Raw genomic sequence first — 60,948 nt, forward strand, 5'->3', positions numbered from 1 at the left:
ATATCCTAAATCATAGTGGCGGTCGGCGTCCATAGTTTCCAGAAGTAATGGATGACGTTGTTGAAACCGAATAGTAATGAACTTTACTCGTAACTGTTCAAGATGACAGAGAATGGTGGGAAAAGTGATCCGGTCATAAAGCTCCTGTGTCGGACTGGGAAGCTTGATTCTATAAGCCAAACGAAATGCATGTCGTTCAAGAACTTGTAATTTCTGATAGAAAAAAGGTAGTGCAGCAATCCAAGCGGGATGGCCATATGTTAGAACTGGGCGTAAGAAGACCTTATATGTATTAAGGATTGTCGTGGGTTGCAATCCCCAGGTGGTACCAACTAGACGTTTTAGTAAATTAAGCCGAGCATACGCCTTGCGAATGATCGCTTGAAGATGTGGCCGCCAAGTTAAGTGATGATCGATGATGATACCAAGATAGGTGACCTGTTTTGTAGGTGATATTCGTGTGCCGTGAACCTCGAGATTGAGTAGATTGGGGTTTTTCTGAACTCGAGAACGTTTTCGAGGTGGTATGAAGACTATAGCTTGAGTCTTAGTCGAGTTTATATGAAGACGCCACTTAGTGCACCAGTGGAGAAAAGAGTCTATTGCTAGGCGGAGAGCAGAATTGATTTGTTGAATAGTTCTGGCCGTGCAAAGAAAGGCAGTGTCATCTGCATACTGAAAACTATGAACAGTGGGAGGAAGGATTGGCATATCGGCTACAAACAGAAGGTAAAGAAGAGGCGAGAGAGCGGAGCCTTGAGGTACACCAGAATGTATAAAAATCGGATGAGATGAGGAGTTATTGATAGTAACATAAGACAGGCGGTTAGAAAGAAAATGGAAGATGAAGCGAAGGTAGGACAGTGGTAGTCGAAAACGGTGAAGTTTGAACATGAGAGCTAAATGCCACACTTTATCAAAAGCCTTCTCTAGGTCAAAAAGAATGAGACATGAAGGCCGAGCAGTGTTATAATGATTCGTGATGAGATTGAGAAGTCTGAGCAATTGATCATTGATACTGAAATTAGGTCTGAAACCAGCTTGCTGTACAGGCAAGAGATTATGTTGAGAAAGATGGTGATGCAGTCTGGTGACAATGATGCGCTCAAGAATTTTGCTAAATACGGAAGTTAATTGTATCGGACGGTAAGAAGCAACAGAATCTGGAGGTTTGTTGGGTTTAAGAAACATAAGAGTGGAAGAAGTCTTCCAGTCACAAGGTATGTATCCGGTCCGGAGAATAAAAGAGTAGATATATGAAAGAAGCAGAAGAAGACAATAAGGAGCCTCTTTGATATGACGATAAGTTATTCGGTCGATGCCAGGAGCTGTGTTGCGCTTGCGATTTACGACGGTGGCGATATCAGATGTAGAAATCGGAACTGTGAGAGGATTGTCGTCTGGAAGAATGTGTGCTGCACTAGGTTGTAGATATGGAGATGATAAATTCAGGCGATCAGTAGGATGTCTTTGAACAAAATCAGGTGAAAACGGGGTGAAGGTAGTCTGCAGGTGGTCTGCAAAGGCGTTTGCTTTCTCCTCATCTGTGTGTAATGGTTGGTTATTAACTAACAGCGGATATGGTGTGCGAGTAAGCTTCCCAGTTAACATATGAAATCGCTTCCAATACTTAGTGGGGTGTGAAGTTTCGGCTAAGTTGTTACACGTCTTTATCCAGTTGCGAAGCTTATGTGCCTTGACGTAGTTACGCACAGTGCGCTGGAGTTGGCGATGATGACGAAGAGCTTCTAGGTTACCAGTGCGCTGATATTCACGAAAGAATTCGCGAGAACGATGTACGAGAGGTAGGTAGTTTGGCGGTAGACGTGGTTGGTACCTGGAGATTTCAGTTGTGGGTATATGAAGGTCAGAAGCGTGATGAATGGAGTGAGTGATTTCAGAGACCCGTGCGTAGAGATCATCTTCGGTAGTAGGAGGCTCGATGGTTACCAAGTCTTCAGTAATAGTGGTGCGATAATCATCCCACTTTGCTTGATCAAATCGTGGAACGCGACGAGGTTCAGGTAGCAAACGAAGAGGAGGAGCCTGTGGTTGGTCGATATGAAGTTTTATGGGAAGGTGATCACTACCTATAGAATCGAGCACTTCGAGAGTGCAGCGCTGGAAGAGATTGCTAGAAGAAATGACTACGTCAGGTGTGGTATTTGTGATGGGTCTGGTTGCTTTAGGTATATCAAAAATATGACCGGTGGTATGAGTAGTAATGAAGTCAAGGAAGCTTTGTTTCTGATTATCCGGGCGGCTATGAATATTGATGTCGGCCATGATGATATAGTATTTAAAGTGATTGGAGATGTAGAGAAAGAATGAGCGTGGGATGGGGTGTCCAGGGCGTACATATATGGTAGCTACGGTAACGTAAAGGGAGTGGAAGTACAGCGTAGTAATGAGATACTCTGGAACATTAGTCAATGCAGGGTGATATTGGCGGTGACTAATCGAAGGATGGAAGCCAATGGCTACTCCCCCATTTGCTCGGCGTGCTGCGATGGTAGAATCAGAACGGAGTAGGGTGTATCGAGGTATCCTGAACGTCATAGATGGAGTAAGAAGAGTTTCGTTCAGAAGGAAGGCCTGAATAGTTTCTTCGAGAAGTAGCTGTTCGAAGAGAGTGTACTGGGAAGTAAGTGATCGAATATTAAGAAACAGTAGAGAAATACCCATGATTAAGGTGCAGCAGTAGTGTTGGAAGTGGCGGAGGAGACATGTAATTCCTCAAGAGGGGTGGCGTGAAAATAAACATGAGGTCCAGAGTAAGTAGCTTGAAAAGAATATTTAAAGATAATGCGGGCTGCATGATTGACCACCTGGAGAATATGCTGACGGAGAAACGGGTGAATGTTTTGCAAAGCGATGGTAAAGAATGAAAGGAGTTGCTGTACGGAAATTGCTTCACCAAGAGGTTGTGGTGCTACATGTTGTTGAACTTCTGGTAAGACGGGTCGCAACGGAACAGTAAGCTCCGGATTCAAAGGTTCGGCCGTTGGCCTTGCTTTGCATCGATAACTATATGTGGGGTGTTGTTCCGGGCACGTAGAGCATTGAGGTGGCTTCGTTAGGTTGGTGCAAGCTTTCGTTTCGTGGTTTCCGCTGCAGTACCCACACTTGCTCGGCTGGGTGCATTTTGACGTTGGGTGTGAGTTGTATGCTTGGCAGCGCTCACACCGCAATGGTAAAGGTGGCGGCGACTTTGATGGCTCAACTCGATGTTTCTTTTTATAGATGAGGGCACCATGAGTGAGGAGATCATCAATAGTGGTTTGTGAATTTGTTAAAACTCGTACCATGTAGGTAGCTCCTTGGTCATTTTTAATACGAAGGCACTTTAGAATAGAGTGTCCCTCAAGAGTGAGCTCTTCCATGACTTCGTCGTCTGTTAGAGAAGGGTCGACCCCTCTAATGACAACCGAGAGAGCCGGTGTTTTCCGTGGTGGCGGTGCTTGTCGAAATGCCTTAGGTTCAAGTCGCTTCAGATTTGCATGCTTTCCAAAGATTTCAAAACTGCACTTATTGCGCACAGTAGTTAAGAAGTTAGAATCGTAAGATTTGAAAATGATTCCGTTGCGAGTGCGAACTATCTGTGCTACAGAAGCACGTGGTAGATATTTTAGAAGCTGCTGGAAAGCTAGTTTTGTATTTTCAAACTTTGTGTCAAAATTGGTGAGGAGAAATGAGTACAGACACGGTTTGGTGGTATCCTGGAGAGATGGAAATTCTTTGTCGTCGTCTAAATTCATTGAACTGACAGATTGTTCAGAATCACTTACAGTATGATGGCGTTTAGTTGGTGGTTGATGATAAGTGCTGTTAGCTTTATCCGGAGTACGAGAGCGGGATCTACCAGTATTCTTGCCTTGCGATGTAGTTTGCTGTCTGCGGTCGGCCCCCTTACCCACCGAGGTAGGTTCGATAGACGGACCCGGAGGTAACGGCGGTAGTCCCGGATGGCCACCTGATGCCATCCCTTGAGATGTTAGACGACTCTGACAATGTAGATGAGAGGAAAATGCAATGAGATGAGGTGATAGGGGAAGCCCACTGTGGCTCTCACTTGAGGCAGCAATACGTCCTCGCAGAGATGTCGGTCAGTGCGATCACTGGCCCTCCACAAAACAGATGATGAAAAGAATAGGTGATGATGATGGCCACGGGCTCCCACTTGAGTCAACAATACGGACTTCAAGGGGATGTCGATTGCCTGGAGCAGAGCAATCCTCCCTGAGTGAACAAAAGTAGTATTAGTAGCTCACAGAGCGTTAGTAATTCTTCTCAGACCTCTGAATCGAAGATCGATTCTGAATTCTGAGTTCGCAAGCAACGCGCCGTTGCTTCGTGCAAATATCTAATACGTTCTTATATTAGCCGCGAGTACTTGAAATTTCTACCCTTTTTTATATAAAAACGCAGATAAATGTTTATACTTTAAACACAGCATTCAGAGAAGTTTATACTGTGAGTTAAACTTGAAGTTTATATTAAAATATCTGCAACAGTTCTGTATTCTTTCGCAAAATAAGTAGGCTCGAACCTGCTGCCATCTATGTTCACATTTATGCTTTATACATAAATACTACAATTCGTTATGCCTCATGGTTAAAGAAATATGAGGAAATAAAGAGCGACATTATAGGTACGTGGGACTAGAGTACTAGACGGCACAATTAAAAAAAAATAATTAAGTTTGTCCTTTATTCAAACTGAATGCTAACAAGACGCTAACAACGCGAACACTACATTATCCCCGAAAGTTAAGAGGTCAGCGTCACGTGGTTTTTGAGAACAACTGAAAATCGAACGCGCGCTGGCTTTTTACTTCAATCTAAAGAAAAGCGTCTCGCAAGTGAAGCGTGGGTTGCCCGCACTACAGCTTGCGTTAAGCAGAAATAAGCTTTTGTGTATAAGCCAAAGCGAAATAAAATCAAATAAAAGCAACAGGCAAGCTTGCGGTAAGCAAACATGCTGTCTGGGTATATATATATTCAAGTGAAGCATGGCCGAAAGCTATGAGGCATATGTTCAAAGAATAAGGGACATGTTAGAGCAAGAACTAAGTGATGTAGCTTGCAAAGAAGATGATGAAGATTGTGATCCTGACTTTTGTTTGCCTAGTGATCATTATACTAGTGATGAAGGAGGAAACAGTGATGGAAGTTCTGATTTTGAAGAACCTGTGCACAAATATTTTGTAGGTAGAGACAAGGACACGAAATGGAGGAAGAAAAAGGAAATGTGAATATTTGTTCTCGTTCTAGTAACATCGTGACTGCTCGTATACCAATGTCTGAAGAATTGTCTAAAGAATTGATACAGAGCCAGTTGATGCAGAGAGCACAAAATAAACGCAATCCTACTGATCTTCGAAAATCAGCTGCAAGGTTATGTGGATTAACCCTTGAAGAGCATGCTCATATGCAGCGAAAATTGAAACGAGGACGTTGCAACATGTGTAAAGACATCAAAACCAGGTATTTTTGCCACAATTGTGGTAAGTGGATTTGCCTGGTTCACGCAAGAATGTGCGGTGAATGTCCAGATCATTACATGTAAAGATGCCAGTAAGAGTGGCTGCAGTTTTTCATAAATTCGATGGAAATTAGTGCAAAGAAAAATTGAAATAAAGTTAAAAGACATATTTTCCTTCAGTTTCAAGTAATACCGTACCCAGATAGCAGAAACAGCTTGCCACAAGCATGATATAAGCTTGTCGTGACAAGGATAGAAGCTTGTCTCAAGCTTGTTACGACAAGCCTGTAAGCGTATATCAAGGCCGATTCAAGCGACGAAGTTGACAGGCGACAAGCATATTGTAGGCTTATACTGTAAGATTGTTGCAAGCTTGTCAGCTCAAGCTTATTGCAAACTTGTTACATAAAGCATGCTACAGGCTTGTTACCTCAAGTTTATTTCAAACTTGGTACGTAATGCTTGCTCCAGGCTTGTTACCTCAAGTCTATTTCAAACTTGGTACATAATGCTTGCTACAGGCTTGTTACCTCAAGTTTATTTCAAACTTGGTACATAATGTTTGCTACAGGCTTGTTACCTCAAGTTTATTTCAAACTTGGTACATAATGCTTGCTACAGGCTTGTTACCTCAAGTTTATTTCAAACTTGGTACATAATGCTTGCTACAGGCTTGTTACCTCAAGTTTATTTCAAACTTGGTACATAATGCTTGCTACAGGCTTGTTACCTCAAGTTTATTTCAAACTTGGTACATAATGCTTGCTACAGGCTTGTTACCTCAAGTTTATTTCAAACTTGGTACATAATGCTTGCTACAGGCTTGTTACCTCAAGTTTATTTCAAACTTGGTACGTAATGCTTGCTACAGGCTTGTTACCTCAAGTCTATTTCAAACTTGGTACATAATGCTTGCTACAGGCTTGTTACTTCAAGTTTATTTCAAACTTGGTACATAATGCTTGCTACAGGCTTGTCACCTCAAGCTTATTTCAAGCTGTCCACTTGAAGTTTAGCACATGCTTAATATGTCTCGTTTATTGCAAGCTCCTAAGTAAAGCTTGATACAAATTTATTTCTGCACGTGAGAAAATGATTCATCTGCTTGGCGACATGTATAATGTTTGATGTGAAGGTTAGTACTATGTTCAATGTGTAAGTTACATAAATGATGGTGTATATTCTTTTGCCATCTGAGGTGTTTAGATATTGCCATCACTTTATTGGCATTATTTTAAATATATATAGGGGAAACCATACCATACTTACTATTAATAGTAAACATAGTAGTAAGCTATGGTTTCTGCAATATTTTTAAAAGAATGCCAATAAAGTGGTGGCAATATCCAAACACCCTCAGATGGCAAAAGAACACACACCATCATTTATGTAACTTACACACTGAACATCATACTAACCTTCACATCAAACATTATACATGACGCCAACCAGATGAATCATTTTCTCACGTGCAGAAACAAATCTGTATCAAGGTTGACACTACTGGGCCTCATATCAAACCTTATACAAAATGAAATCAACCTCATATAGACAATAATCCTGTAAAAATAAACGTAAAGGTGACGTCGAAAGAACTGTTAAACTTACATAAGCAATGTTCTGAAAAAGAATTGTTGTGTTCGGTCAAAATGAAAGCAAAATAATGTATACTTTCACAATCTGTATTATGCTTCTTTCCTTCGTCCATTATGCGTCTTTGCAGCACGAGGTTTATTTCTGTTGAGTAACATTATTGAGATATCATGTTAAATTATAAATCCATGTCTCACACAACATTGGTGTTGAATATATACCCCATACTCCAGTCTATTGAGATTAGTATCTTATCTCAATATAGAAAGCAACACTTTTCCTGAGTTCCTTGGTGAATATACTATGCGACCTGGCAGATCAGCATCCAATTAGTTTACCATTAACCACAGTTTGATGTTGAAGTTGAGCGTCCCGTTTCAGCACGAAGTTTTACATGAGACACTGACCTGTAGAATCCGAACAGTAATGCGTTCAGTGTTTGTAAGGTCTTCCACTGGGAATCGATCACGACCCTAGGCGCACCAAAGACGTACACCACTAGACAAGCGTCAAGGGCTAAGCAAACTTTTAAATTATCAGATTTCAGGAAAGAAAGAAATATAAATTAAATCCTAGAACCACTGCTACACAGGGTGCGAAATACTGAGGATGGCCATTCCCACACTTCAAAATTTTGGAAGAAAATTCATCCTCAATAATTTACTGGAGAGATAAGGTGACATCGACACTGTCCGAAGTATACAAACTATTTACGGTAAATCTGTGCAGTTAGTGGACAACCTAGTGGATAAGCATTATCCCTAACCTTACATATATCAATAATTTTGGATGTTCAATATATGAAATCTTCATTTCAAAACTTTCCAGTGCAATTTTTTTTTACTTATTTATTTACTCCTATCTCTCCCCGATCATAACTGTTATGATTTCGCATCCTGCTGCTACATAATTGAAATAAATTATCCCTACATTCTACGCAATAACTGATATAAGGTTCCATGAAAACAATCAGCTTGTATTACAATGTTATTTATTGAACTTATTTACATATTTTGTATTATTTCTAACTTATTTCCTTAATTGGGTTCCTCAACTTCAACGGTGTGACCTTCCACTACAGGTTTTGAATTTCTTCGTTCTCTGCAAAATAACGATCATAAATTCGTACTGAAAAACATGTAATTGATTGCACAGTTAAAAGAAAACATTCATATTGTTTACCTTACAAATACGCTCTCATTAAAATACATTATTATTCTTTGAAGTAAGTGCCACACAAGGCAACAGAGTCTGGCACTTGTTTCTCAGATCTGGTGATCCATGGCTTGGAAGCACTCCAAATATGATCTCTATAGCATTACGGTAGAATTTTTTATAGTGAATTAATATTCCCTAATCGAGCTCACCTATTCAGATGTTAGATTTGTAGTGTGACACTTCTTATTCAAAGTGTCTTGACTATGTCAAATATAATATAATTCATCTTCCCATACTGAAAATTAATAAAGTAATTTTAAACACTACTATACACAAACATTACCCAAACACACTTTCGGTTTAGCGGCATCCCTTATATTCTACATTTTACGTTTTACAGCCTTATTTGATTAAATTTTGACGATCACTCATAAGAAACACTTGAAAGGAAAGAATCGCGTTTGTTACAATTACAATATACTCTCCCACAGTCTGATATTAAGTCGTCTCGGGATCGCACGAATCTGTCTGGGTCATACAGGGTCAGGGATCTGACTACTTCGGGATCACGAGTCACGAAGTATGTTACTCGTTTCATCACTGGTACCACTGCATGGTATTTATTCACTTTACCTATTTCAATGTTCTAGTGCCAGTAAATTTTCAGTAAAGTTTTTTTTTTTTTTAATTTCCTAGCTGAAAATGTGCATTGTTCTGTGAGAGCATCAATTGAGATAAATCCAGAAAATGTCATATTGAATCACTCGGTACTGTTGTATAAGCACGGCGTTACGAAAAACAAACGAAGTAATCACTGATATAAGAAATCACTGAGAGATGGAAGAACAAATATTTACTTATTTCTGTAATTTTCTCTCCATGCCTTGTATGAAATGCAATCTGATCTCACGATTCACAGGAAAGATAGGTCATAAGTGTGTGAACCTATATACCTTGTATTCTTCACGGAGCAACATAAATGGCAGATGATGACCTACAAGGCGTTATCCTGCGTCACGTACAACAGAACGCATGGGAAAGTGTAGTTCGCAATTCACAGGAAAAGTGTAGAATTTACTAAAGTAGGCACCGTGTACACGGACAACTTCGTACCATTTTGCAACGAGTTTGGAACATACCTTAGAGGTTCAATGAAATATTTCTCTTTAAAAATAAAAAAATAAAAAAGTTACTGGTGACTAATACGTAAAGAGGTGTTGAACAACAATTCACTGGAATTATTTGTGACAGTAAAACAAACGGATTTTAATCCTGAGCCTTACAGCGGAGGAATACATCTTTGCAACGTTTCATTCTTTCAAAACACAAGAATCACTGATAGGAAGACATGCATATTGCCTTCATCATACATATCAAATGAAGAAGGGATGACTCATTACTGTAAATGTAACACTAAGTTTATTTGATCCATATTCATGGAACGTCGTGTCGGAGTCATTAGCGTCGTTTCACAATTCATTATAGAGAAGTAATAAATACTCCTGCGACCTATCGACCTAGTTCTTTATATCCCATCTTTGAAAGCAGAAACATTTCTCAGTGTACATGGCACAAGGCAGGAAAATCACTTCATTTACTTCAATCCAGTCAAATTCTGAATGCATTTTAAGACCTATGTCTCCCTATTTATTTTCCTGTTAATTTGTTGTTGAGTGTTTACGCATACGCATACTTTGGCGTGCTCCATCCTATTGAAATCTTTTTGTCTTTGGGGGGGGGGGGACTACTCTTACTTTTTTTAATTTATTTTTTTATTACTGCCACTGCTGAATGAAGTCTTTATCTTGTGGATAAAACATTAACCTTTATTTCTTGTTCAATTTTAGTGTTGATTACTTCTTTTTCATACTGAATGAAGTCTTATCTTCCTGAAAACTCGGGAATGTCTTTGTAAGAGAGAAATGTGCATTTACTATTATTTTGTCTTTTAACAAAATTTTCTAACTGCTGAAGTCTTTATCTTCTAGGAAAAAAAACTGTTTCTTGATTAGTTTTAATGTTATTTTACTTCTTTTCTATCTCCTGAATGAAACCGTATCTTCTGAGAAGGAAAAAAAATCTACAATAAGATCTGTATCTTAATTAATTATAGTACTTTATTGCTTGTTTCTATACTAAACGAAATAATCTTATCGTCTGGAAGATACTGCAATTGCATATTTCTCTATTACAATGGCATTGCAGAGTTTTCCAGAATGTAAGATGGTTTCATTTAGTATAGAAAAGAAGTAATTAACTCTAATCAATCAAGAAAGAGGGTGGTATTGTAGTTTTTCTCTCATGAGATGAGTTCGTTCAGTAGATAGAAAAGATGTAAAATAACACTAAAATTAGTCAAGAAAAAAAGAGGTTAGTTGCTTTCTGTTTTTCATGCAGCAGGTAGGAAATGTTTTTAGAAGGCAAATATAACAGTAAGTGCCTATCTCTCTATTACTCTGACATCGCAGTTTTCAAAAAAAGAAATTTCCTGCAGTATAGAAAAGAAGTGATCAACACCAAAATTAATCAAGGAATAAAAGTTATTCTTTACAAAAACAAAACAAAAAAAAAAGATTTCATTCAGCAGATAGGAGTAATCAAAAAATAAAATTAACAGAGGTTCTTTCTTCCAGAAGACAAGAAAATAAAAATGTAAACAGTAATGAATCTCGATTTTAGTTAAAATTTCCATCCTCCGAGGAAAGTAACAGGCAAGTTGCTAAATTATAAGGGATAATAAAATAATAAATACATACAAGGTAAACATTTCATCTCATTTCACTGTGTACTAATACATAAGTGCGTAAAAATGAACTCATCTTATAACGAAATACTTTGGATAGATTAATAATTACCTGCACCTTAGGCAGAAAGTGCTCATACACAAGCACTATACCTAATATAATGTTAATGTAAAAATAACAAAAGAAGAATGTTTTTAATATATGTAAAAAAATATATTATGGGATAGTATTATGTAGTTAGTGGCTAAGTAGTTGTTTTATGGATACCTAGTCATCATGTCTGTGTGTATGACAGTTTGAATGAAAATATATTAAAAAGTGTATCAACTAATAAACCATTTAGTACCGTTCATCGACTTTATAATTCTGATAGAAAAGGTGAGAATAATAGTATATATAATTATTAAAGATAATTTTACATGCAAACGATTACTACCACTCAAGATTTATATATCATCGATAGAACCAGGTTGACGACTACCCTTGGTGAGTCGTTGTAAAAATTTTGGTTTACCTCACCCGGGAATTGCTGTAAATTCATATCCCGAAGCAAAGTAAGGGTGAATTTACTTTTGTAATAAAGTTAATGAATACAAATTTCACAAGACTGAGAAGTGGTAGAATAATTATAAGAAAAATGATCGGTGAGGCAATAGAAAATGAATCCAATGATGGTGATAACGGTGAACATAGTGTAGCACCAAGAATGACATTCGAAGAACGAATCTTGCTAACCTTACAGCGGCAAGAACAATGTCGAAAGGACGATTTTGAAGCCATGAAACAAAATTTGGTCGAATTGAAGCAGACGATAGAACAGAAGATTGAACAGAAGTCTAAAGAATCCAATAAGCAATACGAGGAATTGAAGCAGACGATAGAACAGAAGTCTGAAGAATCCAACAAGCAATACGAGGAATTAAGTAGACGAATGGAACAGAAGTCAGATGAAACGAAACAGTCAATTGTCCAGGCGATGAACCACATCATCTCGCAGTTCGAGGAAAAGTTAAAAAGAATATCCGAGGACTGTCAGGATAAGCACAACCACCAAATCCAAGAAATCAGTGATGTAAAAAAGGATTTAGAAGTAATAGAATCTTCTGTTCAACAGCAAAAGATTCAGGTCATCAATAATTCTAACAACATACGTGCAAATACGCAATTAATAGCTACTCTACAGGAAGAAATTAGGTCGCTGCAGATTAAGGACAATGCATACCACAATAATATGGGTAGTGATCGCTTGGAGTTTCCCCACTCACCAGAGATGACTTCGCCTTCACCTGTGTCTGATGAGGACATTATTTTGGAAGAAATTCATCCTAAGAGTACAGATGTGCGGAAAAGAGATGGTGCCACGACACATCACTTCATGGATAGGAATTGTCACCCAATAAGTACACCGAATGATAAAAGGAAGGTAAAGTTAAGTGTTAAGATGAGTGAAATACGGGCTATGAGTAAATTCAGTGGTAAATGTAATGAGAACGCTACTTCTTTCCTGGAAAAATTTCAGGACGAATGCAATATAATGTGTATAGATAGATCACAATATATGAAATTAATCCCTCATGTATTACTCCCACCATGTTCTTTATGGTTTAAAGCAGTACGTGATCACATCAATACATATGAGGAATTTAAGGCAGCACTGATCGCAAATTATGAAAATGACTTTTTGCTGGCAAATAGAGATGCCACCATTAGAAATCAACATTTCAATCTTCGTTTGCACAAATCTGTTGTTGAGTTTGTTGTAAATACATACAACGAATTAAAAGTCGTTAATCCATTGCAATCGGAATCTAGAATAATAGCATCGATTCGAAATTTGCTCCCATTTAAGTTACAACAGATCTTGTTTTCTACACAGTGTATGAGTTTCAATCATTTATTAATGCTTGTCCAATGCTATGAAACTCAATACCATGCTATGAATCAACAAGCAGGAGCAGGTAAAAGTAAAAATAATTCAGATCATTTTGTACCTGTTCGGAATCTAAATATCCGTAGTGTGAACGATACGGAACACAACCTAAGTCGAGTAAATTCTAGCAATCAGAACGAGCAAAATAGGCAAAGTTATGTAGGGAATCAGCCTAACCTAATTAATCGTGGTAATCCTGATGTCAGATCACCCAACAGAAGTAGACATAAAAACAATCGGAATATAGGGCGAAATTACAGGAATACAACAAGCTACATGGATAGACGTAATTGGAGGTCAAGAGATGGCACTTCGTATCAAAATCAGAATCACGATGAAATACATGTACAACATATTGTGGAACCTAATCATGATTGTGCAGTACAATGTACTTTATTAGAATCATATGCAAGATTGAATGTAAGTTGATTACCGTTAATGAAATTAGGTTAAACCCATATCAGTTATAGATTCTTGTGAACTTTTATTTTTAATTTTATGAGTTAATGCTGATAATGAAAACGACTCTTATAAATACTTGAAGTGCTTAGATATAGTTTTAGATAGACTGGAAAGTTAATTTTCAAATGATTTTAATTCTCTCTTGTTAATGTGAAGAATTATAATTCGATTCATAAATGATTAAAAGCAAAGGTTATTTATATTAGATTGATTTGTGTTGAAAACTTAATTATCAAAGATTATGTTAAGAATAAGATCCATTCTATAAAGCTAATTATTCGACGACTGTTTCTATGAGCTATCCTATATATTATTCGAACAAGATTCTTCTTTATTATGACATCTTAGTGCTACGATGTATACATTAAAATACACCATCTAACTTATTTGTTATTCAATGCGCCCTGAAAGATCAAACATTATTTGTAACATCACCGTTTCAATAATGATTGAAACTATTAATCATGGTAATTTGTGTTTCACCCTCGTTAATTATATTAATAAGCGACGACGTTTTTAATAATAAAGGATAAATATTAATGTAATAAAAGATAAATTATAATGGAATAAAAGATTTATTGTGAATGTGTTTATATGAATGAAAATAAATAATATTATATATACGAGGGTTGATCAAAATGTAACGGATGTAATCAATGGAATATCATTATTGCAAACGGACCAGTGGTTCTTGAAGATAAAAGCCAAGCTCGCTTATGACTTTTATATTCAGTCCAATTGTCGGGCGACATTTTATATAACGAAATACTTTGGATAGATTAATAATTACCTGCACCTTAGGCAGAAAGTGCTCATACACAAGCACTATACCTAATATAATGTTAATGTAAAAATAACAAAAGAAGAATGTTTTTAATATATGTAAAAAAAATATATTATGGGATAGTATTATGTAGTTAGTGGCTAAGTAGTTGTTTTATGGATACCTAATCATCATGTCTGTGTGTATGACAGTTTGAATGAAAATATATTAAAAAGTGTATCAACTAATAAACCATTTAGTACCGTTCATCGACTTTATAATTCTGATAGAAAAGGTGAGAATAATAGTATATATAATTATTAAAGATAATTTTACATGCAAACGATTACTACCACTCAAGATTTATATATCATCGATAGAACCAGGTTGACGACTACCTTTGGTGAGTCGTTGTAATCTCGCTATATAAAATACAAAGACCTAAGTGACTGAGTGACCGACAGATCTTTGCACAGGCCAAATCGCTTAAGATAGACAAGTTAAATATGGACAGTACATGGGATTTGTTACGTAGGATACCACTAAGGAAGGATTTTTGCAAATTCGACAGGAAGGGGAGGAAAATAGGTGTGGGACGTATTTTTAAAATATGACCATATCTCCGAATTCCTTAAGGTTACAGACTTGAAATTCGATATTCGGATGTCTCATTTCAAATAATTTGACATATTTAAGCGGTTTTTGATATTTTAGTACAAAGGAAAAAAAGAAAAAAAAGGTGAGAAAGAAAAGAAAAGGAGTGAGAATTACAATTATTATAAGATGTCGAAATCTCTGAATTTATGAAGGTTTGAAACATGAAATTTGTTATTTTCATATTATTTAAAATAAGTAGATAAGAATTTAAGCGCTTTTGAAATATGCCTTGGAGGTAAGAAAGGGGGGTGGAAAGAAAAATGGATGGGGATTATAATTATTATAGTAAAGTATTTAATCCCTTAAGGTGAGAGATTTGAAGTTCAGTATTTCCATTTCTCATTTGAAATACTTTGCCACGTGTTTCGGGCCTTTTTTTTTGACATGCTAGTAAAAAGGGAAAGAAACGATGTGGAGAGGAGAAAAAAAAGGTGGGGATTACAATTATTCTAATAAAATGTCGGTATCTCTAAATTTTTTAAGATTTGAAATATGGAAGTAACTTCTCATTTAAAATTATTACAAAAGCGTTTTATGATACATATCCTAAAAGGAAGAAAAAGGGAAGGATTACAATTATTATAAGATGTTCATATCTTGGGGTCCGGGAAAGTAAGAGGCATTGAAAGGGTGGAAATCTCTTTTTCCTCCAAATCCACAAAATTCTATGCATATGATATTGATCTAGTGACCTATAGATGTGAGAAATGTAGTGAATACAAAACGTATATGTAGAGAAGAACGCGTCCATGGACTAAGTTGCAGACCCCCTAGCTTATTTAGTGATGGTAAGAACTTTCCGATCTCTCTCGTCATTGTAAGGAAAATAGGTAAAACTATACTTACCTACGCAGTAGTCTAGGCTCCGCCTGCTGCAGCCAAACACACAATACTTCCTTCACCGTTTCTTCTGTTGCGACGGTGTACATCTTACGAACAGCAGCTGAAAAGAAAGATAGAATTTCAAGCAAATACTAGCGATTTTTATTCTTAAAAAAAAAACTGTCATTTGAAATAAATTTCCCTCTTAAATAGCTTTACGGAATTACGGTATGGTTTCTAAACATGGATACCTAGAGCTGAAACTAATTCCTATATTATTTTTCAAGTCACCTAAGCTAGGCCCCTATTTTGTGATTTTTATGTAAGGGTACTATAGAAAGTTATCTTCCACCACACTTTTGGTATATTATATAATGGAAAAGTTACATTTTTCGATACAAGTGTAACAAGACTTTCTTCCGGTGCCCTTAGTGATGATATGGTTTTGAGTCAACGTTTAAAGTCACCTTAAATAACCCTACAAAAAACACATTAGGTTTTGGCTAACTTCGTTGTCACGAAAAATTGAAAGATCAAGACGACAGAAAGACGAAAGTTTGACTATTCGCCGTCTTGAAAGCCTGCAACTTTTCTCTTTTTATACTGGAATTATGGTAACTTCGAAAGCTATGTTCTTCTAGTGTTTTATCTGCGTTCCAGTGTTAGACAAAGAGTTCTGAAATTTTGCACCTTTAAAATATCGGCAGGGGAGACAGTTTGGCATACTATGTAATACTACCAGACTAACAGTGTTGCCAACCCAACAAAGTTATATTCGTGTGGTAGACAGTATCAAATTTACAGGTATACACGAAAAGTCTGGTGCAAAATTATACTTCACAGTAGTGATTCCTACACTACTTCAATTTAAATTCGTTGACACTATTGACTTTATTTAGCCCTGGAATCATTCCTCCCTTGGAATTTTATTTGGTTTTAGATTTTCCGTACACCTTACAAATTCTTTTGAATGCTTTTTCAAGCAAAGATTTGTTTAAATATGTACTTTGCCAGTAAAGCTTTGTTTACAACATAGAGTGTTGGATCAGTTATTAAATTTCCTATACATTCTACACAGATGTTGTATTCACCCAGTAAGGGTGAACACATTTTCATATTTTACTACTTGACAGTAAAAGAATCCTAAAGTACTCAAAGCATACTTTATTCATGAAGAATTACTTCTGATTGCTTGGGACATACTAATATGAGAACACACGTCCAGTACGAGAGAAGTAAGACTTAATAATTAGCAAACTGGAATTTTGTATGGTTACTAGCATAAATAAATAAATGAAGTTAAATATTTCAGTACAACTTCTCAAATCAACTTACTGTTGATCTTACTGCACATTTGGTTGGACCCAAAGGTGTGCTTTTTTGCTTCATGATCCTTGGTTTCCTGCCAGAGTAGGAGAATTCCATTGCGAGTTTGTCCACAAAGTTCTTCTTATTGCATTGTGAGCGAAACCTTTTAAAATCCTTACCACCAATTGACAGTAATACTTTTACCTGAAAGAAAGGAAAGTATTTAGATCTAATGCATGCTGAAATCAAAAAGAAAAACAATATATATAAGGGTCCGTATTGTTATGTTTTTCTACCAGTGGAAAAAAAACGAAGCATGAATGAAACTAGATTAATTTTTAGATACCGTAATGTGAAGTGTGAAAAAAAAAGGCGTGGGGTTCTGAGTTTCACGGAAGGCCGTATCAAATGGGCTACGTGACTAACAAAAACTGTTTGCCTGGGATTTATTTGGTAACTTTCAGCTTTATATCGGAATAGCGGTTATTTAAAAGGACCATTGTCCGTTTGAATTAGAAAAAAATACTATATATATATATGTGTGTGTGTGTGTGTGTTTGTGTGTGTGTATGTATATGGAAATTACATACACTTCCAAAAGTAACAAGTAACAATGGGTTAATCAGTGCTGTCAACAAGTAGTGTCAGAAAATAGCTAAATGACGCACAAAAAGTAGCTAAAAATGGCTCAACTTACCTTAACTTATAGGTAACAGAATTTAGGAATAAAGAAACTAAATATTTGGTACTTTCAGTCTACTAGTTTACAAAGATGTTCTAATATTATTTATCTTTTGATATCCTCAAATCAAACAGTTTCACAATACAATTTGTTCCTTCATTGACTAGAAGTAATAAAATCTCTTGAATTATTTTCAACTTCTAATGCTGGGTATGGCTTGATAACACTATTGATCTATCACAAAAATATATACATGCACATGCACGCATCTCAACAAGAAAAACTCCACCCAAACTAAAAATACACTAGAAACTAATCAAACAAATTGACTATGGAGAAACCAGATCCAGGAATCCCAATTTACCGTGACGGATAGGTGAGACTGATAAAAGATATCTAATCTACTGTGACAATGTAAGTGCTGTTGTAAACAAAAGAATTAGAAAAATACCAAGATAAACTACTTTTTTTAAGGTTTTTCATATTTTCTAAAAAAAAAAACAAAAAAACAAATTGACTGCAAAAGATTTAATTGCCGCCTAAATGACTATATTAGCAAGTATGAATGGCAAGTTGACCAAAATTATAGTCAATAGCTAATGCACATGATAATGGCTAAATTGGCAAAAATGGAGTTGATGCTAACATTTAGTCAAAAGAGAGATATTCCAAAAAGACGTAAATTAAAAGATATAACAAAGATTTGAAACCTGCTTCATAACTTGTACAGGTTTGATAGGATACTTACATATTTCTTTCCGAAGTTAGGTTCTTCAAGCTTTCTCTCAAATGTTTGAAAATCATTCAACGTTCGCAGAGACAGAAGGTCAAGAAGTTCGAATTCTTCGTTTATGGACTCTGCTTTCACACTCACACCATTACTTAGAAGTGTGTCGACCTTCTTCTCGACGGAAGATACTCTTTCACTAAGGTCAGCTAAAGTAGATTGCATTTGGCCAAATACCATTCTGATATCTGCAATAAATTTTAGGAAATATTGTTTTGAAGGTGTTAATATAACTAGAAAATATATTATTTCACAAACCATTGAAACAATTAAATGTACATCCATGTTCAAAATGATTGTCGCATATCTATAACTGTCTTCTTGTGGAAAATTTTATAGGGAAAAAATTATAAGCACGTAAATTAGAATGAGTAAAACAAATGGACAAGAAAGTTTTTTTTTCGTTTTATTGTTCTTATTTACTGCTCTTTTGACATGAAATTTGCCACATACATGTCTTTGCCGATTATGCACATACCAACATTATAAGAAATACAGGGCGAATTCGTTATCAAATTTTATTCCTACAACAACATATTTATAGACATGCGACAATAATTTTGGACATGGGTGTACGTTTGTGGTGGACAAACACCGTGTGCGTAGATTTTCTCAGGGTTCTACCGTTCCCCTCCACTTTCTTCAATCCATTATTTAATTCATTCTCATCATCACCGTCTCCTTTAGGCTGCCCCGCATTACCGTGGGACAAAACTCAAAGATTTTATTTAAATATGAGTTCGCTGTTCATTTAATCAGAAATCTTGGGGGGAAAAGTGGGGAACAATTAGGAAGACGTGTGTAGAAGACCACTACGTTGCAGAATTATGACCAGGTCATTAGAGTATGACGTCATTCATCAGCACTGCGGAAGGAAAGGGTTGATTGCTCAGAGGTAGAACGTTGCCTTTTGGTGCGACGGATCTTTGGTTCAATCTCCGGCCTTATGAGTTTATGATGGACAATATCATATTCGTGAGGGTTTTCCCGTTCTCATGGCACTAATTCCTTCATAATCATTCACTATCATTAGTCATCCGTGTATCTTAACATTAACCCTAAGAAGACTAAACTATAATTGGTCACGTGAAAGACTAAGGGGGGTCAATTTTGCTCGTGGTTGTAAATTCCAATTTTAACCCTACTAATGTATTTTAAAGTTATTTAATGACTGCTACTAATAAATGTGAGTTGTAAAATTATTTTAAGACTTGTGAAATTTTATTTTAATAGGAAATATTACAAGTCCCAGTACAGACTACTACCGCATTTGGTTAGCAGACATGAAAATGAAATCTTTGAGTTTTACGTCCCACGGTTATGCCGGTTAGGCTAAAGGAGACGGTGATTATGAGAGATGAGTGAAATGGTGGAATGAAGAAAGTGGGAGGAAACGGGAGAACCCCGAGAAAACCCACGAGCACGGTGTTTGTCCACCACAAAGTTCACTTGGCGGGGGCTGGGATCGAACCCGGGACCTCAAGCACCAGAGGTGAACGCTCTAACACTGAGCCACCGCGCCCCCTAGCAGACATGAAGTAGCTTGAAATACATTAGCCTGTGTAGACAAGTTACTATACTAAACCTGAGAGTATTACGTTTGCTCAATGTATAAAAGTAGATTATGTTAATTGAGTCATCTATTCAAAGAATAGATAAGTTAACATGATCCTTTCAAAGTAAAACTGTATTCCTCTTAACATTTCTAAGTTGCTAAAAAAAAGTACTTAATCTCCTGCGCTAAAAAAAAAACTATCACAATAATGTGCTTTCTAATAAAACTAAATTTAAGTTTAGATTACAGAAGAAAATACAAAAAAATTCAAACGTTGTAAAATTCATTTGTTCGGGGAAAGAGAAAAAGAAAGTGCGGGCAAATTTGACCCACCTTCGTCTTTCTATGGTTAAGGACATAACAGCGGGGTTATGAAGAACGGGACCTACAGCTTAAAGTGAGATCCGAACCACTACTCAGTTTGCACTCGAGAGATATTGTTCTTCATTTGAACTCGAAACCAGAATCCCTTGATAACAAAGGCGATAAATCCACAGACCCATCATCCACAGAGGTCAACTGATAGAAATACGTTGCAGTGATCTTGCATACTTGTGAATATTTTAGGAGCCACTTAAGAACCAAAAGGGAAAGAACTGCAAAATGGAATCACTCTATAGTTATACACATTAAATCAATGGACAATTTTAAAAGACTATATAGTACAGAAGATCTAATTTAGTCAGTCAGAAATATAGGCTTAATTTAATTTGCTAATCAATACAGGAAGTGACTAATAGTTCTGGACCATTCATACTATCTTTCTAAATAAAACTTTTTATTATTATTATTATTATTAAGAAACCAGTCAAACCTAATAGAAATCTCTGTTTCGTCGATCTACTTTCCAATGTTATAAATTTAGACACTTGATCAGCTTCTGTGGAAAAGTTTTGTTGACCGTCCGCTAGTGTGGCAGCGCACTACAGGCAGTTCGGCGGGAACTCCAAACTTGATAAAATAAAATCACAATTAAAGAGACAAGTTAAAAAAGTATTTTTCACGAATCCCACCCCCACTCAACTTGTGGACAATTATGCCTCCGACAAGGAAAATTCAAGCTTAACCAATGCTGAAGGAGTAGACTGCTGAATAATTTATGATGTAATGGCAAATCATTTGCAGAACTAGTTGACCTATGACCTCTAGTTTGAGCGAGTTGCGTTCATTTCTCGAGGTTGCGACCTTGTTCAATCGAATCATCAGCCTCAAATTACCTTTACTCTTAAACACAAGGGGGCAACGGTTACTCCACTTTAATCTAAGGTAAACGTATTTAAACACACACACACACACAAAAAAAAAATGGTGTAAAGCAAACATTCCGGTTTAAGTGAAAAAAAGTTTTAAAAAAACACGGTTTTGGCCAATCCTGAAAAATAGCGTTATTTCTTTATTACATCCGTTCAGATTGCAAATATTTCTCTGAGATTTTAGATCCAGACTTCATTCACCTGGTAGAAAAAAAAAGTAAACAAAAGCACTAAAATCAATTAAGAGACAGAAGTTACTGTTTTTAGAGGATAAAAAGATAAAAATGTAAGCAACGAAAAACCTAGTTTTCTTCAAACTTACATCCTCGACTTCTTACCTAACAAACTTCAAACTAATATGCCAACTTATTTTCGCGTAATAATCCATTTTGAATTATTATTAATATCTAATAAGTAATTTTTCGAAATTCATCGTTCTTTTACCGTAAACCCATAAGTCCATACCCGATCGAACCTTTCCTTGCACTTATTGTAAAGCGATGAAATGAGTGATATCACTTAATCTAAGATTGATGAAGTATACCTTAGAATAAGTAATTGTTACTAAATAAAGTCGGACATAAGTATTTATATTCTTCAATTTTGCCCCCAACCTCCGAATAAATATGGAAGAACATAAGGAACGAAAGATAAGCATGATGCATTCTAAAATGAGTGAAATGTCCAGGCTTGCTTGCTGCATTTAAATATCATCCGTACCGATTCTTGGGGAAGCCACATCAGTTAAAATTTTTAATGTATCGGTGAAAGCTAAAACAAGAAAGCTTAGGCAATGTATTAATTCAAAGCAGTTTTCTCCTCGATTGTAGAGATAAAACGTAATTTTCATTACTTTAGCGGACGGCTCTCCAAATTTAAATCGATTTTGTTGATTTTTTCACTAGATTTGGGGCACTACTTTACAAACGCTTCACGAACCACAGCTGAGCGAGCGGAGGGGATTAAAAGCCCCGTAGGACTCGTTTTTTCTTCTTATCTTTTAAGTTACACACGATTGGCATTGCAGCCATTGTAGACTGTCATTTTCCAAAACTTAACATACAAATACTGGCATTTCGTCCCTTGCTTGTATTCAACCGCCTTCCGCCCTGGCAAATAGCTCCACCATAACATACTTACTTTCCCATGTATACTCATTTGCACATACAATTTATTGATTTTAAAACACTTACATTATCATTTAACTACCTTCATTATTAATATGGGGTTAACTTTAGCAGATGGCTCTACCGAATTAAATAAATTATTTTAATGTGTTTAGACTTCATAAATCGTATCTGTTATATAGAATCCTACGAAATGGAAAATTAAGTATGTTATGGTGGATCTAATTGACAAGGAGGTAGGCAGACGAATAGAAGCAAGGAATGAGATGGCAGTAAGTACATATGAAGCATTGGAAAATGACCGTCTGCAATGGTTGCAATGCCAAACGCGTGTAACTTAAAAAGTAGGGTGGTAAAACGAGCCCTGCGGGGCATCTATTCCCCCTTCGCTCGCTCAGCTATGCTACGTAAAGTGTTATATAACGGCATATTTTTTGAACTAGGGGTGGCAATATTTTGCTTAAATTTTGTACTTTCTTGGTATATATTTTGTATTATTTTTTTGGTTTAGGTAGGTTAAGTTAGTTTAGGTTAGGCTGGGTTAAGATACTTGGGCATTACTCGAGCAGATGGTTCTACCAAATGTTCACACATTGCATTTCCCGGTTCCTTTTTGTAGAATATCCACTAAATGAGAAGCTAGTGCAAAAACCACGAACCAACTTGTGCTAGGTGGCCACAAAAAAAGCACGAATGCCATCTAACCGAGTCAGGGCAGGAGTGTAGCTGAGAGTCCCGAGCGGAGCGAGGGGATGCGTCCGTAGAGAGCAGGCGTGTCAGCGACGGAGGACATGTACATAAACGAGGAAAGTGGAAAAATACATAAAATATCCGCAATAACTTTTACATGGTGATTTTACCTGAATTCGTACTTTCTTCCTATATTTTCTGTTTTTGATGATTTAGGTTAGGTTTGGTTAGTTATGTTAGTAATTACGGTTACGTAACACCAACTCATTTCTCTTGTAAACACGGTGGTTTTACCTGATTTTAGCCCCCAAGTTCCAAAATTGTCTATATGTAACAGTATTATCTCAAATCTAGTGAAAAATGACCATAAAATCGATATACATATGGTACAGCCGTGTGCTAAAGCAATGCCTTAACAGTTATCAAGTATTCCACCTATAAATTTTTAATATGATAAAGCCGTCTGCTGAAGTTAACCCTCTAATTTTTGTACTGATATTCAGGGGTGCCCGAGGAAAATTTTCTAGGGAGGGGCCCATCTCCATGGTTGCTATATTACGCCTGGTATTTAATATACATGGTTTCCTATATTACGTATACATTTTCGTAAGCCAAAGGGGGCCCGGGCCCCACCCCCCTCCCCTTCGGGCGCCTATGCTGATGCTAATTGTCAAGAGCCATCACTGACTTTAAAGAATCCAATGGCTAAATATGGTATACATTATACGGATGAACACACTTAAAAAAAAGAAAACAACATAAAAGGTATAAACATAAAATTCCATCCATATTTGAAAAGTAATGAAGTAATACTATCCTAAAAGCGCTCAGCGCACTAGTCTAAAATAAAAATCACCTTTTTATTTTGTAACTAAAACTAAAGTAGGGCTTACTATTACATTTCATACACATAGCTTACCTTTGTTTACCTTTTGGAAGAAATCAAGCGCCAAATCTCAGACTACTCACCAATCCTACAGATGGCTCTATTTGCTAAACAATCGACAAACGTCAAGCGTTTTGAACAAGCTTGAAATAGGCTTAGTAGAAAGTTGATAAATTCAAGCTTCTTTTCAAGTTAAAAACAAGCTAAAATAAACGTTGATTGTCGCTTGTCGCATTCAAGCTTCTTTTCAAGTTAAAAACAAGCTAAAATAAACGTTGATTGTCGCTTGTCGCATCAACTGTACATTGCTAAGCCAAAATCAAGGGAAAGCGACCCTTGATTTAAGCTTACATGCTATCTGGGTATCGTCATTACCTAACACTATTCATTTTTTGTATCATGTCTGGAATATTGTTTTACGTATTGAATACTGTGTTTAAACCAAACCTAACTAAATAATAGCTGAATGAAAAATGTTCGTTAAATATTTTCATAACAATAAAAGACATATATTAATTTTGAATTTGGCATTCAAAATAAATTACTGTACTCTTTCGTTTAATGTAACTAAAGATAATTTCGTCAATGTAAGCTCGAAGTAATAAAATATTCTTCTTTAATTGATTTCAGTGCGTAAAAGCTTGAATGGGTCCCGTAGACCCAACGTTACCATTTATGAAAGTTTCCTGAACGTTACCACTGTAGTGTTAATTCTATGAAACTCTCCATAAGGGCGTTATTCCAGGGCTGCAAACTAATGTACAAGGGACTTGAAATATGACTATTTCGCTTGCTGAACCTACCCTAACCTAACCCGAACTACTGCTACTCTACTACTACTAGTATACTATTATTACTACTACTACTCAACTATTACCATTACTGCCTTACTATACTACTACTACTACTGTTACTAGCCTATTATTATACTACCATTGCTACTACCAGGGCCGAAACCAGCTACAAAGGTTTGGGAGGACCGTGAATATGTTACGGGGGGCCAAGTCTTTAAAATTATCTTATAAATATCTAAATTGTGTTTTTTGTATTAATAATAAAATTTTGAATTGAAGTCTGGAGGGGTCACAAAAAGTTTAGAGGGACCTGGCCCCCCTCTGGTTGCAATCCTGGCTACTACTAAACTACTACTCTATTACTACTGCCTTACTACTATTATACTATCATTACTACTATTACTACTACTAAGTGTGCACCCATAAATTTAAAAAAAAAATGTAATTTTTGAACAATTATCTCTTGTAGCGCCCCTGAATTTTACTTGTTCCTGGTGGATCACTGGCATGCGCCAACACATGTAGGGCCTAATGCAGAGTCGTTTTGACGCGTGATTAGTGCCATACTAAAGAGTTTGACTAACATAAGTTTCAAGCAGTAGAAAGGCCTTTAGTATGATGCTAATCATGCTTCAAAACGACTCTGCATAAGACGGGTAGGGTCTAGAAGGCGTGATGACACTATTTTCATCAAGAAATGTGGGTTTCAAACTAATATGAATTTGTCCACGGTATTATTGATCTGAACTGCGGAAACTGCTCTATCCCAATTTAAGGATGCACATTAACACTGATGTAATAAAGTAATTATGCAGCCTATACCTAAGCTACACGACGTTTACGTTTACGCACCCACCGTTTCAACTTTTGAAGTATTTCGTTTTATTAGCTTATCGACGTCGACCATACCCTAGACGCCACATGGACAAAGTCGCACATAGTACGAACTATTCGCAAAATCAAAGTAGGCGAATTACTTATCGACAATTTTCGCATTTATTACTGCCTTAAAATGGGGAGGTCCTTAAGTGGCATGAATTCCCGCCTATATCTGTGTGCGTTGTGGATTACACGCACAACATTTAATGGATTTATCAAGAAATACTGAACCCACATAACTGCATTACTTATGAACAAGGGCGCCCATCAAGGGGGGCAAGGTGGGGCGATCGTCCCCTAAGAGGAAATTGTACTTGGGAATACTGAAAACCCAATAGAATTTTTACATTACTTACAGCAAAATTTGAAACTATATTTGAAACGTCGCTTATACTTGCCCCCCTTGGAAACTACAACATGGGCGCCCTTGCTTATGAACTGCACACTAAGAAAAATCCGTTCTCCGAACAGCGGTATATTGTACAAATATACAAAATCCTCTTGCTTACTACAGAAAATCAGTATGGAGCATATGCTACGCACTGCCCTTAGATGTTACATCATGCGATTGCAGGATGTCTGACATCTAAGAATTTTCCGTATATCACCTATGTTACATTCTGCAGCTATATTCTATTCTACTATGAACATTCTGCGTCGATTTGTATGTGAGATCCTGACCGCCTATATTGTTTCATACGGAAAGTAAGTATTATAAAACATGCGTTTTCAGTTATACGTTTGCTGTACGTTAAGTCCAAAAACTACGGGAATTACGCATGTAACCTACCGTTTTGAGTACGCTACCTACAATTTTTTTCTCAGTATGTGCTTTGAAAACTAGCAATATGTCGGATTACTGGGAGAAAGCATTTTTTGTTGAAAATCATTGCTGTTTTCTTAAATGTTTTTGAGGTTAATCTACCTAAAGCCAAACATACCACTAACTAAAGAGTTTCAGACAGTATTACTGAACATGAGTAGTCGCTAATGCTCTCGCCTTTGGTCCTGGGCTCGATTTCCGGCAGGGTCAATCGGTCGAAAAGGTGTAACAGCTTTTTCAGGCTAGCTATCCTAAATGAGGTTGTTCCTGGGATTTCCTCATTCACACCAGGTAAATGCCGGGATGGTATCTAATTTACAGGCCTCAGGGATCTCCAGGTCAGGCCACTTCTTTCTTTATCCGTTCCTTATATCCCTCCCCCGTACCGTGATTATGTGCTCGCCGAGGTTGTTATCCCTCCAGCCTGACGTGCTTAAGGCCATAGATGACGGTAATGGCCATGACTTGTGTCAATAAATAAATAAATAAATAAATAAATATTGACGAGCGAGCGCCAGCAAGCGAAGTCGGGTTAGAACGCCGCAATGCACGTTATATTTGTCCATTCTAATTAATAGCAAATAGTAATTGCAAAATTTTCCATTCAGCACACGGCATTTCCAGTCTACTCAGTTCACAAATTACTCACATATCAATATCAATTATATTTCTGGAACATGAACTCATTCCACCTATAAACATTGTGTTTTTACGTAGTTTTGGTTCCCCGTAAACCTACAGAACCCGAGAAACATATTACATATTTCTTTCATAAATTTTGCAAATTCAAACTCATAAAATAGGACAGCACCATCGTTTTCTAAGGACAGTAAACGTTATATAATTTTTAAAAATTAGTAGTACAGTCCTCTTTCACACACAGTCATTCATTTTAGTCATAAATTACTGTTTTTATGTTTATGTATTCTACACCTGCATCCATTTATCCAGCGCCGCAACTTAGATTGTTTTCTTGGGAGGGTGGTAAGCATTAATACGCGTATTTGGTGCTCCTAGAAAAAAAAAGTTGTTTCTCTAATCTTGGGCTTCCTGTTTCCATCTTTCTCTTACTCGTTATGGGCCCGGGTCGTTAGTTACACCTTTGATCCCGTTCCATATATGACAAATGAATTAAGGGGGCAATATTGACAAATATCAAAGCCATACGAATAAACATTACTTCTAGGCCCCTAAAGCCCGTTATAGACGAACAAATATTCCATCATATATTGTATCAAATATTTCATCAAAGTGGAATTTGAACATGTATGATACCAAGTTGTATGCAACTTTTGCGTTGGTTACAACATTTGATACAACTGCTCTAAATTAGAACTTGTTCTATTTCTATCCAACATTGTATCAAAGAAAACAAACGAAAATCGCTATTCGGTGGCACTAAAATCGAGTATGTGGACACGGAAAGCAGTTGACCTTCTTTTGATGCATACTAGCAGTAATCTGTTTTGTATAACTATAAAATTAAAGAATATTAAGGCTAAGTACTACAGGCGACTTCCCAAAATTGGCGTAGATTGAGAATATTCCGTGACTTTTTTTTTTTTTTTAAAAAAAGCAAATATTTTCTTTCACTTTTCTTGATTTAAATGATTTCTTAAGACGTTCTGGCATGTTATTACTTTGCCGCATGCTCAGATTATTGCGTACAGATTGACAATATGCCTGTATATGATGTGTCTGGAATGATCATGTGCTATCTGATTATATGTAGCTACTTCTTCACGAAATTAATTCGTAATGCCTTAAAAATTGTTTCTCAGGTTAGGAGTTGCATTCATGAGTGCAGATTCACTTTACGAGGACTTTCTTTAAGGGTCTTCACTTCAGCGAAATTAAACTACCGCTAATTTTAGTTTTTCTGTAATATCTTCAAAACTAATAAAAATATTCGAAAAGTAGAAACGTACTGAACTAGACAGTACAATTCTGCATGTGATACGTTTACTACAATTCACCTATCTGCTTTTGGTATGCCGCTATTTACAGAACCAGCAAAATCTGTTAAATCTATCCACAGTTGCAAATCGAAAGCAGATAGATGAGTTGTGATAACGGTATAACACGCAAACCGTATTATTTAGTTCACTATGTTTCTGCTTTTCGGATATTTTTAATTGTTTTGAGGATATTACAGAAAAACTTTAAAATTAGCGGTAGCGAGGATGATATTTAACCGATTCAGGGCAGGGGCACAGCATGAGACCTACAAGTTAACACGGTTTTGTTCGCAAGAGGCAGAGGCATCAATGACTCAAGGTGAGAGCCAAAATGAGGATAGTGCGAAAAAAACTTGGTGTTGCATAAAATCAAAATAGGTTAGAGTGCGAGGTTATTTTCGTATTTCTAAATATAAATTAGTAGTTTTTTACACTGAAAAATTCCTCCGGAATTTAATATCCTACAGAACCCTCTTTAATATGTACTCTCTCATTTTAACTGTAAAACCTACCATTTGGTAACTGTTTAGTAATGGGGGGCCAACACTAACGAAGAGAGAAAACAATGTGCCCTGCGAGATTCTAACCCGCCTTCACTCGCTAACGCTTGCTCCGCAATACTGTGTGAATTAAATGGTATTAACCTAATCTAACCGAATGTCAATAGAACATCGCAAAAAAGTCAATTAAAAACCTGCCCCCCCCCCCCAAAGCTAAACAATAGCCTAACATTTTTATGACGGACTATTTATTCTTAATCAGTGCCCCAAAGTTACAAAAGTTACTTGAAAATTAACCGAATTAGACGAAAGTTAAGCATCGGACCAATAAATAGAATATAGATTCATACGTATTTACGGAACAAGAAAGGAACCATGAAAATAAGATTTATTTGGGAATAGCAATAAAGGAGGGAAATGAGACAGAAGTAACTGTGAACAGTCATTCCATTCATTTCTACAACCTTATTCATTATAGTTACACCACCAGGTGCCACCAGAAAACTCACATATACGTTCAAGTAACCTAACAAATGAATCAAGAAATATAAACAATTGAGCAATGATATTCACCTTTATATTTGATCGTTTATAATGTGTGCGAAAGTTTTACCCAATTTATTTGACCAAATTACCGTCAAAGAAAAGTTTGATACAATATTTGATGGAAAAGTTTGACGATGTATAATAGGCTTAATAGAAACTTTTTTTTATTGAAATGGGCCCACGACTCATTTTTGTTTTATTTACCCTTTTATGTGTTCTTTTGTTTATGTAATATAGTGGACATATTCGATGCTTCATTTATAATTTCATGTTCGTATCGTATACGGAGTAAGAAAATGTCTTAAAATGGGTCCCCTCGAACGGCGGGGAGCTTCCTTGGGGAAGCACTTGCCCTCTCCCTCCTCAAGTTACGGCCCTGTCACTTAACACATACTAGGCTGGTAGCCAGCCCAAAAATCTAGACGAAGCCCGGTAGAAGTTTGGGAGGGAGTTCCGATCCAAACGTATCATATTATAGCTCAGCGTACACATTTTCGACTAGAAATTTAGAGCTGGTGACCAGTGGTCAGTAGGAATGGTTTCTGCCTGAACTCACAGAGCAGCGCATTTTCTGTTTCGTAAGAAAATAATTGTCACTGAGTGAGAGAAAACACGGAATGTGAAGTCTTTCTTTGTCAAACCAAACGCCGTTTTGGGGGGGGGGGTCTTAATTTGTACGTCAGAGATACTGGCGACTATTATTTTTGGATTGGTGAGTGCGTCTGACTTTGAAATTTTAAACCCTGTTATAGTTCATTTGCAAGCGTATTGTGAAAATTTTAGGGGACCAGTATCGTAAAAATTTAAAGGGGCCCGCCCCCTAGACCCCATGGATAAGGGCCTGTCACATATTAATATGATGTAGACCTATCATTAATTTTTATGTCAATTATACATTGTGGATCTCCAAATTTTTGTGGCAACAAATCTTTCGCGGAGCACATCATCAAATATCGCGTGTGGAAATGCTATGTTTTCATACAAATATACAAATATCTCTTTAAGTATATTACTTCATTAACAGATAATCATTTTTAAAAATATTTTCTTTACCGGTCTGTTACTCTAGTATAAAATTAATAAGTTGACACCAAATCAGTTGCAAACACTGCTCAACTTACTATCACATTTAGTGACGTCATATCGGGTGGTGCTCTGGTTTTGTCAACTTAAGATCTCCCATCCTAGCCAGTATCATGAAGTACAAGCGGAAGAAAACGAGCCCTATATCATGGAGTACAAAGGCATAAGTACTACAACTACTTATCTGCACAAAAATAAATAAATCACTTTTTAAAGTTTTATTTTCATATTATTTTAATTTAATAAGTGTTATAAAAATGTAAAAAAAAAAAAAAACTTTCTTTGGGCCAAAAGGGACTTTTATTACTACCACATAGCGCTAGCCCACTTCGCCACGAAGGCCGACAACAGCAAGCGTTTGATTTCTGCTATTTTACACCAACGTGGCAAGAAGTGGATAACGCCAACCAATCAGAACTGTGTTTCTCGTTTCTACTTCCGGGAGAATTGCTCTCCCGAGCTCAGCGTTGCCAATGAGTGTGTAATTGCACAAAATGTGTGCAATTTTGGCATGTTTGTGCATTTTGTGTGTAATGCCAATCTGTGTGCATTTTGTGTGTAATTTGGCACAATTAAAAATTTTGAGTTTCTTCCTTTCATTCAAATTTTGAGTTTGAAGTTCCTTCATTCAAATATTCATTATTTCCACCATTTTTTTCCTGAAAATTGCCTTCTAAAAACTACGAGCTCCAGCGCCTGACTCCAAGTCAGCGCAATAAAACCACAGAGAAAATAACAAGTTATTTGTTATTATTGCTCTTGTTATTTTCTCTACAGTATGAAAAAACTATCTTGCTTCCTTGGTACCTCAATTCTTGTTTTTCAGAGGCGGGTGTCATGACATCCCCAAGCAAAGGCGCTTAGTTCAAGCAAGCAATGTCAATGAATGTTGACCCTTGATGTTGGCCAAAACATAAGCCGGAGGTGGTAAGAAGTCTTGTCTTCTCACCACTTGTGAAGAAAATGCCATTTTGCAAAAAGATGAACAACAGAGTGGCCGATGTCTAATTAAAAACATAAGTACGTCGAAAGCAATGGCACATACTTTCCAAGATTTATGTGGGTGAATATCAAAGGCGGGTCATATTAGCCTGAATGATTTTCAGGGAAGTCTCGATGTTTGATTGATTTACTTTTAGTTAAAATATTTTATGAACATTGTCATAAAGGCCTGTGCTGTGAGAAAGTAAAATATATCGGTACTATAATGATAAATTGGGCCTGCCCTAGCTCAGTCGGTAACACGACTGATTTAAACGCAAGAGAAACTGGTTCAAACCCGGGTTCAAGCTAAAAAATCTTGTGGGTGTGCATCACCCACAAGATATTTATGTGGGTGCCGGAGACCTGGACCACCCATGTAGTCGGCGCGCATGGTTGAAAGTAAAATTATAAATACGAAAATTAGAATGAGTACATCAAAATGTTGCTAAATGGACAAGAAAAGTTTTTTTCGTTATATTGTTCTTATTTACAGATCTTTTGACACGAAATTAACCACATACATGTCTCTGCCGATTATACACATAGCAAGAGTGTTAAATGTACCCTGCGATATCATTATCCAAATATATTCGCACAACAGCCTGTTATATATATGCGACAATGATTTTGGACATGAGTGTACGTATAAGTATGCACGTCATTAGACATAATATACATATAGTTAGGTAGTAATGTATTGTGTAATGTTGTGTGCACTGTCTTCCAGCTTGTGTGTAAAATTGTGCAATTTAGACGGAAGGTGTGTGTAATTTTGCTTTCCGTGTCTGGCAACACTGCCCGAGCTTGTCCTTTGCTACCTGGGACATTAAAATTGTGAAGAACTTACTGCTTTCAAACTTTATTTATTCTGTATTTTATTAAAATCTGATCGTATGTTTGATTACAAGTGTAAAGTTCTGTGAACGTTCTTGTCAATCATTTCATTAACAATGGCAGCTTAAAAGACAAGGGAAGTATTAGAACACGGTCAAATTCTTATTAAATTTGAAGTCATAATGGCTGCTGAGTCATCTGTTAAGTTGGAATTGGTGTGCAAAGAAGAAATTGATTATGACTTACCTCAGGAAGATCCTCTCGAAGGGAAAGGGTGGACATATGAACTGATGACTGACAACAAAGTATTTGTATTATCTACAACGGAAGGAGAGCAAACAATGAAGAAGGATGCAGCTATGTATTCTTTGGTTGAGAAACTAAACGTTGATAGGGTGAAATTAGAATTTGTCGTAGAACATCCTGCATTTGAAAGTGATGTAGAGACGCTAAGAAAACTAGTGGTTCAAGAGACTTGTTCTAAGGACTCCCAACAATTGACAACAAATAGTTTAAATTCAGTTCAGCCAGAAAGGTAATATTCAATTTTTCATAAAGTAATTGGCTCAGATTAACAATACGGATACATGGGTTCGGAGAGTTTGTAGGTTAAAAGCAATAATTCATGAATAATATTTAGGTATGGGAGATATCTCGAACATAAATTACCAATCTGCAATTTGGAAATGACATGGCACACATAGACTAACTGTATACAAAATTATAATAATAAGATCGATGACATCGTTACAAATCCTTTGTAGTTCGTATCTTAAATAATTATTCTTCATTATTAAGTACGAATTTCTCACCAAATTCTTTATTCTTGTATATATTTACAATATGGGTGTTCGACGATAGTGTTTTATTTTTATAGAGACTTAGGTAAAATAACCGATCGTGAGAATAAAATTTATTCTAAAATTTTCGGAATTTTAATGTAAAAAGGTTATACTGTAACAAAAACTATGGACGTTGGTTATTTTATTCAGGATTTAGCTCGAATGAGTCTACCCTCACCTTTCCGGAGGGCTTCGAAAAACTTTAACAAAATACAAGAAAAAAGAGTCTTCTAACCAACAATGGATGTTCATTAATTGTAGATGACCAAACATACATAAACTCATTTCACACCGGTACTTATTTCTTTCAAGAAAGTCGACTTTAAATATATTCAGCAATCATTTCTAGGATATGGACATCTATTTCTCCATACAGGTTCACTTTAGGGTCCTATTTCACGTAAGTGGTACAAGAATTATTGTACAAACAACACTAACCAGTATGTGCTAGATGGTCGGTAAGAAAAATGACTGCTATGTAAATTAGGGCAAGGCGCAGGGTGTTGGTCTGATTGAAAGCAAAGATTTGCGTCGGTTAGGATCAATTGGGTCAACGCAAATAAGTATACACAAAAACGAGGATAGCGCAAAACACTGTGTATAGCTTAAACCTACATATCATACGTGTAGAATATGTATTTTTACGTTCCTTAAGATATTATGAGTAACATCCTGAAATGCTTGATCATTGCTTGCATATTTGTGTTCCAAAGTAACACAATACATTAAGAACGTAAATTTCTTACCTATGTGGATTCCTTAACTCCCAAATATTTTTTTCCGTGTCATGATTTAGCACATTGAATTTTGTTATTCGTGTCGCTTACAGTGGTTGCTAGCTACTTTGTGAATGAATTTATGTACAAAACGGTATTAATTGAAGTGTTATTACGAACTAATTATCTTTTATAGTAAACCTCGACCAGTTAATGTTTCCATGTTGGCTGGTCTTGTATAGAAGTTCAAACCGTAGAGTTTTTATACTTCAAAGTACTTTTATGGAAGACATCAGAGTTTTAAAGAAACTGTAGACTATGTATCATTATTTGGTTTACCATAACATGGGAAATGGAAGTGTTAAAGAAGGTGTTAGAAATTTACTCTCTCTCTCTCTCTCTGTCATCATGTAAGAAAGATGAAGCTCGGTTGGTATACTAATTTATAACAGCAAGTTAACATACACTTATGACTAACAATATGTAAAAGAGTACTATAGAGTTGAAGAGCCCAAAATAACGACTAGAGATGAGAGATTAATAAAATAGCACTGCTATCAGTATGGAATACATAGTTTTTAGGCTCAGTAGTTCTTGCTCGTTGGTATTAATTTTGCGCAATTTTTATAATAATATTTATTATTATAATTATGATTAGAAATGGCAATTGTATCGGCAATGGACATGGAAATTGCAAGAACGTTGCTCCTCATATTTATTTTCATGAGTTCCTTATTTCAAATTATTTTGTTTATGCATTCTTTCTTTCTGAAGCTAGTGCTATTTCGCCTGCTACATGGAAAATACAAGTTTGTACAGTATTGTAAAAGTAATTTTTACATAAACTTATATATATATATATATATATATATATATATATATATATATATATATATACGGATATATAGATACGGATAAGATAATTTCAAATTATATCCTTTGCGTTGAGAAGTGGAAAAACTATTATCAACCAGAAGATCCATAATGTAAAAAGAATAAGAATTACAAACATTTTCGTAACATGCTTCGGATTTGTAACTTTTAATTGCAACTATTCTACAACCAATCTTGCTAGATGAATAATTTCTTTCTTTTTATTTTTAGTAGTTAAGTGTAACAAATTTACTTTGTGCTTTCTAAAATTTAGAATTATTTAAAAATATCCCTAGCTGGAAGAAAGCTCTATTTCAAGCGCTTTCCGATTCGAACTTTTTGTTTGCGTTGCTCTAAACCTATCGTAGAATTCTGTTTTTGATATCTTGCTATCCCTACTAGAAGAGGGAAGTAAATCGTGAGTTTTTTTTTTTTTTTTTTTTTTTTATGAATGAAGGGGGAGTGTTAATGTCAGTACTGACAAACAAGGAAAGAAATCTTGATCGTAGCGTTGAACTTGTTTCAAACTTGTTGATCCGAACGGGTCCTACTCTGATTATAACTGCAGATGGTATAATTCTGAGATCATTCATTTTTTTTTTTTTAGGCGACTGAAGTGAATTTAGATCTTATTTGAGGATATAAAGGAATGTAAGAATATCCCAGGTACAATAAATAAAAAATGCGAAATATCTTTCGAACTTTAACAGCTATTGGCAGCTATTTTGCTTCTAACTGCAGAGGATGTAATCTGAGGTCAGGTCTTTGTTACTAAGTGAGTGAAATAAATTTTGTTACTCTGCTTTTACATTTTAGACAGATATGAGAATGGCTCTAAATACAAGTACCCCAAGATTTTTTTATTTTTCTTTTAAGAATAGTTTCTAGAATAGAAGATTAAGAATAGATTTATCAGTACAAAACAAACTACGCAAGGTTGTTTTTTTACAAAATAGAAACTTAATAGCTTTAAAAGTGTGTCCGACGTTGGTTTCCTCTTTGTGGGTTTCCTTTAAAAGATGGCCATTATGACTAAAAATCCATTTCAAAACAACGTTAGTCTCAATTTTTGTTAAGAGCAACAGAAATTTTTCAGACAGCATCCTCCTAGTATATTTGAAAAGTGTATTTTTAACGGCTTTTCTTTCTTCTATATAGCACTCCTGTAGATTGACATCACGATTATTATTTAGATTGATTTCAGAGCTATGGTAATTTTCATTGCGGTGTACTGTTGTACTAACAAAATGCCAGCAAAACGTTATTTATTTAGTTATTTACGTGTAAATTTGCCGTCTACAGTCCAGATTAAGAATATAAATCTCAATACTAAATTATTAAGTACATTCCGCCTTTCCAACAAAAGTTTCTTAGTACAATGGAAAAAATACACCTTCTAAGCGGCATTTCATTCTTGAATGCAGGCTTACATAAGAAAGCACAATGATGGCTGCTTTAGGAAAAAGTATTGCCTACTTTATTAGATTTCTTGCACATTGGAATATATTCTATGATCCAATCGAAAGTGCAGGAGCGTGTGAGTACAAGGAGCTAAGACTGACGAGTAGGTTATGGAGCCAGGGGTTTATAGTTTTTTTTATATAAGTTTTTAAAATATGTTTTGTGTTTCCACGTATTTTTCACTTTCTTTAAATTTCAGCTTTTCTCAACTCCTTAAATATCTTTTTACAGTATTTTTGACTGTATTCCACCAGGATCAGTTTTCTATAATCTTGTCGGTACCCATGTATTTATAGCATTTACCATACTTCAGACTGGCTTTTTGCACAGGTCCATACTTTTTGCAATTGAAGATGTAAACTCTGAGTTATTCGATATAAAATCAGGAAATTGAAGGCGAAGCCTTAAAAATTAAAGTGAAATTTAACAACTAGTATAACCTAGTCTATTTTCCTAAATATTATTAGAACTTCTGGTTCGAAAATTGATTTCCGTAGAATGAGCATCGTAAAAGCTCTCAGGAAGTGATTTTTTGCATTGGATGAAAGATGTCCAGCATAGGTTTCATCTTCTGCGTTGAAATCTTATACAAATAAAACCTGGTAAATACTAGCCACTTCCGATTTAAATTTTATCGCTAGACAACGAAAATATAGGAAGAAGAAGAATTTCAACAAACAATTGAGTGTCAAACATAACACGATCCTTGGTAACACTCTACCAAATGAACAAGTGTCCAAATCTAATATTAATCTAGGTCTCAATAACTAATTCTATATGACAATCGCGGAATGGAATTGCATTGTTACAATCAGAGATACACTAATGGTTTATTTTAGTACTTCCTTTCTAAGATAAGGTGCCACATTTTCACACTAACCTCTATTCAAAGCGGATAGATTCAAGTGAACCATTGTGGTGTTAATATTTGTCATCATAGGACGAAAATGGTAACAGTCATTAATAAACGGTTTGTAGAACAGATTGAGTGTTTGGAATGGACATGTAACAACCCACAGCACTTTATCAAATCGGAAGATTTTGAAAGTTTCTAAAGTGGTAATTTCAATACTGATTTCTGTAGAGTAAGGACTATAAGAGATATCGAGATACGGTTTCGTACAATCCATTCAGCTTCTGAAGAATAGGTCTATCTCCTCCTTTAATCCTCTATTCAAACGGTAAGCATTTCAAGTTAGCCAATTCCGGTTTTAGCATTTATCCTTACAGAGGAGAAAATGTACCATATAGCAACAGGCGGCTTCCTGCAAACAACTGAATGTTTAAATTGAACATATCATGATTACAGACAGAACACTACATGAAACGAACATGGTTCAAGTTCACTATTATAACTGGTTTCAATATATTTTTCAACTTTTATTGCCAGAGAACAAAAGCGATAGCATATAACCAGAATCAGTTTTTTGCAAGCGATTGAGCGTCTCAATACAATATATAATGACAATTCGCGACACTGTCAAATAGGGAAGTATAAATTCACTATTAGATTCAATTTTAGTACTTATTTTCTTAGAGGAAGAATGTTAAAATCTATCAGGTTGCTTTTTCTTGTAATCAATTCTCTATTTAAAAATGATGTTCATTTCCTCCGTTGAAGTCCAATTCAAACTGAAAGTGGTTAGAATAAACCATTTCTGGTTTCAATGTTTATCGTCACAAAATAAACACGGTAATAGATATTGAAAAGTGTTTTTGAAAGCATTTCAATATCTTAAACATATATCCACTATTTACGACACTATATCAGAACCACAAGTGCTTGAAACCTACTACTACTTCTGGTTTCAATACTGATTTCCGTAAAGCAAAAATGGGAAGATATATTGAGATCTGGTTGTGTACAATCAAGTCAGCTTGCCTAGAAAACCATATATATATACCATTTATCTTTTATCACTTTGATCTGTTTACATGACAAAAAACTAAGACATTCTTACCTTACATCAGAAATATTTTCAATTCTGTACTATCATGACAGAGTTTTCTAATTATGACATCTTAATTCACTTTGTTTCGTATATTCATTTCATACTGCATTAACAAAAACGATTCATTGTTGTCTTGAACGAGGTTTGCCCTTAATCTAGATTCAATAATCTTGAGTTTGAAAAACGCTCGTTAACAATTTACTTGTGGTAGGGGGATCGTAAGGAGGAATTTGTACACTTTAGAGAGCTGTGTATAACATAAGACATACATGCGACATTCGTATATAATTTTGAACGAACACGTGAAGCAAGACTTGCTAGCTTTCTTAGGGTTGAATTTTTACATCTCTGGTTCAATATCGTCTCACCATGTTTCCTTTTCATACTCACTACTTATATATTCACTATCATATTCACTCAAAACATCTCGTTTCGGCGTTGGATCGAACCTCTGCAAATAATTTTAGTTCGTCGATAAGTTTCCCTTTCTCTAGTCGATAAGTTCCCCACAGATTTTGGTCATTGCTTTTTAGGGTAGTTCGAATTTTAAATCAGGAAGCCGCCTTGGATCGAAATACACCAAGTCATGGTAAAAGTTTTCGTGTTTCGAATACCGGTTAGTCATACTTTGATTTTGTCAAGGTCATTATTGAAAACACAAAATCTGAAACTTTTCTCTTCTGTATTTCGTATGATTTCATGACAAGCCAATTCAGTTCACACGATTACATTCTATGAAAGAAATGTTTTAAACTATCGCAGGGAAGGTATGCACAGTTTATATGAGTTGATCACAGAGAAACTTAAGCCCCCTCATCGTGTCTTCGGCACCTCCCCCTCACCAGTACCCACTATCCCTACAACGTCGTGCTCCGCGCGACACCCAATCTGTTACGCTTTTTGTGGCTTACAACGGCATTGCTCTTGTTAAACCAGTTTTATCTTATTGTTATCACTTGGTGTGAAATGTCCTGTAGGAAATTTCTCCGTGACGAAGATTGCAGTTTCAGAACTATAGCGCACTAACGAATGCAACACAGATGTTTACAATTTTGTGTCCAAGAGAATCGTCTTGGAATTTTAAATGAGATTTTTACTACTTGTTTACGGTAATGAAAAATTTATTAATCAATTTCTTTATATTTTAACTGAGTGTGATGTGAAAAGTAAGTAAATATAAAAACAGTATGCGAGGTGGCAATAGTATCATGACATGTCAGCACATGATTCTGATACTACTTTCCTAGTATAATCATCAGCGAAACTGACACCTGCGGAACAATTTCCAATCAAGCGAACGGAGTGAAACAAATAATATATACTCAGTGCCTTCACGAATCTTAATGGAAACAAATCTTGAAAGCTACGGTTGGTAAGTAAGTACTCTTTACAGCTCGTATACGACACAACTTCTATACAGTATTCATCTTACCTTCTTCTTCCAAAATAAAACGCAGTGAACGTAACGAAATGATAGCTATATCATAATAAGCTACCATGTTTGTAAATTTGTCTTAACACAGGTACCGTAGGGAGTCATCAAAGTTGCCAGAAGGCAGTTTTATAACTTTTACGTTTGAAAGCAAATGTTTAATCGAATATTTCTGATTAAGGTCTACACATCCAGGATAACAGTTTTACCAGCTTCAAATGTGCAGAATATCACTAGACAACCAAATATTTAAACATGTACAAATTTTGGCCTGAAATTTAAATTGAAAAGTCGAATCTAGTACAATTCATGGATAGAATAGAGTCGCACATAGATTACTTTATCTGTGTAGATTGAAACTTCACAAAAACTATCGTGTGTTCAATCGAGTCAGCTTGCCGAGGAAACGATCCATCTTTCTCGTTGAAGACCTGCTCAAACCTGAAGCGATTAATATTATCTGTCTCCTGTTTCAACATTTATCATTATAAAACGAAAATGGTAACAGGATCGAGGAGCTGTTATCTTGCAAATGATTAGTGTTGTTGTTATCTGATTTCCATATAGAAAAATTGTATGAGATATCGAACATCTTTTCTGTCTTCGGATCAGCGTCCCAACGATACGTTCTATTTCCTTCCGTAACTTTCTATTCAAATTGGAAGTGCTTCAAATTAAGGATTTTTTCAACATTTATCTCTATAGAAGTAAGTGAGTAAATCATAGCTAATAATAGTTTTTTGATAGATGGATCCAGCTTCCAAGGAACAGGTTCTATCTTCGATCTTCGTACTCTATAACAACAAGTTGTTAGATATGTACTACTTGGAATTTAAGTATTCTATTCGCATATTTCGGAAGCCTTAGTTTCACACTCTGAAACGATATTCACTTGTTTAAATTCGGTACAGTATAACTCTTGTAATACACCGCACAAGGTTGACACTGTTAGTTATCCATTAAAAAGTTTTGGCTATGTAACAGATATTTGGCAGAAGTTTTGTGAATGGTTAAAAAATAATGCCGCCTTCACAGTTTGTCCTTCACTGCCATCAGTTTAAACATTTATCCTGGTTTGAAATTTTATCCTAGTACAAAGGAATGCTGTTATTTTGATCTTCAGCCAGTGCTGTATTACTATTCCGACATTTACGTTGGTTATTTCACTCATTTCGCTAACACCGTATTACTTCTTCATAAACGCAAATATTTTACCAATCTTTTATCATCTTGAACTTGATCATGGTAGTTGTCTTAGCTTAAACAACGTGTTCCTGTGAGATTTTTAAACACTTCTTTATTTCCATTTGTATGCAATATTTTGGCTTATTCATTCCCTGTACTAACTGGCTTATAAAGAATAGCTAAGAATATTAGCTCTCTGCTAAAGCCGAGGTCTTATAATAAAAGCGTAAGTTCATGAGTTTGATTCCGGTTTGGATCAATGTTCTGGTATATAATAATATATTCCTTAGTGCATGAATAATTGTTTGGATAAAGTTTCGTCCCGTTCATTATACTTTATTTTGCATGCATGTCCTCAAATTTTACTAGTTTGTAAAATATTAAGGATTAATACCAGTAATATCATTTTGTAGCAGACATTTGCTTTGAATGTATAATAAGTTATGTAATTGTTAGCTGTTGCTGTAATCAATGGAATGAGGTGTTAGAATAGATCTATCATGCAGCTACAATTTTACTCGCAATCGATCAGAAAGGTAAAAATATCGGTTGACCAGATTTACAAAATGCCATCTCAACTGTAAACAATTCTCAAGAAAGACCGAATTGGGAAAAGGATGATTTTCTCTTCTATCTCACCTTCAATTAAACTTAATTGTCACAAGTCGAGGGTGCCGATTTATATCCGTTTCCAGCCGTACGACTTTTTTTTTTTTTTTTTAAATATGAAACAGAAAATGTTTTTACTAATCTAGTATGATCTATGGATCCTCATAAATGTGGAGTAGTTTTCTTTTTTAAACTAGTAGCTTCCGGGAAAGAACCCTGCACAATTTTGCGTGTTCTGATGATATTGGATATATTGGTGACTCTATCTATGTGCACAATTATGTACGTGAGAGCTGAAACGGCTAAAGATACTTATTAACAAGCAGGAAAAAGACTCGTTAAATTTTGATTAACTTACTTAGCGTGATATGAACTAAAAGAAAGTTAAGGTTGCTATATAAAGTTAATATTTACAATAGGAAGACATCACATATTTTTACGCATATAATTCAATCGACATGTCTACGATTGACGGGTCACGTTGCTCGTGTCAGCAATATGCAGGGGAACTGTAAAATTCTTGTGAAGCCTTGTAGGTCAAAAACAAAAGGATAATGTTATACAATACAATACTCTAAGAATTGTGATAATTCAAGTTTGCATGGTTTAGTGTAGGATGGTATTCTGTTGAGAAGTTAAATTTATGAGGTTTTGAACTTCGGGTTTCGTTAGTCATTTGGTGAATGAGTTGTTTTTTCTTACTTTACTTCAGAAAAAATTGGGTTATTTTTATATTGACGTAAAGGCCCAAAAGCAGTATTGGTTAAATTCCCGGGAAAATATTTTTCGGGAATATTCCCGAGAAGATTCACAAAAATGGAAACTTTCCGGGAATTTATATACAATCAGAAATAAAATTGCATTATATTACTATATTTTAATTTCAAAGTTAAATTCGTTTAACACAGTATATTATTACTGTTGTCCCCAGAGAAGTCTTTAAAATGTATATTCTGAACGATGTTATGTTATTTTATTATCATTAGAGAGTACGCGTAAATGGATATTTATTTATAATATGTTCTATGAATGTAAATTTGTTTCAAAAATGTTATAGTAAGTCCACATCCTTTCAAACCACTAAAATGTTTAAACTTACATGTAAGTGGATTTTCTAAACTTGACTACTACTGATATATACATATTAAATTTTTAAATGTTATAAACAAATTAGGTTGGGTAACTGCCAGAAGACACATGTCCCTCCATTCTGTCAACATTTGCGCATAAATATGTATGTTCACAATATTTGCAAGATACTTTCTTATTTTTATAATTTAGCATTTAACAGTGCCATACACGACCTTTTTTGCTACCTATTTCTCGAAATTTCATGCGTTAATTCACATGTAAGAGACGTCCGAGTACCTTTTGAGAAATTCTAGTCAGAGAGAAGAGACAGACCGATGTCTATTACTAACAGTGGTTGAGGGCCTATTAATAGTACTTGTTCTCTATTTCTTTGTAATTCTACATTACTTTAAAAAATGGTTTCTTTTCATCATTTGTATTAGTACTTTGCTACTTTTGGCTATTGTTTAGCTTTGGCGGGGCAGTTTTTGCACCTACTTTTTGCGGTATTCTAATCCGATGCGGCTGTTTTATGGTTTAATTGGTTAAATTACGTTACATACATTATATTCAGACAGCATTGACGAGCCAGCGTTAGCGAGTTGAGGTGGGCTAGAACCCCGCAGGGCACGTTGTTTTCTATTTTCGTTGCCAACAATTCACTTTCTTTTCTCACATAAATCATTTCCACTTATTTTTACCGTTTGTACAAATCCCCTCTGCCGTAAAAAAAATTGTGTTTGATTTTTTCTTGACTACTTAAAAATCACTATCAACTAGTTTTAGGCCCCCAATAATAAACAATTGTCCTACATTTTAGTGCACATGAAAATGGAACTTGAAACTCATATGATTAATTATATAAAGTATAGTCAAAGAATTTTAAATTTTTAGCCTCAAAATTCTTTAAAACCTAGAAGTAAATCATAATATGTTAAAATAATGTAATTAGTCATATGGTTCTTATAATTTGGAAGGTAAAGTAAAGAAATGGAAGAAATTACTTCCCGTGCATTAATAGGCCAGGGAAAAAACCCGCGAATATTCCCATTTTTAAATTCCTTCCAACCGGAAATATTCCCACTGCCCATCACTACCCAAGGGATGCCTCGGAAGCACCCTGTTCAATTTTAATGCCATTATTCTAAATAGATATCTCGTCCCGTGTCCTGCCCTGTAAAATTCTTCTATCTCTTTGTAATACACTTTCTGATTGCGTTTCCTAAGGAAGTTTTTACTTTACTTCAGAAAGAATAGGTTATTTTGTATACTAATTAAAGGCCAAAGGGTTGCCTCTGAGGTTCCTATTGAAGTATGTACTTTTCTAATTATTTGATACTGTTCATTGTTTATTACCATTTACAAATGATTTCATATCAATGTAGTGACTAGCCTTTCCCATTAATGACGAAAAATACAAATGGTCGCAGTGAGTTCAGGTAGCTTGTATACGCAGCAGGGAGCCTCAGAGGCACCTCTTGGGGCTTTTAAGGTTAAAATTAGCATGCGCTTTCTCGGGTTAAGTATAAATTACTTTTGTAGTTTTTATGTTGTAATGGTTTATAAATGTCCAGTGTTCGTGATAATATTAGCCATATAGTATTATATAATTTGAAACTACGTAGCCATACTTAGTGAAGAGTGCCCATAGTCGTCTTTGATTATTGTATAGTAGTAACGCGGGAATGGAACATGTAATGTTAATGTGAATTCCGGAGGAAGAATTCGAGATTCCTCGATTTTTTTCCCATGAAGTAGAATGCTCCCTATAAGTAAAAAGTACATTCGAAAACTATAAAGGCGTTAATTGAAAAAGAAATTATGAAGATGCTTTGGTCCCCATTAGCCGTATACTACAAGCTTTTTTGCTGTTTTTGACGTTGCATGTGTTAAAACGTATATATAAATCTATAAGTTAATTTGAAATTACATGGACTTACAGGGTAATTTCACAACATCCGCTTGAAAACGTAGTTTTCTTAAAATTTTTTGTATGCTAGCAAAATTGTGATCACTTATCTGCATCAGAGAATACATGATGGAGTTCTATACATTACTTATTAATTTTATATCATATGTTAAATTTATATATAAAAAATCTACGGAAATTGCTCGTCTTAAAGTCGTAGGGTGTTGATCACTTCTTCACGGGTATTGAGTAGAGATTTTATATGACAATTTCACCTCCCTAGCATATTCCACTCGTCAGATACATTGCTTTTCGCCTAAAATTTAAATCTGTTCTCTTACTCCTAGGATATTCATTCTAATGACAGTAACGTAAAAAAAGAAGAAACGATGTTTTCTAGCTAAGATTCATGTATAGCTAACTGCAGTGTAAGATCTAATTTGAATCGATTTACCCATTTCCGCAGCTAATGCCACATTAGCTAGATGTCGAGCTTGTTTACTGAGATATAATATCGTCGCATGAAAACCGAAGGAACATAACTTCAAAAATGCAGTATTCGTTTTCTTCATGTTTGGACACAATTTTGAAGCCCCACTTGGTGTAACCGGAACGTAACGCCATCTCTTCTTCTGCTGCAATGTAGCTCAATTACCACTGTATTAAATTCACATCTTTCTAAGAAAACAATATTTTTGTCTTCTGGCGTGTAAACCTTCGAAAATGGATTTACGTTCCTCTGGTTCTTATGCGACGATATGCAGATTGTTCATCTTCTCCCTTTCGAATGTTGGATTTCCCAAAACACTAGTGCACGCGACACTTTTTCAAAAGTAAAGAAGCTAGTATGAAACTGTCCTCTCTCTAAAGAGAGAGTCCCATCAAAGTATAATTTTTCACGTAAAAATTTAATCCTTTTCCCGTCATTATGATAACTATTTGAATGAACGTTACATGATAAAATGCCACTTAAATATAGACACTCAACATATTAAATATTTTATTTCACCCAGTTCAGCTTTCTGTCTTATGTAATGTGACGCATAACACTGTAATGTCATACATAACACATTTCTTGCATTTTTTGCTATTCATCGTTTAGCATTTATCTTTAAATGCCATTTTAACTTTTAATGTAGAAAAACAGTAATGACTAAAGTGTTTCACGATGACGGTAACACTCTCGGGCATTTTTTGAAAAAAAAAAAGAAAAAGAAAAAGGTAATAGCATGTGTCGAAACCGAGTATAGAATTTTGATTTCTCCGAATGGAATTACACCAGGTTAGTAGAAATTTAAATTATTTTGTTTGAGCAGAAACGTACAATTGCACTAGTACTAATCTAAGGGTGACGAGCGTGCTAATGCTTGTCCACATTACCTTAACGTGGACTTCTGGAATCATAATGTCACGTATTTCAAATAAACATATAAATTACAGGAAATTGTATACTCGCGGCCTCTCAAAAGTAATTACTTACTAAGAGGACTTTATTATGAATCAGATGTAAGCACGTAGCTATATGTCAATAGACACAAAGATGTATTACGCATCAAAGTTTACTATCTCAGAAAATCAGATTATATTAAACACACACGTAGAGATTGGTGTACTGATTCAAATGACATATTTTGTGCAATATTGTAAAACTTGTTATACCTTTCCTTTGTTTCTTTGCCATCATCACATTTTTTTGTAGCGGCAATTGCATCAAGTTCTTGCGATTGTTAAATTTTGTGACACAAAGTTAATGATATATAAATATTTTAGTGATAATATGATTTGATGGTAATGAAACATTTATTCCATAGCACAACATTTACATACGTTCGTATGCACTTAACTCTGATATCGTATATATAAATAATTGAACAATTTGATATAGTAAAGCAAATTACCCACTTTTATTTCGAGAAAAGAGAGATATGGAATCACCTGGATAGATCTCGGTTCCATATTTCTAAAATATTTCATGTAACAGAAGAAAAATAAACTTAATTTTATCTCGAAATATAATGTATGATTTCAGTTTTGGTTGTTACTGCTTAACTTAATTTACGTTTCCTTGTTTATTGAACTTGTTACAGGCGCTACAACGAATATGGTCTTCACAGAGAAATGAATACGTGTATTATGTTAGAGGAAGCCATTTCTCATTCAGATAAGAAATCTGATATTACGAAGCAGTTCGGCAAAGGAATTATTCTGGCACCTTTGTCAAGTAATATGGTAACACATAAAAGTGAAAAGGGTTATACCTACGGAAAGAGTGATAAATGCAATACTCAAAGTTTAACATCGTCCAGTCGTAAGTCAATACATACAGCTGAAAAATCCCACCGGTGCGAACTGTGGGAAGGGATTTAGACAACGTTCGCACTTGTCAAGTCACATGTTAATCCACACAGGAGGAAAACCTCACACATGCCAAAAGTGTGGAAAGGGATTTCGTCAAAGTTCAACCTTGTCAACTCACATGGTAATCCACACAGGACGAAAACCTCACAAATGCCAAGAATGTGGAAAGGGATTTAGTCTAGGTTCAAGCTTGTCAACTCTCATGTTCATCCACACAGGAAAAAAACCTCACAAGTGCAAAGAGTGTTACAAGGGATTTACTAAACATTCAAACCTTGCAAGACACATGTTAATCCATACAGGAGAGAAACCTTACGCATGCGAACAGTGTGGTAAGGGATTTAGAGTACGTTCAAATTTGGTTGCACACACGTTAATCCATACAGTGGAAAAACGTCGCAAGTGCAAAGAGTGAGGAAAGGGATTTAAACTACGTTCACGCTTGTCAAGTCAAATGATTATCCGAACAGGAGCAAAACCTCACACATCCCAAAATTGTTGAAAGGGATTTAGTGTGCGTTCAAGTCTGGCTATACACATGTTCCATTAACGCCGGAATTACTTTTTGTTTTCAATTTTGGTGAAATTGGTAATATTTGCTTATTTAGTTGTGAAGGCCACGTATGGAAAAATTTTGAGTTCGTGATATAAACGGTTTCCTTGGGGTACCCCGTGATCATATGAACACGCTAGGCGTTTAACCCTTATCCGGGCAACCGGGGCAATTTTGTCCTTTGAGTCTAAGTTTAAATGCACTTTCCATGGCCCTTTACTTTCTTTCCTTTGATAACACAACCGACAGATCAAGGAACCATGACCTATAAAGGTTATTAGGGTCCTCTGACAGGCATTCGTTTCAACAAAACGATTCGGGTTCTCTGCTTTAGCACTCGTTTATTACGTTAATGGACGTCGCTATACTTGAACCAGAGTTGCCAGATCTTGTTATTTTACGTAAAGTAACAATACAAAAGAGCTATTCGTAATACACAATAATGAAGACCACTAGTATAAAATTATAATAACACTTTTCCAACAGTACCTGTTCTGCAGGTATAGATGAATTCCCATTCCTAATTATAAAAAAGAGTGAGCATTTAATAGTAAAACAATCATTTGAATTAGGCGTCTTCCCCAACAGATTGAAGACTGCAAAAGTTATACCTTTGCACAAAAAAGGAAATACTTATGATGTTCAAAACTATAGGTATGTTTCTATTTTGTCTGTTTTCTCGAAGATTTTTTGGATCACTAATTTGATCGCGATTGAGAAATTTTATATTCTGCCTTAACCTAATCTTGTGTTCTCAACATGGATTCCAAAAAGCAAATCAATGGTACAGCGTTGTTTAACTTTATTAAAGAGGTTTCTACACTATCTAATATGGGAAAGTATGCAGTAGGTTTATTTTCTGATTTCTCCAAGCCATTCGACAGTGGCCAACATTCTCTTCTACTGGCACAACTCCAGAAATATGGTATTCTCTTCCAAAACTGCTACTATCTCTGCTGGTGTTTCTCAAGGCTAAATTCTTGGGCCAATTCTTTTTTATTCTACATAAATGATCTTGTTAAATATGTGTATCCCCAACATATTGTACTATATGCTGATGATGTAAATGTCCTTGTAACAGCGGACAATACAATTGAACTAAAAAGTAAATTAAAACAAACTGTGGAACGTTTGATAAAATGGATATCTCAGAATTAACTGCTGATAAATGCAAAGAAAACAAAAGCACTAAATTTTTATTACTCATCTACACCTTGAACAGTATCTCCAATTATGATAAATTTAACTGTTGTAGACTATTGAAATTTCAGTAAATTTTTAGGTGTAACAATAAGCAACAGGCTTACATGGTATGCACATATTACTGAGCTAAACAGCAAATTAAGCCGTATCTGTTTTGTAATTTATAGACTACGTGGTTCAGTGTCAAAAAAAACTTTGCTGTTATTGTACTATGGTAAGTTTCAATCCTTGGTAAATTATGGAATAATTTTCTGGGAAGTCTCCTATTTCAGTGTTACTACTTTTCGTCTACAGAAAAAGGAATAAGATCTATTTTTAATCTATCACCAAGGGCCACACGCAAAAGGGTCTTTCAATCAAATAAAATTTTAACTGTGCCTTGTCTGTACATATACCAAAGTATTAAATTTGCAAAGGGAAATGAAAGTAGTTTTCTTCATGTTGACGATGTACATTCATACAACACACGACAAAAGAATAACATATTCACAGCATACCAAAACTATGCGTGTACTAAAAGAAGTATTCTTCCTATGTCCGCTAAGTTGTTTAATAAGCTCCCAAGTTATTTGAAGAATATCAAAAGCCTACGGCATTTCAAAAATGAACTTTGTAGGGTGATAGTTTTTACAATAATGAAATGTCTTCATATTATTTCACAAGTTCTGTGTACTGGTCTCTGATCAATAATGTACGACATGGATGAATAGAAGAATGAATAACATCCTTATCTGGGATAAATTTTCGCCTTCTACGTTTATAGCGACAATATATAAGCATCCCCCTTTCATTTGCAAGTTTAATTCGATCATTGATTAAAATGTTGCAAGAAATTGTATTTCTAAATGTACTTTAGAATGCTAAATTAAATTTACTTTTATTATCCTGATTAAAGTATCTGCCTAAATAAGCGTTACGCTTCTTTGAATAGATTACATTACTTAGAACGTATGACATAGATTTTTTTAATGCTTTATGTGCAAATGATCTCGCTGCTGGAGAAACATAATTTATGATTATTCTGTCGCAAAGATGCATTTGTGTTCAGAAGCAACATAATTTTACCTTAATCTGCGGACGAAGAGTTTACTTCTTCTTGTCCCTTTTAGAATTGAAACTAAAAATATTCTTTCGCTGTCAGTCATTGGCTTCTGCTCATATGAGAAAGATTGAAAAGAGAGCAACCCTCAGCAGGGGGTCACAACTTCTTCGCTCTAATAATCAGACAGGTGTATGATTTTGTTTTGTGTATGTTGTAAATAAAGAGAGAGGGGGTGGAAAGAGGAGAAACAGGGCGTCTGTAGAACACTTTGATTTTGTGTTCAATGGGGGTACTTATTTTTGTTGAATGTTGGCTATGTCACGTGATAACGGGCTAAGAAAATTTCCTTTTCTGAATTTTATTTACTCTTGTTTTATTGTGAGTTGTCATTGTTGTAATTGAAGCTTGAGCACCACTTGTTTCTGAACATGCACAGAAGAATGTGAAAAATTGTAGTGTAGCAGCGACTTGACTATTTGTTAAACAACTTGCAATAGGTAGGTATAATTTTTAAGCTATCCTTAAACTAAATATAAGTTCGATTCTCCTAATCTTTACTGGGGATAAATTATTAGTAACTTATGTTAAAATCATTTTATAAATACTGTCAATCTTCAGTGAAAAATAAGTGAAACAATCAAATGTTCATGCAAATCATCAGACGTAAGCCAAAAATCAAAAGTTAGTTGTTTGTAGAAGAAAGAATACCTTGCAATATTCTGGTAAACAAAAATTGCAGCTGATTAAAGGAAGTTAGTAGTTGCACTTACAAGAGAAACAGAATTTTGAATTATAAGCTGAAACTTATTGGATGGTAATATCTATAATGCTTTAAATTTGAAATTTGACCTTTGACTTAAAACAGGGTGCGAAATAACAGGAGGGTTAGGGAAATTTTTCCCACACCATTCTCCGAAAGGGTGAAATTTTGCTTCTTTGCTATTACCGGCAATTTTAAAGTAAACTCCCCTCACTCCCCCTATTTAAGTTAAGATTTGCACCCTGACTTACAAAGAAAGAATGCCAATTCTGGGATCTGGATTAAGATCAATCTTTGTGATATACGTACTTCATCATCACTAAGAGTGGTGGTGATAGTCGTTCTATTCTCTTTTGCTTCTTTACGGACTTGAGGTGACGAAAGTTAAATCTTTACAGGAATTAAACTTACAATATTTTACTATACAGTAAAACAATCAGATATGAAATTTAAAATCATTTTTTCCTATATAGTAAATTCCTGTGAAAAGTGAAATTCCGAGAACAATAAGTTCACAACAAAGTAAACGCAAATCGAAAGATCAACATCACCGTTCTCAGTGACGTCTAAATATCGGAAAGTTTGGTCTAAATCAAGTTCTCAGGGATGGGATTCTTTCCTTGTTGTATAAATGGAACTTGTCGAACCATGTCTCTCAACTTACTCAAAATCACATTTGTGTCCTGCTTTTTCTCTGCAAGAATGTATTGGACGGCGCACGTACGAACAATATACAGTTCTTTAAACCCTATAAATGTATGGAACTAATAAGCCATAGGTTAAAATATTTAAACAAGTCAGCAGCGGCTAAACTTCACATTACAGTAATTCAAAAGTAACCATTGTTTGTTATTAGGTTTGGCGTCCTTCTTCAGGAGGGAGGGACAGTACGTATAGGATAAAGTAACATTCAAATCACCATCGGTTTGAATCCGAGGCATTGGACTCCCAGCACGGCTTGAACCCGACACTGGACGCGCCAAAGGCGAGCACCGCAGTCATGAGGCTACGGGGTAGCCCACAAAAGTAACAATTTGTTGATGTAGTTTCATTTTAAAGAAGAGAGATAGTTAATAGAAATAAGTAAATAACTATTTAAATCACTAGTTCTTAACTTAGTACCTAAGAATTCAAATTGTCTCGAATTATCTCGATTGTAAGTTTAGGTATATTCGGAAAATGTTTGTAAAGCTTTAATTTAGAGGTAGTTATCCAGTGGAATTTTGCGTAGTCTTAGTCTCGAATGAATTTCCTATGCTTTGATGGATATATTCTTATTTCACATAAATACAACAAAAAATATTAAACAAATAAAGAGCCGTTTAAAAATAATATATAAGGATTAAGAAAATGATGGGAAACTATATTCATTGAGATTCAAGAAAATTTTAATACCAAGAACTGCAAAATCAAATAAACTTCAAAATAAAGATGATTGTGAACCCTCATCTTGGTATTTTTTCACTAGTTCGGTAATGTTGAAATTAAGCAGACCTTTTCACGAGGATTGTAAAGTAGGAGCACGTTTTAAAAATCATCACGCTAGGACCGAAATTAAGAGTGTTGTGTTTTGTTTTGCTCGCTTTAATTGTTTCAAATATATTGAAATTTTACTCGAATACTTCCCATGGACTCATTTTCTATTTAAATGAATGGTAGCATCCAAAACAAGGAAACTTATACTGCGATTGTATTGTTAGTGATTGTTCAACTTTTTCTGTTAGTGTGACAACATGAGGAGTGTATATATGCGTTTTGTGTTTGTGTTTCTTAATCTTATGAAATTTATAAATTTGTAGAGGGCAAAGAAAACATATAATTACTTCTTTCCAACATCACAATGAAAAACTAATCAAAAATATTTAGAAGAATAAGCGTAAAATAAAACGTAAGATATTTGAGGAAATATGAAGTTTAGTATCTATGGAGATTAAATAATAATACAAGAAAGATGTTAATTTTATTTTTCCAATACGCTTATATTTGTTTATGCCACATGTATTTCAAAATATGTTGATTTAAGATTTTCAGTCCCTTCTCTGTACAATCTTTTTGAAGTTAAGGTTAAATATTATTGCTCTCTAGATGTCATTTCTTCACAAACATTTTTTCAGTCGATCAAAATTAAAAAATGTATTTCATATATTAATTCTTTAGTAATTTTAATGATTGGTTCGTTCTGCCAATCATTTTTAAAAAATGTTTTTATTGTTTACATTTCCTTCAAGATGAGAAAACGGAAGGAATATTTTATTGCTGTAACAAATAAATAATAAGGAAACTCATTGCATTCTGGCTTTCAGGTACAGTTGTACTAACGATATAGGCCTACCTCCCCATGTAACCAAAATGGCTGGGCCAAGTTAAAATATGGTTGCGTTGATTTTTGGTGACAAAAGCAACGTTGGTCCAGTGTTGTTTACGCCGTTATTTGCAACCAGCCAAGTCCCAGTGTTGGCCCATCATTTTACGTTGAAATAATACTTGAATTCAATCAACCTTTTTGCAACAGTGGGCCATTGTTGATTTTTAGGTGTATTTTTATATACATAAAATATGTATTAATGGAAAGTAAAACAAATATTAAAACAGAAGAAAACACAATTACGTAATTTAGATATGATATTTTTCATGTTGAAATTACCAGATTTTCACGTCTAGTTCATACTGTGGACCATGGTAGAAATAAGACAAGGTAAGCCCATCAGCGGACGCGTTTTCGTTCTACTCGCGCATTGACGTCAGCTTCGACAAACGCTCGGGCGGGAGTCACGCTGTCGTCTGCTTGCTGTCGTATACTCTCTTCGGAATCTGATGTGAAATTACAGTTTTCTCCATACTTTCAGATATTTATTTGCTATTTCTAATTTAGATGTCTATTATATTACTAGAATGTTATGTCGGCTTAGAAATATATTTTATTTTTAAAAAATGCAAATAAAAAATTCTATTTAGACAAGTTTCCTCACCACTTTAGAGGTATTGTCCATAGCGCGTTTTTTTTTTCCTTAAGTGGTATCCCCAGTAGGCCTAATCCACTTGCATTTGCCAATCCAAATTTTTGTACTGAACTTTTAATTCCCTTACTTCGCCACTTTCTTCATTTTCTTGTAAAATGTTCTTTTGGAGGAAGAGGTTATTTAGTTATGTTGGTTATTTAGCTCATTGATCCTTATATATGTTCTAAGTAGGATAAAGTACGTTAAAACCTCCAGTGCACACTTGTTATCAAATTCATTTTTTATTATACTTGTTAGTTTTTTAATGGTGCCCTTTCCTTTGCGGATAAATTCTCCATGATAATCAAGAAAACATTTATTGGCTACTTTCATTGTGTCTAGAAGTTCCATTTATGGAAATGATAGTCCTCCTCTAGAAATAAATTTTGTCCAGTTACACTGCAGTCCTTGAAGAGGTTCTTTGACACAGAGCTCTGGATATTTGATTTTAAATTTGAAAGCTACTCACCCAGCTATGAATTCAAGACTTTGTTCTTCAAGGTCATGCGTATTAAATGAACACATTTGATCTTCATTTTCGTTTTCATCATCTGGCAAAAAATGCTTCAACAGTTGTACTGTTGTACATAATTCCTCTTGCAATTCGGAGCTTTTCAAGTATACATCTTCAGTTAATGCAGATGTTACTGGTTCATGCTGCGTAAAAGATTCTTCACTGGCTTCGACATTTTTACCATGAATGAAAAAAGCAGCAGAATGCTTTCCCATTATATACCCTCTTCATCTGTACTTAAACCCTAGAGAATCCGGATGGTCATTACTTGAACCCATGCCTCTGATATAAGAAAAAAAAAATTCTAAGCAATCTTGATTTAATTTCCTTGTCAAGAGGAACTTTACTCCAAACTTTTCATTCACAAATTTGAATAAAGAAATTAAAGCTTTACAATTTACTTGAAATCCGATCTGAAAAGGCAGTTTTTGTTTATTTCCGTTTTCTCTAAGACCTTCCATACAGCTACTCACATCGTTTAAGTTTGATATTTGCGCTTCGTTCATCGTAAATGCATTTCGTACACCATTTTTTTCATACAGCGTAGATGAATTGAAAATGTCGAACCAGTCGTTCACAAGCTGTATAAAGTCAGCAGTCGGAGTGACATCTACAGTACCATTTTATTATCTCTGCAGAACATGAGTGCTTTAGTTACAGTATTTGATAACAATTGTGCAGCAAGCTTCACATTTTGCCTTTTAAAATTTATAACCTGTAGGTGTTTATCGCTAATATTGTATGCGATCTTTAGTTCTCGGGATAAGTTAATTAACCTCTCCACAAATTTTTTACTAATTTCCTTATCTGCAAGAGAAAATCCCTTATCTACAAAATGGTTTCTTACTAGTTTTAGCAAGTGGGGTGCATATGCGAAAACAAATATTTCTCGTGATTCATCATACGGGTTTTTGTACGTTGTGTTCTCGTTGGTTATCCCTAGTTCTTTCCATAAAGAACGGTTTGTGCATCCTAAACCACTCACTTGGGCAACTACTTTATAGCCACTGTTTTCAAGTGCTTCTATCACTGATTTCAAGGTCGACTTAGTCATTGGCTTGTCAAAATCAAAGTAAATTGGTTGCGTCCACTCCCCACACAATCCTCTAGCCATTATTACTTGCACGAATTGATGTGGACCCATTGCTTCTTCATGTTTTTTGTCAAAAGAAACAAGTCCACTTATTTTCATCTCGTCAAACGATATGACAGTCAACTTTTCTAATTCTGTCATCGTTTCTCCCTTTACCTTCATTAGTGCAAGAACTTGACGCAATAGTCCCATATCAACATCCAATTTAGCTACCCGCCTCCTTAAAGTCGATACCGATGGTAGGGGGTATTTAAGAACACTGCGTAAGTAGCGATATGCTTTAGGACTAACATATTTCAAAGAAATTGCCCGAGCAATGTCCTCTGTGCTCCAAACAATTCGTTTATCTTTCTTTAGAATGCATTGTACTTGCCGTGGTGTAAAATACTTCGACAATATATTCATTACTTTGGAATCGATTTCCTTGCGCATAGTATTCCTCAGTGAATGTAGCTCTTCTTTCATTGCTAACTTTTCTTTGTGAATTTCCCTGTTTGTTATGAGCAAATTATCTCTCTCTTATTCTAAATCTTTGATTCTGTTAGTAGTAGCCCCCCCCGTTATATTGCACCGAGTCAGCAAAAATTTTCTCGATTTTGATTGGCTGAGAGAGGTCACGTGAGGCCCCGCCCACGCGGGAAATTCAAATTTCCAGGTCACGTGGTATGACGTCATGAGTCACCTCGCGGGGAAATCCCTCACCCGGGATTTTTAAAATTTGTTTTCTTTTATGGGTAAGATGAGAGCTTTGATACCTGATTCTGATTGGTTGACAGATATCACGTGATCTTAGACCCCTGGGATATTTGAAATTCGTTCCCTTTTATGAGTAACATGAATGCTTTGGTACCACGATGCTGATTGGCTGATAGTCACGTGATTTTAGGCTCTGGGATTTTTTAAAAAATTCGTTCCCTTTTACGGTAAGATGAGTGCTTTCGTACCTTGATTTTGATTGGTTGATAGAGGTCACATGATCTTAGACCCTGGGTTTTGAAATTTGGGTATTCTCTTTGATGAGTACTTTGCTACCTCCATTCTGGTTGGCTGATAGAGGTTACATGATCTTAGACCCGCTACACGGTGAACAGGTCACATAGTATGACGTCATGTTTTACCTAGTGATGGGCAAATTCCCGGGAAGATATTTTTCGGGAATATTCCCGAGAAGATTCCCAAAATAGGAATTTACGTGCAATCAGAAAGAAAATTGCATTCTACTATTATATTACGATATCAAAGTTGAATTAATTTTTATATCACACCATGTTATTACTGTTGTCCACAGAGGATTCTTTAAAATCTATATATTCTAAGCGGTATTATGTTACTTAATTAACACTTTATTATATTTAGAGAGTACGCATAAATGCATATATATTTACAATATGTTTTGTCAATTAAATATGTGTGAAAAAAATATATAGTAACAGTTTAGATTTATATGTAAGTGGATTTGCTCAACTTGACTCTATTACTTATATTATAAACACATTAAATTTATAAATGTTATAAACCAATTAGATTGGGTAAATGCTGGAAGATACATGTCTCACAAATTTATCAACATTTGCGCATACATATTTATGTTCACAAAATTTGCATATATACTTATGTTTATATTTTAGCACGTAACACTGCCATACACGACCTTTCATTCTACCTATTTCTCGAAATTCCATACGTTAATTCGCATGTAAAAGAAGTACGAGTACCTCTTCAGAAATTCGAGTCAGAGAGAAGAGACAGACCGACATCTATTACTAATTATGGTTCAGGGTTTATTAATAGTATTAGATCTCTGTTTCTACATAATTCTAAATTACTGTACAAAATGGTTCCTTTTTATTATTTGTAAATTAGTAGCCTACTTTGCTAATTTTGGCAGTTCTTTAGCATTGGGGGCCATCTTTTGCACTTACTTTTTTTTGCGATATTCTATTCCGATGCGGTTTTTTATGGTTTCATACGTTAAATTACGTTACCAACATTAAATTCAGAAAGCATTGCAGAGCGAGCGTTAGCGAATGAAGGGGGGTTAGAGCTCCGCATGGCACGTTGTTTTCTATCTTCGTTACCAACAATTTATTTTCTTTTCTCACATAAATCACTTCCACTTACCTTTACGGTTTGTATAAATCCCCTACTGCCTTAAAAAAAATATGTTCGATACTTTCTTGACAACTTGAACATCACTATCAACTCATTTCTTCCGTAATTAATCATCCTACTTTTTGCTAGTTTTGGCCTCCAATACTAAACCATTACCCTACTTTTTAGTGCAAATGGAAATGGAACTTAAAAAATCATATTATTAGTTATATAAAGTACCGTCAAATAATTTTAAATTTTTTAACCTCCAAATTCTCTAAAACCTAGAAGTAAATCATAATATATTAAAATAAAGTAATTAGCCATATGGTTCTTATAATTTGGAAGATAAAGTAAAGAAATTGAAATAAATTCCTTCCCGGGAATTTATAAGCCAGGGAAAAAACCCGGGAATATTCCCATTTTTAAATTCCTTCCCACCGGGAATATTCCCACTGCCCATCACTAATTTTACCCTTGCGGGGAAATCCATCACTCGGGATTTTTGAAATTCGTTTCCTTTTACGGGTAAGATGAGTGCTTTGGTACCTTGATTCTGATTGGTTGATAGAGGTCACGTGATCTAAGGTCCTAGGATTTTTTAAATTAGGGTATCATTTTTTTATTTACTTTGGTACTACGATACTGATTGGCTGATAAAGGTCACATGATTTTAGACCCGCCACACAGTGAACAGGTTACATGGTATAACGTGTGGAAATCCCTCACTCATTTGTTTCATTTTATGTGTAAGATGAGTAATTTGGTACCTCAATTTTGATTGAAGGATAGAAATCACATAATCTTACCCCAGCCCATGCTAAAAATACAATTTTTTTAGGTTACGTGATATGACGGTGATCACCCTTGACCAGGATTTTAGAATTTTGTTCCCTTTTTATGGTTATCCTTTTTGGTACCTTAAAGTTCCCATGGAGGGTTCAACCCCCTCCTTAAATAACCTTTTTTTTGGTATAATGATATTGTAGTGAAGTTTACATTAAATATTGTCATTCTCTTTGACAGATAAGATGATTACCAGCTTTCTTACCTTGATGGAGAGACCTTAAATGTTTACGTATGGAGATCCTGTCCTTGAATTAGTAGTCTATGTCTATGAAAAGATACATTTTTTTAACAATGGTGAAAGAGGGGTCCATCCTTGTCGCTTGTAGATTTCTTATAATACATTGTTTTGAGTTCAAGCGTTTTTTTTAAACTCTCAGCGTTTTATTGCTCAGTAAGCGCTTCAATAATTTAAACAGTGTTGCCAGATTTTTCTTACCTAAACTGCTCCGATTCTTTTCGAAACGGTTCCGCAAAGTGCAAGAAATTTTAAACAAAATTTTTTCGAACTAAAAGAATTTGTAACTAAAAAATTTTCGAACCAATAAAATTGAAACAAAAACTTTCAAACAAAAAATTTTCGAACTAAAAATTTTGAAACTAAAAAAATTTCTAAAAAATCGAACTAAAAAATTTAAACAAAAATTTTTCGAACAAAAAATTTTAAAACTTTCGAACTAAATTTTCAAATCAAAAATTTTTCGAACTAAAAAAAATTTTAAAAAATTTCGAACCCAAAGAATTTCGAACTAAAAAAATTTAAACAAAAATTTTTCGAACGAAAAAATATTTTAAACAAAACTTTCGAACTAAATTTTCAAATCAAAATTTTTTCGAACAAGTAATTTGAAACAAAATTTTCGAACCAAAAAAATTCGAGCCAATTTTTAAAAACAAGTTTCGAACTAAAGATGTAAACCACATCTAAAAATTTTTAAATCAAAATTTTTTCGAACTAAATTAAAAATCAAATTTTGAACTAAATTTTCAAATCAATATTTCGAATAAAATCATTTAAACAAATTTTGGATATATTTTCTACCTTAAATATTCAAGATTACCATTATTTGAAAACAAGTGTTCAAGGTTTCAAGAAACAATAAAGCATTTTTTTCAATTTGTTGTATTTTAACGAAAGCTATGTGCTTTTCATACAATTTTATTAACATGATAAATATAGAATCTAGTTAATGGATATTTTGGACGTGTCATCATCTTCGAGTCTTGTAGACGTATCCTGTAAAGAAAAAAGAAGAAACAATGGATTAGTTTATGAATTTCTCTTTTTCCCTGAAGCAATAAAAACGAGTAAATATTGATAAGAGAGAAATAAAACTTACTCGCAAACGATGGATATGTATAGGCTCATCTTCCTCCTCGGGTACTGATGGTGGTGTTGGTGGTCTATGAACTCTTCTGGGTATTTCATTTTTTTCATGGTTTTGCTGCTTTGTGGTCAAGGAGGTAAAAAAAGGAAAAGGAAAAAGGTGGCCTCATTGAGTATTTGCAGTTTTTTCTTAATCTTTTTCCAGTTCCAACTTCCGTTTCTAAACGTGCCCGTACGTGACCGTATCATAGGAATTGAGTTCTTTAAATCGACGTTTTATGTATCGGATGCTGTACATTTTGTCTTCTTTGCGTGTGACGATGGTATGGTCTTTGGTCCTGCATATTTTATGGGGGATGGTAATGGTGACTTGTCCACGGCATTGATTTGTAATCATTTCTTTTAGCGTGCTGAAATTTAATTGTTGTCCTGCATTGTAGTTTAATGTAAATCCTCTAATTTTACATACGTAGCTGATGACGTTGGTGTCTGGATTGTATATTTCTAAGCTGTAATTTTTTGGTCCTCCACTGTCGAAATATAAAACACGTTCCTGCAACATTTCCAGGTACTTGTACAGTTCGAGACGTGCCTGACATGTTGTAAATGCTCCTAAAACGACATTGGTGTTTCGGCTTTGAACAGGTACATGTTCATTGTACTCCTAGAACGCATATAACATGGTATCATTGATGGGTATAATTTGATGGAGTTCAATGTCGGGGGAAGTGAGTTTTTCATAAAATTCTTCCGGCCGATCAATAATTCTGGTCTGGCTAAAGTTTGAACGCTGAGAAAGCTTTCCCCATAGAGAGTTAACACAAAGCTTAGATAAACTTCTTCGTGCAGGATTATTTTCAATTTTGGTCGGATCCAATGCAATACCTTCACGCTCCAGGACGGTTTGTATGAATTTTGTTTTGTCTTCTTCGGTGACACAGGAACTTGGCCAACCAGAAGCTTCCATTTTCGATTTCAAAATCGTATTGATGTATTCCGTGAACAAGCCACCTGTTTTCGTGATGGGATTATATTGTTCAATGTCATAATCCAAATTTCAAAGATTTTCACCGGTTAATATCCTAATTCTATTGCCTTTTGTATTTCATATGATACCCATGTTCCAGTGAGGCATCGCTCCTGATCGTTGTGCGTACACGTTGCTGTAGGGTCTGGGTTCATTTCTTCGGCACAAGCAGCACACAGTGGAAACAGTAGTTTCTTGTTGCATCGGTAAGGCAGGAGATCATGATAAAGATAGCGACTTGGCAATATCGTCATTTTGATCAGACCATTGATTTTATTTATTGGTGGTATATTTTCATCACCCTGTAGATAAATTCTAGGATGTCCTACAGGGTATTTAGCACACTTATTTATGTATGGATAAAGCGAAACAATATCGAAATATTTTATTTTTTCACCTGCTTTTTCGTCGACTTGATGGTACAATTTCACACAATTGGTCTTCCTCCAAAAAAGCTATCTCTTGGATTTAAGGGTCTGCGGTTCATGTACGGATGATTCTTCAGATACGTCGCCATTGCTGGATTTTGTTTCAAGAACTGTTTAAATTCGCACTCCCACATTTCATGTACAATGTACCCTAATTCACACAGTCTTGCATTTTTTCGTTGCGTTCGTTCATAACGGAATTCCATGGTGTCTTCTGGATTGCCGTAGATGGGCTGATTACGGCCTGTAGTAATACACACTTTACAGCCGTGATAAAAACAGCCGGCATGCTCATAGACGTGCTCCTGTAACGTCTCAGGATCTTGGTAGTAGCCATCAACATGGAATTCCGCAA

The 60,948-nt window shown here is 35.2% G+C and overlaps 3 protein-coding genes across 7 annotated transcripts in view; 1 reads left to right on the forward strand and 2 right to left on the reverse strand.

The window, feature by feature from the left end:
* Positions 1-2,685, reverse strand: part of LOC145682218 (uncharacterized) — a 20,961-nt gene extending 18,276 nt beyond the window's left edge. The window contains exon 1 of the mRNA XM_081753801.1: positions 1,351-2,685. Within this exon, the coding sequence (XP_081609927.1) occupies positions 1,351-2,685 (1,335 nt within the window). The remainder of the gene's footprint in view (positions 1-1,350) is intronic.
* A 5,214-nt stretch (positions 2,686-7,899) lies between these two features.
* Positions 7,900-24,001, reverse strand: LOC145681052 (uncharacterized). Of its 4 annotated transcripts, none has more exons than XM_081752392.1 (5): positions 23,935-24,001; positions 18,352-18,578; positions 16,949-17,125; positions 15,638-15,734; positions 7,900-8,178 (listed from the first exon to the last, which is right to left on the reverse strand). In XM_081752392.1, exons 2-4 carry the CDS (start codon positions 18,568-18,570, stop codon positions 15,690-15,692), a joined length of 441 nt encoding a protein of 146 aa, XP_081608518.1. In that variant the 5' UTR covers positions 18,571-18,578; positions 23,935-24,001; the 3' UTR covers positions 7,900-8,178; positions 15,638-15,689. The 4 variants fall into 4 exon arrangements, with proteins under 4 accessions (XP_081608518.1, XP_081608517.1, XP_081608519.1 ...); XM_081752391.1 differs by lacking the exon at positions 23,935-24,001 and adding an exon at positions 23,872-23,930; XM_081752393.1 differs by lacking the exon at positions 23,935-24,001 and adding an exon at positions 20,760-23,856.
* An 8,245-nt stretch (positions 24,002-32,246) lies between these two features.
* On the forward strand, positions 32,247-48,448 carry LOC145681056 (uncharacterized). 2 transcript variants are annotated; one of them, XR_014130717.1, is made up of 3 exons: positions 32,247-32,837; positions 35,341-35,508; positions 46,440-46,545. XR_014130717.1 is itself a non-coding variant. In XM_081752403.1 (2 exons), the coding sequence occupies exons 1-2, from the start codon at positions 32,485-32,487 to the stop codon at positions 46,717-46,719; spliced, it is 633 nt and encodes a 210-aa protein (XP_081608529.1). In that variant the 5' UTR covers positions 32,253-32,484; the 3' UTR covers positions 46,720-48,448. The 2 variants fall into 2 exon arrangements, 1 of the variants encoding a protein (XP_081608529.1); XM_081752403.1 differs by lacking the exon at positions 35,341-35,508 and having other exon boundaries at positions 32,253-32,837; positions 46,440-48,448.
* Positions 48,449-60,948: the final 12,500 nt, after the last annotated feature.

The sequence above is a fragment of the Thermobia domestica genome, chromosome 3, assembly GCF_964235325.1.
Source record: "Thermobia domestica chromosome 3, izTheDome1.hap1.1, whole genome shotgun sequence".
NCBI lineage: Eukaryota > Metazoa > Arthropoda > Insecta > Zygentoma > Lepismatidae > Thermobia > Thermobia domestica.

Coding starts and splice junctions, on each gene's coding strand:
- LOC145681052 (XM_081752390.1), bottom strand. CDS start 18,675: ATGGATGTACATTTAATTGTTTCAATGGTTTGTGAAATAATATATTTT. Junction 17,126..18,351: donor CTAACTTCGGAAAGAAATAT/GTAAGTATCCTA, acceptor CCTTTCTTTCAG/GTAAAAGTATTACTGTCAAT. Junction 15,735..16,948: donor AATGTGCAGTAAGATCAACA/GTAAGTTGATTT, acceptor CTTTCTTTTCAG/CTGCTGTTCGTAAGATGTAC.
- LOC145681056 (XM_081752403.1), top strand. CDS start 32,485: ATGGCTGCTGAGTCATCTGTTAAGTTGGAATTGGTGTGCAAAGAAGAA. Junction 32,838..46,439: donor AATTCAGTTCAGCCAGAAAG/GTAATATTCAAT, acceptor AACTTGTTACAG/GCGCTACAACGAATATGGTC.